Source organism: Varanus komodoensis, unplaced genomic scaffold (assembly GCF_004798865.1).
Source record: "Varanus komodoensis strain SLA01 unplaced genomic scaffold, ASM479886v1 scaffold42, whole genome shotgun sequence".
In the NCBI taxonomy this organism is placed as follows: Eukaryota; Metazoa; Chordata; class Lepidosauria; order Squamata; family Varanidae; genus Varanus; species Varanus komodoensis.
In genome coordinates this window covers 2,968,005-3,038,470 of record NW_025335972.1, presented here as the reverse complement: position 1 = coordinate 3,038,470, position 70,466 = coordinate 2,968,005, and the positions used below count along the sequence as shown (strand labels likewise).

Sequence of the window (70,466 nt, the reverse complement as noted above, 5' to 3'; positions counted from 1 at the left end):
TATATCAAAATACATGGAAAATGCCTGACTTGACAGAGGAGTTGAACAACATTTCCAACAGTCAGAGGTCATAAGGTTTAGTGTTTTTATATAGACCTTCCATATAATAAGCAGAAGTGGAACAAATTTGGTAATCTGCATGGAGGATGCCTTTGAAACAGATTTTTTTTTTCTAAGCAGATAACATTACACTACATCCCCCACACACAGATCCCAAAACTACTCTACATCATGGACCAAGGGATGTAAAAATAAAATGTTAGAAGGGAGCAGAAGAAATCCATTTTGGCAGCCAATATGCACAAGCTACTCAGCTTCTCCCCCTGCACACCCTCACATCCCCGAAATCGTATCAGAGGTAGGTTTCACACTTATCTTTATTACAATTTCAAAATTCCAGTTAACATCTAAGAACGCCCTTCCCAATCCAATAGCACCTCCTGTCCCTCCCACACCAGTGAGAAGCAAGATCTTTCTCTCCCCACCGCTTTCCCCAACACAGTACCCTGTACCCCTCTCTGTTCCAAGCCAGGAAAAAACCCTACCCCACAGTGCAGGGGAAATGTAAACTTCAAACACTACAGAATTGCTGTAGCTCTACAGAGTTCCACAGGAGGAGGCTGAGAAGCCTGAGGACTGGAGTGAGAAATCCAAGCATGCTTGCCCCCTCCTGCTTAACAGGAGCAGTGTGTGTATATGGGAGGAACGAATGGAAGCCCAGTCCCAGTCACTCCCCGTATGGACATGGAATGAACAAAATTCCAAACACCATAGAACAGGTGAGGACAGAATGCAGACCGTGCTCTATCGATTGGCTGCTGTCATGGACCACCCAGCACCTGCTGGTTGCCAGGTTTTTGGCAAAGAACACTAGACTAGTTGGATCTCGGGTGATGCCAGCAAGGCAGTGCGCTTATGTCTGTAAGCAAGAGTGAAGACGCAAGACCACTGAACACAGGTGAGTCAGGCCTTAACGAGTGCAGAACTCCTACTTGGCACTCTTGCTTTGCAAGTTTGACACACACACACACCCACAGACCACAGAGGATTCTAATTTAAGAAAATCGACCCTTCAGTACCAAAGCCAGGCTACCTAGAGGATGTGAAGCAGAGGTAAGCCTGCCACTGCCCCACAGTTCTCAGCGGATGTGTGCCATCTCTTCCAAAAACGGTGTCTTCATGCAGCCAGTGCAGAGCTGATCCATCCAGAGGGGAGCCTCATGCTGCAATGGAGTGCGCCTTGGGTAAAAAGTGTAATTGAGGTCGTAGTTCAGCAAGCAGCTGAGTGAGGCCATGTAGACATCTGAGAAGCGGCACAGGCGGCGGGAAAAATAGGTGGGGTTGTGACATGTGCGGAAGATGCTGCCAAACTGAGGATTGAAGAGGTTCTTGGTGAGTGCCCTGCATCAGGGTGGGGTAGGAGGGAGAGAAGAAAATCTGTGACCAGACAGCACTGACACAACTAAAAGTTAAGATTCCTGCATTTCATTTTCAATACTTTGTTACAACAGGGCAGTGTGATGCTGCAGAACACAGCACAGCCCAAAGTATGGAGATGCCTGAGAACCTTAGTTTTCATTTAAGGCAAAACATTTAAAAACAAGTATGTTTTACAAAGGTATGCCTGAAAGGGTGTAGCAAACAGCTGAAGTCTCCGAAGCCGTGGATGGTGCAGAGTAAGATTTCTGGGGGTCAGCGTGTGCGGTGCTTAAGAAAGAACACATTTCTTCTGCCCAACAAGCAAAACCTGAATCAATTCAAATTTGCATAGAACAGCTTCCATATAGCCTGAAGCGCCAGATTTTGCCTAATCTTGGAAGTTACGCAGGGTCAGACCTGGTTAGAATCTGGATGGGTGTATGAATCTAAGATTATTGTTGTAAACTGCTCAGAGAGCATCTGCTACAGGTGGTATAGAAATATTAATAAACAATGTATATAGGTCATGCTGCATTTGTATACTTCCATTATATAGGTCACAAAAATCAGTTTTTTCTGGTCACTGAGCTTTACTGTCACTGAACCTAGGTGAGAATTGTTTGTCTTGAGGTGTGTGAGTGCGCACGTGTGTGTGTGTGTGTGTGTGTGTGTGTAAGGACTTTCCTATGAGCAGACACTAGTTTCCATTCCCATAAGCATACGTATATTCTCAGAAAAGATGTGAAGATGCTTGCTGGATTCCCAGCCCTCAAGTGCTGGTACAACCTAGCGATTAGGGCAATATATAGCCTTTGTGCATATATAGTGCATAGCAGTTCATGCATGGAGAAGACAGATATAAGCAGGAGGCCACCCCGGCACTATCCAGTTGCTGAGTCCAGCTCATTCTTTTATACAGACACGAAATTCAATCTTACCAAACGAGATACAACCCACAGTGGCAAAGCCTCTTCTTGTTATTCCCCCATGGAATTCTCTCTCTCTGTGTGTGACGGGGTGTTTGCATAGAAGGAAGAGCTGCTCAGAGTATTCAACATCCAAATAATGGCTATCAGTACGCGGAGGGGGACATACTAGACCATTAACGCAACCACTAACTTCCAATAATTCTTCGTACCTGCCCACTGATTAAATGTTACAGCCCCGTTTATTAGCAAAATTTCTGTGTCAGTCCCTTTTAAAGCTAACTGAATCAAGCATATGTTACCAGTTTATGAAACTGTACATTATCCTGTCTTGGTAGAAGGGGGGAACATCCATAGTCTTTTATTGCCCTCATTGCAGGGATACTCTAGAGATAAAAACTCCAAAACCATTTTTTAAAAGGAGATTTGTAAAAGCTTGCCCCAGAGTTTACCTACACTGTTTGGAATGACTTTCTCACCGACTGAAACTGGCCACCATTGGCAAAGCAAGGTGCAGAAATTCAGGGAGCCATTTATTTGATTCATTCGTTTAAATGCCACCTGTTAGCATCATGCTTTCTGGGCATCTATTACAATACAATTTTAGCCATCTGGGGGTCCTCGTAAGGATACCTTCTCTTTCCTGGCTGCAGATATTTTGGTAGTTTTCTGCTTCTGTGCAGTGTTGTCCCCACTCTGACCTGTTGAGATGCCTCTTTTAAGGTTTAGCTGGTTGATAATTAAACTAAAATATGCTGGCATTCTTGGGGTTTGGGGACCACCCCTTTTGTCCTTGGCTCCACCCACCAGAGGAATGCAGTCCTCCCAAGATTTGACCCCTCAGACAGAAAGAACTTTTGTGCTCAGGTGCTGAGTCCTCTTAGGGTTTGGTAACTAGTTCAAAGAACATGAATTAACTATTCTTCCAGTGGACATGTGTAAGACCCGTGATTTTTAACTTGCTCATAAATGATTTAGAGGTGAGCAGTGAGATGGCCAAGTTTAGAGATAACACCAAATTACACAGAAATGAAAGGAAGCAGGATAGTGAAGAACTCTAAAAGCATATCTTCAAACTAGGGGGAAGGGCATTAGGATGGCAAATGTAGTTCAGCATAATTGCAAAGTGAAGCACAGAGAGATTAAGGGCACAAACCTATGTAAATCAGGTAGCCTAAAACTCCCAACTTCTCTCAGGCAACCTAGCTACGAGCTGTAGACTTTTTTTCAGTCTATTCTTGCATAGGATTGTGTCTTGAAAATCCTAACCATGTATACACTGAGGCATCTGAATGATTAACATCTTGGCACTGGGGTGAAGAACTCCATGAACACTTCAACCCATTGTGCAGCTGTTTTGAAAAAGGCAAATTCTGTGCTGGAATTTGTTTGGAAAGGAATTGAAAATAAAACTCCAAATATTGGGATGCCTTATAGAAACCCATGGTACAACCACACCTGGAATACTGTGCAAATCACTGCATTTCAAAAGTAATATTACAGAACTGGAAAAGGTACAGGAAAGGTATGTTTGTTTATAAATAATTAAAAATTTTGTTTTGATAGAATAGACAGCTTAATGATAGCTATTCTACCCCAAAAAAGGGAAAATTTTAATCTAGATCTTGTATTTTCTTAATTGGAAATGATTGTTATAAATGACCTAACTGCAGTTGGTTAGGTATATCCCAAAACATTTTACTGGATCTTTTGGCCTATGGGATTTATTTTAAGAAGAATCTGGAGCTGTTAGATTTTTAAAAAAGGTTTTAAAACTTGCACAGCTAGTTTCTGTATTTAATTTACAGTCAAGTTAATCTTCCAAACTGTGTAATAAGATATTTCCTTTTTTTTTACTCAATTCTTCTACTTTGTTTTAAGCTTATTGGACTGTTTTCAAGCCTGAACAAGTCCTTTTTCTGGGTTCTTGTAATTTTCTTATGGAATTTTGCTCTGTGTTTACACAACTGGCTATTTACCAAGTGGGAGAGGAGGGGAACAGCACAACAAACACAGCCTTCTGTTGCTACATTGGCAGCCAAACCTTCAATCTACTAGCCTCTTAAAAAGGATAAATTGGACCAATGAATGACCCATGATTCTCATGCTGGGCTTGTCAATCTACTGAACTTCACTCCCTCTACCATAGAACCAACATCTATGCACAGTCCACAATTAAAATATCTTCCTCATTCTCATTGAACAATTCTTGTCAAATCCCAGTCTGGAAGCATATAATGAAATCCTATTCAAGTTCAGCAAAAGGAAATTCCTGGAGGAAGCAGGGAGAGGAGGGATAAAAAAAGAAGCTGTTTCCTATAATCAGCCTTTTCCATCGTGTCCTCTGGATGTGTTGGGCTACAACTTTCAATTGGTGGAGAATATTGCAGTTGTAATCCAATGTAACTGGCAGGCATCAGGTTGGAGAAGGCTGCTCTAAACTGCCTGGGACCCCTACTTAAAAAAAATAATGCACCAGCTAATGGAAGGAAAGAACAAAAATAACAGTCAAAAACAGCAGAAATGAAAAATTTAGCTCCTAAAAGGCATTTGTCTTCTTGCAGAGATTAATGGGCCTGCTGTCCCGAGGCCATGGGCAGAGATCTCCATATTGTCCCTGCACATGAATGCACTCATCTTTTCATGAACGAATAATCAGTCCAAGTCACCGTCTCTCACTAAGATTGAGATTTTCTCACAATCAGGGAGGTAGAGGCCACTGGTAAATCCTGCTAAAATCACACATGTTGGCTCTATACTCACATAAACAGTACAACACCAGCCCACACCAAAGGCAGTCTTTGGAGGCTGTTTTGTGCATGGCACTACAGCCCACACACTGTAGGCAGAGTAGGCAAATTACACCACCAACAAGGAGGCACCCTTGGGCAGCTGCCATGGCCCTGCACTCTGGCAGGGCCCACCTTTTATGCCAGCACTGATCCACATGCTCTTTTCCTCCAGAGTGAGTGAGTGCTCTATAAGTGTCACCAGATAGCAAAGTCTAGCGGTCGCTCTGATTTTCCACAGAGCCCTGAAGTATTACTCTTCTGGTAAGACACACCCCTGCTCAAAAGAAAACCCCTCACTGTTTGACTTAAAAATAATACAAAAACCAAAAACCTCTCCTTTGTCCCTCAAGCAAACTTGTACACCTGGATTAGGCCCAGCAAAGCCCTGGAAGAGGCAGAAAATATGGGAAATGCTACCTGAGCTCCTGCCGCTCCTTCATCCAGTCCTGCAGCACCTGCTGGGATTCTGGGTCCTGGAATTTCTTTTAAGGAACAAAATCAGATGGTTAGACATGTTATCTGGTCATCCCACATTAACTGAACTTTCTACAGCTAGAAAAACTGCCCTTTCCTTTAGATTGATACCCACAGTCCAGCTGGTCACTGGAAATCCATCTCTTTCTCTAGCTTAACCAACCTTCAGAGTATCTTAGTACAATACTGCTTTGAGTGTTCCTTGCCCTGCAGTTTCTGGGGACCACACATCATGAAAAGTTCCACTGATGGCACTCCTTGTACCCTTCTCCCTTACCTGCATGCGCTCCAGCAACCCAGTCAAGGCCTGCAGCCAGGTGAGTGCTTGTGAGTACTGTTCTGTGTTCACCATTTTTGTCTCTGTTTCCAGTTCTGGAACAATGGCCCCTGTCCGCCAGCCATGCCGTAGCATCAAGTCCTTGGGAAAGAAGGAAGGCAGAAGCAGAGGTTGAGAGTGATTTTACACAGGCTCCACTCTGCACCAGTCAGTCTACTGGGGAAAGAATCTAAAAGCCCTGGTTCGGTTCCGTCCCCTTCCCCTTCCCCTCATGCCCCAGAGAAAAAGACCAAGACATTTCACCGCCAGGTCACTGTAAAGGTGATCTCCAAAGTAAAGCACTTTGGATCCACGCCAGCCTGTCAGCCGGAGGAAGTCAAAGAGGTTGCCCTAAGAAGCAAAGGAAAGCAAGAGAGGTTACTAGACAAGGGCTAAATAAGGGGGATTTTTGGTTAAAAGAGTTCTGTGGAAAGAGGAACAAAATGACTTCCTATCTTTTACAGCAATGCAGGAGGAGGTGACTCCCTTCACAAACACAAGGCATTTCTTGCTGGTAAATGGGGGCAGGGGGTGGTTGGGGTATCCCAATGCCACCTTCAGAAACTGGGCTACCCCATCTGGAATATCTCTGAGGATTCACCTGTATTTGTTGTTACTCACTAGCCTCCCTCTTCTGCAATGGGGATGCTTTGCTGAGTCTGGGACAAAACCTCACCATTAACCAATGGCCAGCCCAAATGTTAAATGCTGATGACTGCAGTTATCCCCACCAGAAACTGGGATGGAAGAAACTGGTTGCAAAGATTGAGTGTGTTGACTTGGCTCTTCCAAATGAGCAACACTACCATGCAAATGTTGTCCTCTATAGTCCATTTCCTTACCTGCTTATACACTTGCCCCTTTTCCAGCTTATTTATTTTGTCCCACTGCAGGTCCCCATTGCTGTCCAGTCGCCGGAAAGGTCTGTGGACAGAAGCAAGTATTGGGTAGAGAGGCAGTCAGTCAACAAACTTTTGTGAGGGCAAAAGGACAACACGGGTTCACACTCCAACGTCATAAAACCATTCACTCTCATTTAATCATCCTGCCCCATACATACACACCCTGTGGGAAGCATGTATATAAAATGGCTGCCTGTTACAATCTACCTATGTTTTGCCTACAAATCCCTGTGTGAATAAAATGATTCTCAGGGCCAAGAAAAGTCAACAGCCAGTACTTATTTTTTCATCTGTATTACACTTAAAGTAAGTGCAGCTCAGAGAATTTAAGAAACCCTTGTATTAAAGCTTGCTGTTTAAAATGTCAACATGATGTGAGGGAGGGAGGAAGTGAAAACAATATGCGGAGGTCATGTAGAAATGTAGAAAGCACCCCGTTCGGATTAAGGAGACCACCATTGTTACAAGTCAGGGCAAGTTTCCTGTTCCCCATGATTTTCATTTATGCCACAGAACATAAAGCAGGCAGGCAGCCAAATCTAAAAATAGATGAACAGCAAAAGAAAAAAGAAAAAGAAGGAAAGCAAAGCAAAGAGCAATAAAAAGTCAGCAATTTTAGCATGTAAACCACTTCAAGATATATAGCACATGTGTTATTACTAGATGAATAAAAGAAATGACTTTTTGGGCCTCTCTGAAGTGCTGCTCCAAAGGACTACATCAAAGGTCAGAAACAGCATTTTGAGCCCACATTACTATTAAGGTTAGTATCAAAGACACTACTATCAAAGTCATTACTATCAAGTCTTTACATTTTGCATTTGTGATTTTAAGCTGCCTCCAGCTCTCAACTATACCAATAAGTGCACCTTACTGCAAACATGCCTACAATTCAGTGTACCCTACCCAACAGCATACTGTCAATAGTGTGTGCAGTATCTACATAAATGGAGAAATGATGGTACAATCCATAATAGGGTGCACACGTGGCTGTACACTAACTCCACTCCACCCACTGCTGGGGAAAAAAGGGATGTGCAAAGTGCCCACATGGACATGCTTTAACTCACCCCACACCTCTTCAGAAAATGGGATCTAAAACCAAGCACTGGGGCCACACTCACTTGACACAATCATTGAAGAAATGAGGTTTGTCTGCTTGGACTATGACCACATCAAAGAAGTCTCGCCAGTCTTTACCCACCATGTAGCGCATCCCTTTATCACTGGGGGAAGAGAGAGAGCGAGCAGTCAAGGTGATGTTACTGACAGCAAGCAACAGGAGGCCCTGTGCCACAGAAAACCTGGCTTTCCTACGTTCTGTGGGTCCTCACAACAGAGGGAAGGGAAAACTGTAAACTTCAGAAGAGATGTCACCTAGCTGTTTATCTTCCCACCCACAAGGCTGTCTACTTGATAGCTGCCTGTATGAGCAGCCAACAGGTTTAAAGAGCAGTGATGGAATGCTTTGATGCAAACTGGAAGTCACAGTGGTTTGTGGACAGTGATTACTAAGATTGCAGACAGGTAAAAAAGTAAGAAAGCCACTTCTGTGAAAGCAGCAAAAAAATTATTTAGAGTCTGCTCTTATTGCTTCATAGGACACTTCCAGGGTTGCATGTCTGTTTTCTCCTCAATCCAAGCCAGGCATGGTTATGGTTAAGGTTAGGGTTTCTATATAGGGTTTAGATGTTTTGCAAATACAGTTGCTTCTAATACCAGGCCTGTTTTGCATCCTGTTATCTGCAAACATGGTATGGAGCAAGGTATGGACTCCTGGACAAAATTGGGAGTCCAGTAATGTTTAAGCTATTTTTGAATTCCAAGAAAGGCACCCATCTGTTATAAGAACATCCCTACACATAAAGAATTGGGTAGCACCTTCAAAATTAGCAGTTACTTCAGAATAAGATTCTAAGGATTGATGTTTTGAGTTAGCTTTCATTTCCAAAGCAACTTTCCAGCCCTCAAGGCCACATCAAGTTTGAACATGTGGTGAGCAGCAGACCAAGGCTCAGAGGCCTTACATGAGCCCTCCCCAATCTGGGGTCCTGAAGATGTGTAGGACACAATTCCCAGAATCAGGCTGGCTGGAGGGATTCTGCAAGCTGTAGGCCGACACATCAAGAGGACCCCAGATTGGGGGTGGTTTCCTTGTAGATTTCAAAGAGACAGCGGTTCCAATTCAGGCAGCTCTGCTTAATAAGGCAGGAGTGACATTTGAGCAGAGCCATTTTGTTCACTGAGTTCATCAGATATGTACAGTATGGGATCAGGGCAGGGTTTCGCTCAACCTATTCTAAGCTACAGCCCTGCCATGTCAAACTCACACAAAGCTGAAAGGGCTGTTGGTGATGAGGAAGAGCTTCTTGCCGTTCTTAACCAGGCGGTGCAGCACAGCATACGTCTCATCCCCACGCAGAATGTACTCCTCTGCAAAAAGGAACACAGGCAGACCGGCACCAAGGACTTATCATGCCATCACGTCAGAACTCAGTAATTACAAAAAATAACTTGAGCAAGAAAAAGATATTAGCATAAAATGAGAGACTTTTATAGATAATAGGGCTCATTCATTAGGAATATATTTTTCGGAAATTCTGTAGCTTGTAATATTTAATGCTAATAGTTACTATTATATGTAGCATGGTGAGAATGTTTTTGAGCATCAGATTAGGCTGCTATAGCAGCTGTGATGCTAGCTGGACAAGAGCCTGGTGCAGTATCCTGCTTGTATAACTACACTGTGTTGCACTGGGGGCTGCTCTGGCAGGGAGCCTGGAAACTTCCTGGGCTTCTAACTGGGACTAGCCATTAAGACCACGAGACACCAGTGCTCTGTCAACTGCACTAGCTTCAAGCCCATTTCCAAGCCCAACCCTTAAAGCCTAAATGACTTGAGACCAGAAGTGTCTAAAGCACGGGTCCTCAAACTATGGCCTGCGGGCCGAATCCAGCTCGTCATGCCCATTTATCCGGCCCGCCACAGAGGTTCTGAATGCACTGCATGCATGTATGCACATGTGGCAAGGCGGCGGCTTGCTCACGCAGAGATCATTTTGGACTCACTCGGAGAAAAGGCGGCTTGCTCGCACGGAGATCATTTTGGACTCACTCAGACAAAACGATCTCCAGGCGTGCCTGCCTCTGCCTCGCCTCGCACGCCCCCTATCTGCACCGCTTTGACGGCCCGCAACCATCGCCAGCACCTTTCAACTGGCCTCCTGTTGAAAAAGTTTGAGGACCCCTGGTCTAAAGGAACATCATCTCCTAAAACACTTCAGTGACGCAATGATTTTTTAAAATATTTTTAAACTGCTCACAGATTGGGCCAATTAAAAATACCATCAATGCACAATGTATATTACTGCATCATTGTGTCTCGTACAGATTTTTTTAAAACAAAAATGCAAATAGCATGTAAATAAAAATCCATGGTTTGGATTTTAAAGCTAATGCTTCTATTTTATCCACAAGGGTCAGGAAAGGGGCCCCTCTCATAGAAGCTGACACACCTACAGACAGGTTTGGGTGGGATGAAACATTGTTTGAATGGTTCTGATTCTGCTGGGGTTGCATATATGCCTGTTCCATGGGAGCAAATAAAAAGCCTGGCATATGGCATTATGTGCAGAATTTGACTTCCTGAGTATTTCAGCTTTACTCTATGGAATTCACTCCCCAAAGAGGTCCGCCTGGCACCGTCGTTCCTGGTTTTTCGGCGCCAGGTAAAGACCGTTTTATTTAAACATCATTTTAATTGTTAAAACATATGATCTGGCCAGGGCAACTTCTTCTTCCTTCTCTTTCTCCTCCTATATTTTTATTTACTTAATTTATACTGATAATTTTAATCTTATATTTGTAAATCAATGTATTTTTTGTATTTTGTATTTAATGGTAATTTATTATGTGCTATTGTATTTCATTGTATTTTATCGTGTTGTAAGCTGCCCCGAGGTTTCGGCAAGGGGCGGCATAGAAATGTTATAATAATAATAATAATAATAATAATAATAATAATAATAATACTCTCTCTCATTGATGTTTTCAGAGCCAGTTTGTAGCATCACGGTTCTGAAGTGTGAAAACATGTCAGGAATGCCAGCTGAAGCTTCAAAATTAGGGAATAGGTTTTTCAGTCACTGTGGTGGGCCTTCAATATCCTGGTTTATGCACATTTGCATAAATGTACAAACTGTGTACATTCTGAAGAATTAACCATTTGAGGCAAAAAATGTTTTGTCCAGGTTAAGGAGAGTATTTCTCCCTGGGTCTGATTTGAACTTTTCCTTTCCCCTATACTGCAGTTCTCTTGTTCAGGCTATCTATATGGTTCCACTAAATTGTTGTATCACAAAAGCAGTCCTGCTGCAAAACATTTCATGGCTGAATGGGACACATCTAATGAATGTGAGTTTAGCTCCATAGTGTGGCTGGTGTGTGGAGGCTCCTGTCTTGGAAAACGGGGGAGGATCAAAAGGGTCTTCTCTGTCTGATGCAAGGCCCCAATTCTAGGGTTCCCCCATCCTCAGTACCACAACAGTTGGGTACTCACCTAGATTCTGCATAATCCACTTGTACATGAAACCTTTGATATGGACATCTCGGATGGCATCCTGTTCAAGCATTAAAAAAGAAGCTGTTTCAGAGAATCCATGTCTTAACACTGAAGACTGACAAAGCTTCCCCTAGACCACATTTCCAATGCTTCAGTCCCACCAAAGTCAAGCCATTGGTTTGAAGAGGCAGCATATTGGCCAGGGAGACTTTGCACCTCTCTTTGTTTCGCATCCTTCCAAGGCCAGCGTCTAGGCTAGGAGAGGATGAGGGAAAGAGTTCTAATCACTCCACTTAGCCCTAGTAGGGGAGAGTGCCAGTGATATCTTTATAGCCTTTCTCCTCTCAAAAGCTGTATGCCTCTGCCTTCAATTTCTTTGCTATCATCCCAAGGGCAGCGGGGGGGGGGGGGGGGGGGGGGGGGAATCCAGCTGGAGCCGAGGGCAACCCTTCCCCACAGCCCAGCTTTCCCAGTGAAAATCACACGCACTGGAGCTGCTTTGTGCCTTTTCATCTATTTAAAATATCTCATTGTCACCCCAACAATAACTGGCTCTCGTGTACACTCACAAAAAAAAGGTAAATGCATGAAGTATAAAAATTATATTATTTAAAAGAGTTACGGAAACATAGAATAAATAAATAGAAGTGCAAGAGTACAAAAAGAACTTATGCAATAGTACAAAGTTTCAAAAACTCCTAAAACTGAAACACTTAGGAAATAAAAAAATCTTCACTTGTCCTTGGGGGGAAAAGCAAAAGTATTGGTATGTTTTCCTTTGCAGGGCAAAGAGCAACTTTGGATGGGGGAGGGTGATTTAGAAGGATAAAGGGGATTTTTTTTTAAACATTCAACTTCTATAACAGCCCTAATCTGATTTAAAAATCCCCTGAGCTCTTTTTATTTGTTTAAAAAGAATGCAAGATAGCTTGTCTGGTTTGGTCCTCACCACTTCTTAATTCTCTCTCTCTCTCTCTCTCTCTCTCTCTCTCTCTCTCTCTCTCTCTCTCTCTCTCTCTCACACACACACACACACACACACACACACACACACACACACACGGAGCTCTTGCTGTATAACAAATCTCTTTAGCTCCTTTCAGAGTGTTTCACACTCAGTTTGTGGCTGGCAAGAATGGGTCAGGGGAAAACAAGCTTCAGTGTGACCCCCAGTAGGAATGTTACATCTGGAATTCCTTTCAACTCAGTTATCTTTCTCCTATTCCTAAACTGCTAAGATTTGCATATAACTTGACCCACAGTTTCCAGCTCCTCAAACATACAAGCCCTGAGGTTAAAGGGTAACCTATTTATGCTACTTAGCCTTCAGTGGGCCCCATTTTCCTTGCTCTGGTCTTCTGGGCCGGTTGGTGGAGGGAGGGATGAGGGAGAGCGCACATGTGGGAAGGGAATGGAGCAATGCGACTTGCAAGAATGCCAGCTCTGACCTCTGGCCACAGACCAGGGAGCTGGCAGGCTGCAGGGACAGGCCTTGGCGGAGCAGATGCTTCTCACATTTCTATCCAAGTAATTAGCAAGGCAGCTCAAAACAGGCAGGGGCTCGAGGCATGAGGCTGGGGCTCGAGATAAGCCTTCCTGGAGGCCCCGCCCAAGTCCTCCAGCAGCTCAGGACAGCCGGTTCTGCTGCTGTCCCTCCCTCCCTCCCACAACAAGACAATCAAGAAGACCTCAGAGTTCCACTCCCACAGACGCTCCTGAGGCCCTCTCCTCAGTTCGCCTGCACAGAACACCATGTCCCCAAAATAAGCTCCAGGCAGGACCCAGCGGCCCCACCCACGGCCGCGCGCACGCACTCAGCCAAAATTGGAAGGGCTATTTTCAATGCCAAGAACCCGCTACGAGCACTTCCCCTCCTCCCTGCAGCTCCCGACACAGAAGCCTTGCAAAACCGCCCAGGGCAGGGCAAGCCAAGTGGAGCAAACACACACCGTCACGTCTTTGTAGAGATGGATGGGGTCATAATCTATGTCATGGGTGATGAAGAAGTCATTGGCTACAGCCAAGAGGGTCATTTCAGGCAGAGAGAAGATGTCCATGAACTGCTTGATGGCTGGGCCCTGAAAGGAGGGAGAGAGGGAGATGGAGACGCAGGGCTGGGACACCAGTCTCTCCGCTTTGAGAGTTCTCAACCAGCACTGCCTGCAGACGCTCAGCCAGACACCCCGTTACTGCTGGCGTGTGATCAACAAACTCTGCAGAAGTCTTGTGGAAGGAACACAAGACGTGCACCCAGGCTGGCCTCCCAGCATCACAGTCACACATGTGCTTGCACACAGTTAACCTTCAAAATCCAGCTTTAAGAAAGTCAACATTCCTGTTATCAGAGATAAGCTGAATCCGGACCTGGGGATGGGGAGAATTTGGATGGCAGGAAGCCTACAGATTAGATATGAGTACCAGAGGGTAGCTGTGCTAGTCCACAGCAAAAACAACCAATAATTTTGTTGCAGCTTAAAGATTAACAGGTAAGATGCAGGCAGTCAGAAAGAGCAGGGGGCTCCCCATGGAATGGGGCAAGTCTGGACTGAGTCTGGACTACCTGGAAGCCTGTTCCTTTCACTGGAACATAGTATTGTTGACAACTGGAGCCATGGCTTCTGGGGTTGCAGGCAGGATTCCCTCAGCCTTAATGGGAAAAGCTGGAGGTTGAACCTGGAACCCTGAGCATGCAGAGCAGGTGCCCCTCTACTGAGCCAACCCCTCTGACGACTGAAGAAACAATTGACCCGACTTGCATGTTCAAAGCAGCCCACCATGCCTTCGTGAAGCTAAAATGGACTGCAGCCTGTGCTGGGTGGGCTCTGAGTATTTTAGGCACAGCTCTGGGTTGTTGTGCCATCTGATCTTGAGGATTATGGGTTAGGTGAGCAATTGTTGTTGGGTTTTCTGAGTGTCATTTAAATCTTGCATACCCCATAGTCCCTGGTTTTAGGGGACACAACAAGCTACACCTGGGGTTTAAGTATTCAGCATGGCTGCAATTAAATAAAACATGGTGGGCTGTTCAGCCATGCAAACTGCTAAACACAGAGTTTGGTGCTGTACTTTTTATTTGTTAATGTTTTTGTTAACATGTAGAAATAGAAGCCAGAGGACTGGAACCATGGCACGATTAGAGGGAAACTTAACCCACTCTTCCCATGCCAAAATGTACACACATACAGGAAGACCGGATTCCTCACTGCAGAACTGAGGGGTGGATTTTTCCATCAGTGCAGCAGTAGGGGAAGGAACGGTTAAGCTCCCTGCCCCTGCATTCTTGGTTCTGACATCTCCAGCATGACTGTTATTTATTTAAAAAATACGTTCAAACACAATGGCCTGGTTCACACATAATAATGCATGATTATTTTTTGTCCTACCCAGAAGACTGAACAAAGAGTTTGTTCAAACCTTCTTTCTTCTGCTGCCTTCCTGTATACCAAAAGCCTTTTCAGTGCTGTAATACTGGCACGTAAAGAGGCCTGACTGTATGGACACATAGTCTGCCAACACATTCAAAACTTCTGTACTGATGCAGCCTTGCAAACAAAGCTGCCTCTTCCTGACTCCAGGCTCCAGCCTGTCCTGCATTCTGCTCTCCTCCCTGCCCATCAGCTAAGACAACAGAACTTCCTACCAATATGTGACAGAGAAACCCTATGAATCTGGAGACCCAGCTCCAAGAGAAGATGTTGCTACATGTCTGTGCAAACTCCCAGATTACTACTTTACACTTCATGAAAGGCAGTTCATGGGAACCCTGGGTAGCACAGAGGCAGACAAATGAATGGGGCCCATCCCAGCTGGTATCTGGCAACCTGTCTCACTCAAGAACAGGCTCCAGAGTTCACAAGGGAACCTACCTTTCCATAGAAGCCACTAGCCTGGTGCAGGGGGATGTGGTGGGTGCCATCATACATCTCCAGCACCTCATCGTCGGGAACAGGTTTCAAGCCCCTGCAGATGACAAAAAGCGGGTGGCATGTTTATGTGCTTGGCCACGATAGCAGTCAAGCATCTGTTAGAAGTTACACCATAGTGGCATGCACACTGATGTGGCACCAAAGTTGGTGAGACCAAGTTGGTGCAGATATAAAGCTAGCTCCCTGCAAATCAGTTTGCAAACTGGGATCCAGAATAAAGGATGGCTGTTCCCTCCTCACTTCCTGCAGAAGAAATTCCCTTCTTGAGCAGGGCTCACAGGGAAGCTACACCAGCACTTATTAGTGGGGATGCTGACGTCATTTGCCATCTCCATCAGACTTCCCAGTTCCTCTGAGCTCAGCGGCAATCCTCTTAACAGCTGGAAGGAAAAGAGTTTTCCCAGCTACAATAGATTATTCTCTGCTGCAATATGAAATATTCTTGGGGTGGTTTGGTCTTAAATGAGAAATTAAAGAGACGTGCTCCAGGTGGAGATAAAAACTGCCAGAAACATTTGCTTAATATGGATCAAAGTAGTTGCCAGAGATTTATGATCCTCTTTAGGGGTTCACCTACAGGTGCTGTCACAATGAGCCCCTGCACTTCAGAATTTATGACTACAACACTGCTCTTTACCCTTGCCTTGTTTGACCACCAACAGTTAGGGTTACATGTGCAGTATTGTCAACTGTGATCAATGCTTCCCAAGATTCCCTCTCAACCAGAGTCTGCAAATGAGAAAAAAGGAAGGAATGATTCCCCACTGCAAATTCCCAGTTTACAAAGAATGATTTGCTGGAAGCTGGAGCTATGTCTAGATGAGACGCAAGAACACATGCTCAGAAATGGCTCCCTCCAGATTTTAAAAAATATACATATGTATCTAGGAATAGCTAAGAATCTCAGCTTCCTTCTTTTCTTTCTCATTCCCAGCTAGCAAGCTGCACTCTATTCCATGCATCTGTGGGCCACCATGAAGGACACTTACCGATACACAGTGCCCAGCTGAATGTAATGAAAGGCATCGATCTTCATGAGAAAACCCTACAGAGCAGCAGGAGAAAGGTGCCATCAACACAAGAGAGCTCTCGATCCCCTACACCAAAATTGCACAAAGGTTCATAATTGTTCATAAGGCACCTGCCCACATAAAGCTCAGTTGTTCATTTGTCTCACATTGATGGCCACAGTGAAAAATAGAATGAGCTTTTTTCTAGCCTTATAAATACCCCTTCACCCCATTGCCTGGAGATGATCCTTGCATGCTGCAGGTGACCAGAAAAGTAGATATTTAATGAAGATTTAATGAAGATCGTATATAACAAAACCATTTAGAATGTTCAGCATGTTTCACATGCACTCCCTTAGTAATCTTGTCACAATACCAGTGTGGGGGTAAGGCTGAAAGAACGGCTGCTTACCTATGGCTATCTTGTGAATTTATAGCTAAGCAAAGATATGCCACCCCTGACATACATCTCTGATCCTCTAGAACATATCGGGGAACATGTGGCCCTTTCGATATTGCTGGACTGCAGCTTTCATCATCCCTTACTGTGGGTTATGCTAAGGCTGATGGGAATTGCAGCAACAACAGCTGGCGGACCACGCCTTCCCAGCTCCAGGCTGTGCTTTCCCTCCAAGGCCACAGTTGGAACACACAAGTCATCCTTGCCTCTCTCACCTTGGCAATGTCGTAGTGCAAGCCTCGGATGGCAAAGTTGGGCCAGTATTCATACTTCAAGATACCCTTTGGATACTGATGGGGCAAAAGAAGAGAGACAATTAGCATGGGGGCGGGGTCAATCCGTTAAAACATTAAGAGCTGGGGTACCGAAGGGCAGAATTGTGTGAATGAAAAGTTCCTGGAAGGCAAATCCCAGCAAGGGTAGAGGAAAGAAAGACAAAAGGAGCAGGAGCAAAATACCAAAACACCTCAGCATATCTTAGCTTGAAGCTCTTACAGTCTCTAAGTAAGCCTTAGAAGTAGCTTTTAGAATGGGAGGGGGGGATGCACACAAGCTGGGAAATTGGTGGCTGGGGAAAAAGGAGTCAGGGGCAGGGGCAGAGGCATGACCATTTGGAGAATGCAGGGGCTGGCCTGGAACCCCTGGAGTGCCAACTTCAGCCCCAGGACCAACAGTTCTGTATCCTTGGTTTAAAGTATCGCAGTACAAGAGACCTCTTCTTGAAAAAAACCTCTTCTTGGTTATAATTATTGATAATAATCCCTTGCATTGATTATGATCCCTTGAATAATCCCTTGATTGTTACAGGGAATTTGCTTGCATAAATTACAAGCATATTTATCAGCCAAACGCAGCTCCTGAGCAGCAAACCCACAAAGGGTGAAGGGGAAATGCCCATCCTACACATTAAGAACCAAGTAAAGGTGATGGCAGAAGCCATGCTTACTGTTCTTGTATCTGCCCTGTTCACATACAAAGTGGGTCTTCCTTCTAATACCAAAAGGAACACACGGAGGAAGAGAGCTAAGCATCCCGCTCACTACCTTGCTCCAACTGCTGTTCTCCTCAGCCCAGCCCGCTTTTAGTATGTGAATCCAGCTTGGAACCCAGTACTGCCAGTGCGGTAAACCAGGAGAAGGTTCAGATTGCCTCACCCTTGAAAGCGCCTTCTGAGGTACAAATTAGACTCCCACACCTACTCTTGTCACGTCGACTTGAGCCCTAAGGCTTTCACGTCTGCCTAGTCACTACTCTTCACTTGAACATTGCAAGGCCAAATTCCAGGCTCCAACTCTGCACAGTCCTGAAACACACAGGCCTGTTTCAGTCTGCAGGAGGAAAGGAAGTCGTATCAGTTGCCGGAGGGGGTACCTTATACTGCTCCACAAGGATGTCCCGAGCAGTATTGTAGATGCGAGAGTGGAGGGCCGGAGAGTACAGAGCCAGTGTGTAGTCGTAGTCAAAGCCGTAGACGCCAATAGTGCTGAGCGAAATCTCATTGTTAGCATAGATGGTTGAAGGGTTCAGAAGATTGCAGACTCCTGGGGGGAGTAAATCTGGAGGAAGAAAGAGAGCCATGAAGAGATGTGCAATTGCAGCACAAAGTCTACACCATTAAAAGTGCTGCCTGCTACACATTCTCAGAAGAAATGCTGAAGGGTGGACACAGCTAACAGAAATGATCAAGAAGAATACATGGAATTTTCATAAAGGTTTCTCCATAAAAGCAGGAGATTATGAACTAAGAATTCAGGGGTGAGGAGGCAAATTGGTTCACTCTGTGGAAGAGATCTGCTCAGGCTAATAAGGATACTCTTTTCCATGGATGAATAAGGAGCAACTGGAATCTAGTCCTCAATGAGGTGGAAAACCTGTGTCTGAGCTGTACCTCTTCAGATGGTGGTGGCAGCGGGGCTCGTGCCACTGGCTACTCCTCCTTTTTAAAAAAACATTTGCTTGCTCACAGAAAACCAAGATGCCAGAGAGAGGGGCTGAGCCCTGCTTTCTCTCTGACTCACCAGTTTTCTGTGTGGAGGGAGTACTTTTACATGGACAAAGAAGTATTTATCTGAGCCACTATCCGCATAAAAAGTGTTACAGTCCAGAGACTTCGGTTTGCCACCACAACAAAAACTCATCCCAAAGGGCCATAGTCCAATGTTTCCCAAGCTGGAGCTCTCCAGATGTGTTGCTTTATTATTACATTTCTATACCTCCCACAGCCAAAGTTCTCAACTGCAACTCCCATAATTCCCAGCCAGCACAGCTATGCCACTTGGGAATTATGGAAGTTGCAATCCAACACATCTGATGCGCACCAGGCAGAAAAGTGGCATATTCTAACTATATATGAGAGCCAGTGTGGTGCAGTGCTTAAGAGTGCAGGGCTGAAACTCAACTCAGGCAATCTGAGTTCTCGGTCCTGCTCAGCCATGGAGCCAATTGGGTGACTTTGAGCCAGTCACAGAGTCTCAGTGCAACTCTCCTCAGGGGGTGGTTGTTCTAGGGATAAGACTGAGAGCAGGAGGAAGGGAATGGTGTAAGTTCCTTTGAGTTCTTTAAAAGAAAAAAGCCAGGATTCCTTTAAAAATGTAAGCTGTCCAGAGACAACAGTAATGGGAAGCCTACACATTTCTAAATAAATAAATAAAATAACAATAGAAAAAAGGCACCATTCCCACTTCTCCTCCCCTGTCTAATCAACCCACCCAATCCATTGCATTGGAATTACAGTGCAGGTACAGGGCAGACAGAACTACTTATTCCATTGATCTCTGACAGTAAATCTGACAAGAGAGGAAGGAAGGCCCTGCTATACCCAGGTCTTTAGCTAAGTGACCTGAGGACATTATTTGTCTGCTGCGAAAAGAATTTTCCATCAGCCAAGACCTGAGCAGCAACTATTCTAAGGAAGTGGAAAACATTGTGGAGGCAGCAGGGTGTGGAATTCCACCTCATCTCCTGCTTGTTTCTTTAGAAATTTCTGAAACTGCACTAGCACATTTGTATCTCATCCTTAGATGTTTGCATCCCATCCCATCTAAGAAGCTCAGAGTAGAATACAGGTAAAGCACAGCCTTTTCTCTTCTCACAATTACAGCTAGTGATTTATGACCACCACCACCACCCACTAGCTGCAGCTCTCTGAACAGTTCACAACAAAGAATACAATACAATACCAATATAACATCATAAAAATGCTATACAAAGGTTAAAAAGTCACAATAGCTTACCCAAATTCAGTCAGAAGACCTGTTAAGCAGTTGACATATGCCCTAATATAATATAAAACTAATTAAATGCCCTGCCAGAGGACAGCTTTAACCAGATGCCAAAAAGATATCAAAGTTGGTGTCAGGTAGACCTCAATAGGGTGTTTGTTCCATGAGTGGAGGACTGCTACTGAATAGATCTTGTTGCCACCAGCTGAGTCTCTCTCAGAAGTGGCAATCAGAGGCAGGCCCCAGATCTTGATTGTAGTGGATGGGTAGTTTGTGGATGGGAGAGGCGTTCTGTCAGGGATTGTGGTTCCAAGCTACGCTGGACTTTATGGGTTAAAACCAGCACCCTGAATGGGGCAGGAAGCATATAAACAACCAATGCAAGTGGGCCAGAATTGGTGCTATGTATTCAGATCTTCTGGTTCCTGTTCTTAATCTGGCTGCCACATTTTGTACATTCTAAAGGACAGCCCTACCTAGAGTGCATTCCAGCAATCTAGCACACAGATTACTAAAGCCTGTCTATCCCTGGCTGACTTGGGTGATGTACAAAAGACCATCTGGTAAACTTCATGGTTGTGACCCAAACTACAGACTGCGGCATATGAAGCTGATACTGATGAGTACCTTCATTCTCTTTTCATTGTAGGCTAGGAGATGCTAGGAGCCACAGTCCCAACACATTTGTTGGTTCCCCAACCTGCAGCAGGCTGGTCCACTGCAACCCAGTACATAGCATAACAAGGTAGTCTCGCCTCTAACACTGCCACCACCAGCCATGCCCATCCTGCATCTTTGGCTGATACTGCCAGTATCACAGAATATCAATACTGAGAGAAATGGATACTGCCAATGCAAATACTAAAATGACACCGCACCTTGTATTGCCATAGCAAGAAGCAGGACCAGCGACAAACACTGCCAGGTTTCCCCAGCCCCTGGGAGGAATGCTTCAGCCCTGGATCCCAAGGTCAGCAGCCATGCTTTCCTCCAGATGCGCCATACCAGTGTTCTGTTGTGTGTGTCCCGCTACACCAACCTGAGGTTCCATGTCCACAACTACTGAGCATGTCAGTTCCCATTGGGTTGTTGCTTCCCTTGGTGTATTCTTTGTAGTTTAAGTGTTCTTTTGTTCCTTCTCACTGGCCCAACTTTAGCAACACAAACACAGGCAGTCATTGCATGAGTTCACCGTTAGACAGAGTGACTGTGAGGAAGAGTCGTGAAAAGATGAAGAACGCGAAGAGCTCCTTGACTCTTACTACTTTTAGTTCTGGTCTGGGAGATTTCACCTCCCTGGTCAGCACTTAAGTCCAGCAGGCTTAAGCGGTATCCTACCGCTAATTTATTACCAACCAGCTATCAACTTTCAGCCAGCATGGCTGATGAACAGGGTTTCTGCAATCTAAAAAATCTGTAGGGGTCTGGGTCACCTATGCCTGGAGTAGTCCATTATTCCCAAAAATTCAGGGTGGCATAACAATGTAAGAAGAGCCCTGCTGAATCAGACCAAAAATATATCTAGTCCAGCATTCAAACAGTGGCTAACCAGCTGCCCACGAGAAATGCACAGGCAAGATAGGAGGGCAACTGGCGCACACAGGCATACTGCCTCTGATACTGGATCTGGTACAGCCAGGAGCCTCCCCCTTTATTTGTGCCAAATCTTAGTAGCTGAAATTTCAGAAAATGGTCACATTCTATCAAATACATGAAGTTATAACAAGGAAACATGTCTTCCATAACACACAGCACATTTTTCCTCACTTGAGAGTGATCACAACCAGTTTCAACAGGAAGGGGATTAAAGAATAATGAATTCAGGGAAAACATGAGGATGGCTCCTAGTTAGGCCTATAAGCTCCACCTCCACAAAAGCTTCTTTTTAAACATTAAGAACTAGCTGCTCAGATCTCCCACTGCCCCAGGTATAAACTAGTAATATGAATTAATATGACATCATATAGAATGGTGCCAAAGAACTGCCCTTATGAGTCTTCCAACCAATATAAAGCAGCATACAGCCATGTCCCATTGCTTCAGACAGAAAAAAGGATTTCTGTGGGAACAGGCAACTCACTGCTGAGAATTATCAGGAAAGATACCGCAAATAAGGCATGTGCCATATACATAAATCTATGATGTGGCCACATCTGGAATGCTGAGGTCTCACTATTGCAAAAATTGTATTATTTGGCTGGGAAAGACACAGAAAATGGTATATGATTAAAGAGTTACTGTTTCAGCAGTAACAGTTAAGAGTTTGGGGCCTTCTAGTTTGGGGTGGGCTAGGAGAAAAGAATGTGCAACTCCTAGGAATAATTTCCATCACCTGAACCTACTTGGGGGCTGCACCCCTACCATGGCTGTCAGAAGGAAGCAGAGTGGAAAAACAAGTCTTCCTCTCCTATGGAAACTTTGGTCAGCTGGGGAAATTGAGGGGTTGTACATTCAAGACTGATCGAGGAAGTGCTTCTTCGCAGAACTCACATTTATTTTACGGAACTTACCACCGCAAGATGTGGCAATAGCTTAGAGCCGCCTTCCCTAACCTTGCGCCTTCCTGACATGTTTGAACTACAACACCCAGAATTCCCAGTCAATGGCCCTACTGGATGGGAACTCTGGGAGCTGCAGTCCAAATGCCCATGAAGGCCACTGGGTCAGGGAAGCCTGGCTAACTCCCGCTCTAACCCACCCCCACCCCGTTAGCTCAAACCTGAAGGATGGTTCCTCTGTTATATTATTTATATATGTTATAAAGAAATCAATGTACCAAAACAATGCACCACAGAATACCAGAGCAGGGGTGGCTCCAAGTTGGCATTTCCACCAAGTATATGTTGCTTCTTTGGCTTATAGTCACATTATAATAAAGTCTTACATGGCAAGGATTAAATCTCATAAAGCCCTTCAGAATTTCTTCACTCTTCCAGACTAGTTTTTCTTTGCCTTCACAGCCTGTTACCTGTGGAAGCTCCCACAGGTAACACAATGGCCACCATACGAAACAGAGTTGCCGAACAGATGGCTCTGGGCCTGAACCTGCAAAGCAACCCTTTTATTTTACAGGTAACACATTTGAACAAGTGGTTTGACTAGATGACACACAGATGGAAACCAGCCTGTTCTATGTATGGCACCCAAGTTTTTAAGACTGCCAAGTACTATGTCCATACAGCAGCCTCCCCCAACCTGCCCCCCCAGATGTGTGGGACAACAATTTCCAGCATCCCACAGCCTACAGATGAAAGGTGTAGGCCTACACATTTGGAGGGCATTAGGTTGCAGAAGGCTGCCACTGCTTCAAATGTATCGCATTTTAATTTATCGTTATTGTGTGTTACAAAATCCAAGCAAAACCCTAAACCATTGATTGAAGAGAAAAAGAACTAACATTGCGATAAAACAAACTAAAACATTACATGATTTTAAATAAGATGCATGCAGAATTATTTTTAGCAGTACTAGCAGGTTTTGCCATATACAAATATGTAGAAATATACAACATATGAAATTAGTGTTCTGATCTTTTAAAAACATATAGCATTTGTGTAACAGACAGCCTGAACTTGTCAACTCTCTCAAGTACAAGTGGACACACTAATGCAACATTTGCCTAAAGCCAGGTGATGAGTGAGGAAATCTTGGGAGCACGGAATTCACGTTCTTGTTTTCTACCCTGCCCCTGCCCACACACTTCAACTGGTTTAGCTGGATAGAAATCATGGTGCTCATTTTTTAAAAAAATCACTCTGTAATTGGGATGAGTAAGATCTTTGACAGTAACACTGGGCAAAACACAGAGGAAACCGCTGAGTCAAACAGTCTGGCAGAGTCAGCAAACAACTGCAGCAGCTGGCTGATGCCACAGCTCAAGAGGGAAGGAACTGGCAGCAGGCAGGAAGGGAGCAAACTGTAAAGTCCTTTTATGTGCTGTGGTGTATGGTGGAAAGGAATAGCAGAAGGAGGGGAAAGAAAAGGAGGGAAGGAGACGTGGCATCTTTTGTAGCATTTGGAAGATGGGAAAATAAGAAACCAAAGCCAGACATTTGGCCACTTTATGCTTTCAAATCTTTATACAAAAAAGCACACTTTTTTTTACTCTAAATTCATTTGAAACTGTACTAACCCTACTATATGGACACCCAAGCTTAGTCAGAATTTTAACTCAATGCAGAAGTATTAAAAAGGGGGTGAAAAGCCAAAGCAAAACACATACACCCTTTTCAGACTCTTGCAATTTCGAAACATAGGGAGGTACCTTCTACCAGGTGAGATGCCCCCTAGCTCAGTACTGTCTACTCTGGCAGGCAGCAACTCCCCCCCCCCCCCCCAAGATTGGAGATGTCCAAGACTGAATTGAAGACTTCTACATGCAAAGTAAGTGCTCTGACACTTGTGCTATGACTTGGTGTCCCAGGCTGCAAGGGCAGCATGCTCTCCCCCGTACATTAATGAGGTCAATAGTCCATGTTAAGTGATCTGCATGTATGTATTGCAAGCAAGAGCGGCAGACTCAATTGTGCTATTGTCTCTTGAACCAGCTATGTGTCCTCCAGCGGATCCATGAGACAATCCCAACCCCAGGCCTTTTCCAGGAGAACCCCAGACTTCAAAGGACATGAACTGAAGGAGAGTCTTCAAAAAGCTAGAAAGAATTTTCTTTCTGTACACCAATTTGGGACACCACAGTAGCAACAATCTTCCATCAATCCATTTCATAAGATGACCCCTGGGTTCTACTATTGTGAGACAAAGAGAATGCCTAGCAGATCCATCCGCATGGAAGAAGAATCCATGGCAGGTGAACTGTCACTATCTATATCCTGAAGGACATGAGTTGGCCAGGAAGAAGGAGGGGTGAGGCAAAACTTTTCCTATTTTCCCTCCCATTGGGATCACTGGAAAATAAGTACACAATCGCTTTCTCTTCATTCTGAGGATGTGCCTGGGAATGGCTCTGGATCCAGCAGACCCAAAGCCTCAACATGTCCTCGGAATGCCTGCTTTCCGCCCTCTTCACCAGCTGCCCACCTGTGACTATGCAGAGCCCCTTTTCTGCCCATGGAGAAGGAGATCTGCTATCTCTTCTGGCCTCTGGGAAGCCCTCCCATGGATCATACAACTGCAACTCTTACCTGGGACTAAGTTCCACTGAACTCAGTGAGACCTGCTTTTGAGCAGACATGCATAGGATTGTGCAATTAATGCAATAATCTATTAGATTTAAAATGGCTGGTCATTTTAAAAGGCGCTTCCCCTCATTAACCAGATATCAGATATTTTAAAAAGAGTAAGACTGTAACCCTGGGTAAGAGTAAGACTGGGAATAAATCCCAGGAACTCAATAGACATGTATCAGATTGTGCTGTCAACTATTTGATATGAAAACATGTAGGGCCATAAGAAGAGCCACGCTGGATCAAACTGAGGGTGCAAGTGTTGTGCACACACAGTGGCCAACCAGATTTGACCTGGTCCTGAATGGTGCAACACTCCCTCTTAGGGATAAGGTCCGCAGCTTAGGAGTACTCCTCGACCCGGAGCTTTCTTTGGAAGCTCAGGTGACAGCGGTAGCGAGGAACGCCTTCCTTCAGCTTCGGCTGATTAATCAGCTGCGCCCCTACCTGGAGTACGACTGCCTGGCGACGGTGACACACACGCTGGTGACTTCCCGCCTAGACTTCTGTAACGCGCTTTACGTGGGGCTTCCCCTGAAGACAGTCCGAACACTTCAATTGGTGCAAAATAGAGCTGCCAGGTTGCTGACGGGGACGGGGCGTTATGCTCACATGACTCCAGTCCTCCATCAGCTTCACTGGCTTCCCATTGAAGCCCGGGCCCAATTCAAGGTGTTGATTATGACCTACAAAGCCCTAAACGGCTTGGGTCCTGGCTACCTGAACGAGCGCTTACGTCCGTATATGCCCGACCGCCCTTTGAGATCTGCGGGAGAGTCCCTTCTCCGGGAACCCTCCATGAAAGAAATTAGGAGAGTAAGTACCCGGAGGAGGGCTTTCTCTGCGGTGGCGCCCAACCTATGGAATTCACTCCCCAAAGAGGTCCGCCTGGCACCGTCGTTACTGGTTTTTCGGCGCCAGGTAAAGACCTTTTTATTTAAACATCATTTCAATTGTTAAAACATATGATCTGGCCTGGGCAACTTCTTCTTCCTTCTCTTTCTCCTCCTATATTTTTATTTTATACTGATAATTTTAATTTTGTATTTGTAAATCAATGTATTTTTTGTATTTTTATATTTAATAGTAATTTATTATGTACTATTGTATTTCAATGTATTTTATCATGTTGTAAGCCGCCCCGAGGTTTCGGCAAGGGGCGGCATAGAAATGTAATAATAATAATAATAATAATAATAATAATAATAATACCACCCATGGGCACTCCCAAACAGCACATGAGTGCAACAGCACCCTCCTGCCCTCGTTCCCCAGCCACTGGGGTGCATCTCCTCTGATGCTGGAGGTAGTGTAGACCCATCTGGATCTATGAATGTGTCCAGTCCCCTTTTAAGGCTGCCTAAATTGGTGACTGATGCTGCATTTCATGGAAGTGAGTCCCATAGCTTAAGTGCCACGTGAAGAAGTACTTCCTTGGATTTGTCCTGGATCTCTCAACAATCCGTTTCATGGGAAGACCCTGGTTTCTACTATTGAGAGACAATGTCTCCATTTTCTCCATACCATACATAATGTTGTCGACCTCTATCAAGTCTTTTAACTTGCCTTGTTTTTTTAAGCTAAACGATCCTAGATGTTATAATCTCACAGGGGAGTTGCTCCCACCCCTTGATCATTTTAGTTGCCCTTTTCTGCATTTTTCCAACTCTAACCGCATCCTTTCTAGCTGCAGTGACCAAATGTAAGTGCAGATGAACAACAGATTTGCAGAAGGGCAATATGATATTGGCAATTTTGTTTTTGAAAACTTAGAAACAACATGGGAAAGTACTACCTTTTCCAGGATGGTCACTGCCAGATATTCAGGGTGCAGAATCTAAGACATCCTTTTCCAGCTTGGTGCCCTCCATATGTACTGGATTGCAGCCCCCCAGGATCCCGAGCTACCATGTTTATGCTGTCTGTGGATGATACAGAGTTTCAAGCTGAAAGATGGCTTCCCCCACTCAACCCCACGAATGGCTGCAGTTTTGACTCAATTAAAAGTCATCTGTTTAATCAACTGCCATTTTAAAGAGGACACCAGTCCTTGTGGAAGCAGAGAAGCGAGAACAATTTCTGTAGCACCTTCCCGTTGAAGAGCTTCATGCTCAAATACTGAAAAAAGATATTTGTGGCATAAATACCAAGGATACAATCTTATGTATGACAGACTGTATGATATGTATGATAGAAAAAATACAACTCCCAGCATTCCCCACTTAGGATGCCCCCTAAAAGATATATTATGTCCTTAAGTTTTCACGGATTGAAGCCACAAGATCAGATGCATGAATCATTGTTTTAAGTTGTCAGACGGACATGCACAAACACACAGCTGTGGGAAAATCCCACAGTATCTTACTCCCTAAGATGCAGTAGAATTCTCTATTGTTCCCCCTCCGTTGTTGATGTTGTTCACGTCTTTTCACACTAGAGCTCTCCCAAGCCCTGCTTTAAAAACCAGACAAAGCACCATGCAGATTCCTTCTACCCCCCCACCCCACCCCACCCCAGCTTTCAGCCCTTCCATGAAAAACAAGGGGGAGGGGAGCCTCCACACCCCAACTCAGATGCCAGGGAAGGGAACTGGGAAGCCGTTATATTCTAATAATAAGCAAAGAAAGCATGGAAAGGTTCTCAAATTCATCACATTATCAGAGATGAACTTGGGAGGCAAAAATGTGCTACAGAGAACCAGATGATAGGAGGTGCTGGGGGTGTGGAGAAGGTACCGAGAAAGAGAACCCCGTTCTGTTGGATTAAGAGGCAATAGAGATGAAGAGGAGGACGGCACGAAGGGGAAATCTCGACGTGCAAGACAGCGCGTGCGTACGTACCCAGGAGTCTGCACCGGGAACATGCTCCTAGAAGCGCAGCTTGGGGTCCCCCGTGGATATTTGGGGAAAAGATCGCGCTTAGAAGAGCTAAGGACGATGGAGGGGGGCGGTTCGGACAGTATCTCTGGAGTCTCCCAGAAAATGAGTGCTCTTTTCAGGTGGAGGGGAGAAGGCTGATAACTAAAAGAGTGCGGGTGAATGTAGGAAAGTGGAGCTGTGCTGCGATGGTGGCGAGAAAAAAAAGCAGGCAAGTCTTTTGAGTCACGGGGGGGACCTCCCCAGTTTCTCGAGCAGCCTTCAGACTTGGGATCCCCCAAGATGTACTTCAGGCACCGATTCCTCTCTACCCACCCGAGAGAGGGCTGTGATAAGCGAGAGAAGAAAGCGCCTCACCGTGCACCAACCGCTTCATCTCCCCATACCGAGCCCAAAGAAAACTCTTATTGTCAGGCCCGGGAGCCGGAGCGCTGCTGGAAAAGGCTCGGGCGGCCGGGTCTTCGTCCGCGGGAGTCGCTCCTGCCGGTCGTCGGGCATGCGGCTTCCTGCTGCCATAAGGCGGCCTGGGCTGCGGGGCTTGAGCGGCGGCCGCAGCTGCAGCAGCGCCGGGTGCCTCGGCCCCGAAGTGGGTGCAGTAGGGGGCTGAGGGGGCCGCCTGGCGCAGCAGCCACCCGGCCCGCACGACGGCGGCCCCTGCCATGGCGCGAGAGGCGTCTGCCGGCAGAGGCGCGCTGCAGGAGAAGAAAATGCCAGCCAAGGGGACGGGCAGGGGGAGGTAGCTCCGCCCCGGCAGGGGGAGGGCCTGGCCGGCCGCCCCCTGCCCGCTCACACGCCTGGGCTAGCAGAAGAGGGAGCCCCCTGCGCGCTTCCTGCGTCGCTTCCTTGTCATCCGGCGCCTCTCTTAGTTTCCTGGGGGGAAAGCCTTCCTCTACCTTTCAGCGGAATTTACTATTTCTCCAAATAAGCGCATCCTTAAAAACACAGCCCTGTCACGTTAAAGAACTAGGAAGTGGGCTCCCTAAAGTTCAATGGGGACTTCTTCCCCAAAGACGGTCCACAGAATTGCAGCCTCGCAGTTTGGATTCCACGTGTGTTTACTTGTAAGTAATTCCTACTGACTCCCAAGAAAGAGCATGCAGTCTGCGCCCACAATCCGAAGTGTAAGCTTAGTGGGACCCGCTGCTATGTAAACACGCTTAAATGTGCAGTGCTATGCATGAGTGGACAAAACAGAAGTCCTACGTCTAAGTGTTCTGTCTAAACTTGTATTGAATTCCACCCTAAGAGTGAGCGGGGACATTCCTGTTCTTTAAGCTGCACACATGTGGCATTTCATATTATTCCTCCCCTGGACTTGGCTACTCTCCCCGACTGAATGCACCAACCGATTTCTCCTGTTTGGGATTTATTGCACAGTCACAAAACCTTCCTCAGTCCTCGGTTTAGACTCTTTCTTCCAGAAATGACTCTACCCTACCTGACATGACCTTTGCAGTCTAATCCTGATCATGCTTACTCAAAATGTAAGGTTGTTTTCAGTTGGGTGTAGGATTTCAGGAATTGTTTATACTTTTTAAGACACCAGTTTAAAAAAAATATTGACTGAGAGATTTGCTGGCCTCTGAAACTAGTGGCTGGCAAAATTAGATCTGTTAGGAAGAAACCAGCTGGGACATACCAAACACATTTAGAATCAGTGGGTGTAACACAGTAATCCTCAAAGCAGCTCACAATCCAGACCAAAGTAGAGAAATTGTCCATTTTACCTGTATAGAACATGCCTTAGACCTGAGGTTTCCAGCACTACTAGTCCTCTTGACCTGAACACCCATGTTAAGCTCTCTGTCTCCGCATTCTAGACCCCTGTATAGCAGCACTTCCAAAAGTAGGTCCACAGCTGTTGGCTCAGAGCAGGGATTTTTTATTTATGCACATATTTTGGAGGGATAGGGCTAAAGCTGTATGCTAGAGGGCTGGCCCTTCTATTAAGCAAGGTGATGCTGCTACTCCCTGCCTATTCAGAGCAGCTGAGAGACTGCAACTACAGGGTCCTACTCTGAACTGTTCCTGCTCCAGCTGCTCGTTATAAAAACTTTGTAATTAGGAGCTAATGACCAAATTTGCTTTCATCCCATCCTCCCAAAGTCATTTCTTTTTGTATTGTGTCTTGTTAGCGTAGGGGTAGCGGTTGTGCTATTATTAGCCTTTCTAAGGCAGTCTGGGAGCATCTTTTGGCAAAAGAACAGAATAAAAATGCTTTATGTCAATGCATTTGAGGAACCACATATGGCGAGCAAAGCGTAAAATTTACTTTGTTTTTATTCCCAGCAAAAGACACTCCTGAAATGTTCTGTCCCAGATGCAAAACTAACTTGACCAGCCTGGTGCTATGCTGCTTTGTTTTAGGCATCAAGAAGTCTTGGACCAGCCCTGTTCATTTTTTACACAATGCGTATGTTCACTGTGTCAAACCTTTGGTCTTCTGGGATGGAAAGCCCTTTTTTTTTTTTTGCTTTCATGTTGCATTATAGCAATGTGGAACATGCTATGGAAATTATCACAGTTCACTGGGTGAGTTCATGCTGCTCAGGTTATATAAGCAATTCACTACATCCACCATTAATTCAAACACAAGGGAACAGTGAGAGCCAGTGTCATGTAGTGCTAAGGGGCAAGACTGGGACCCAGGAGATCCAGATTCTATTCAGCCATGGAATTCACTTGTGACTTTAGCTGTCACAAACTCTCACCCCAACCTACCTCACAGGGTTATTGTTGTGAGATGCCTGAGAGGAAGAGAATTATGTAAGCTGCCTTGAGTTCCTTGAAAGGAAAATGTGGGGGGGGGGATCTAAATATAAACATTTGTACTTGATCCAGGCACAGATCTGGAGTGTTTGGGTTGTAACTTCTGCTGGTTCTGCTTAGGAAATTAGTAGTATGCAGGTTACTTATGTCTAACAATTCCCATTAGTTTCAATGAGTGTAACTCTAAGGACTAACCTTCAATGCAACCTTTATGTCACAAGTGGGGACATAAAGAACCTCCAGATGTTGGACTTCGGTTCCCATCAGCCCTAGCCAGTACAACTAACAGTAATGGATATGCAGCTCACCAAATATTGCCAGACTCATATTTTCCACCTCAGCTTTATTTGACCCACTTTTGGAGCATGAATTTCATTTATTAAATATGACACGCTGATTTGTAGATCCCATGAAAAAATGGCTTATAAAAGAATGGAGAGAACTGGGACAAAATTACGTGTTGACAGATTAGCTGAGAACCCTTTCTTGGTCATCATGCACCACCATATGTGCCTCCTGCTCCCTCCCTTTTCCCTACTCCAATCTTTGGCATGGGGCAGGGCACATGCAGCTCCTACCACCACTTCTGCAGCTGCAAGTGACCAAGCTATATTCCGTAGGTATCTTCTGGGATCAAATCCTCAGTCCAGCATTATCTTTGACATCAATGAACCAGATTCCTCTTGAGAACTTGTTTCCTCTATTGCTGCCCCCCTGAACATGCTCATTCCTCCGTGGGGAGCTTCTGCCACTTAGGGGTCATTTCCTAAAGATTCATGCACATGCTTTGGCAAACCTTGGGATACCCCAAAGTCTTCTGTAGATGGGTGGTGAAATTGGCTACAAAGCAAGAGCACTCATACCTGAAAAGCAGAAAAAGAGTAGCTCTCTCCCCCATCTTTTACCTTTTCTAGAGTAGAAGCACCACCATTTTGCCTTTTCCATATGGAAGGGTAGATGCTTTCAAGTCTTTCACAGTTTGAAGAGCCTTATACTGTGAGCTGTATTTGAGTAAGACAAAAGGTCTACAAGAAGCTATTTTAATTCCAGGTTGTTCCAGTTCAAGCAAGCAAGCAAGAGACTAAATCAGCCTACCCAAGCTTGCTGCCTTCCAGATGTCAGGGAGTACATTTCCCATCATCTCCAACCCTTAGATGTGATGGGATTTATAGTGAAAAACATACAGAAGGCACCCATTTGAGGAAAGCTGAGCTAGGTACACTTCTCATATGCTTGCTTTATCAGGACCCAACTAAGGCATGACCCTCCTCTTCACATCCCTCTCCCAAGTCCTTACTTTTGGCCTAGAAGGTGCCATCTGCTGTCATAGCATTTTTAGGGACAAACATTTGCAAGGAGGGAGGAACTGTGCATTTGTATCATAGATGCACCTGGCTGGGAACAATTTCTAATAAGCAAGGATAGATAGTTCATCATATGGCCAACATATCATATACTCCCACTACGTGAAATGACTAATTTCCCCTGCAGGCTAACTTGCACCCCCAGCTTGCATCTCATAGGTAGTTTTGCACTTCCTGCAGTTCTTACTCAGTAACAGCATCTTATTGGGCAATAGGTAACACAGTATAGGCGTGTTCTCTTTCTCCCTGTATTACGTATTCTTCTGCCTGTTGACAATGTACGTGCTGTGAGCTATCTCTCCCCAGCAGCTGGCACTATCCACAGAACTTGCAGCAGCATTTTGTACTCCAGTCATGATCATCTACCCCAGGCCTGAAATACTGCTTAAGTCTTGCAAAATAATAAATAGACCTGGAACGTAATCAACAGATCTCTTCCACATGGCAACTTTAGCATCTAGGTCAGAACAGAAGCTAGCTCTACACCGTATCAGGCCTTCTCTCCTATGAGTGCATTTTCAGGGATGAGGGAACACTCTTCTGTAGGAACTCCTTTCTTCACTGGCACTATACTCTGCACATACACCTTAGCCCTAACTGCCAAGGCAGGATACAATTTCATGAGAACATGTCTTCTCAGCTCCTCCCCATATTTTGCAGAACTACCACAGCTACAGTCCAGCCAAAAGGACCAAGAGTCGTTTCAAACACTGCAGCAAGTTTGCCAGCAAGCATGCTATCAGAAGGCTCCAGCCCATGACCATCTTTAGCCAGCAGGGTTAATGCTGCATCAACTTCAAATTTTTGCCAGAAGGGGGCATCAGCCACCCAGACACAGACCTCTCCAGTCGCAAATCTTCTATCACAGTTTCTTTGAGGGTGGCTTGTTTTTAAACAGAAGGCCAGCCATCCTCCTCCCTCCCACCGGTGCCTGGCATGGGCCGCTTGAAGCACAGAAGGTCCTTTCAGAAAACCTTTGGCATCCAGGCCAGATGGCCACTAGCCTTGGTAAGGGCAAGGATGCAGTCTTTCCCTAGCAGAGAAAAAGCTATGTAGAAACAAGAGGGAGATCCAGTGCTTATCAAGATATTTCCCAGTGATGCAATTTGATTATGCATACATTGTGTCCATAGCACTGGACATGCACAAAAGCAATTTCATATGTTCTGGCAATAAAAACTGCTTGGTTAAACAAGCTTGAGGAAATAGATACCCTTGCAAAGCGGTTGTCCTTTCATATATGTCAGTTTAAAAAAAAACACACACACTTTATTTTGAAACCACCACAGCTAAAATGTTATTTGCTAAACAGAGAAAGTGTAGAGGCCGTAGAAGGACAAGCAGGTAACACAAATAGGCTTAGTTTCCTGACCCAGTAAGTGAATGAAGGTAGAAACTATTAAAATAAGCAGCGTGGCATGGTGGTAAGAGTGCTGGACTAGGAAATCCGGGTCCTAGTCCCCATGTGGCCATGAAGGTCACTGGGTGATTTTCGACCAGTCACTTACTCTCACCCTAACCTACCTCATGGGGTTCTGGTTATAAGGATAAGAATGGAATGGAGGAGAACCAAATATTGGGTCACTCATGAGAGGACTAAAGGTGGGATACAAATGCAATATAATACTTGTCAGTGGTATATAACTCAATAACGTAAAATTTCATAAGTTATAGAACATCCTTGTACTAGCAAGCTCATCCAGCTGGTTGAGGGATTCTGGGAATTGTAGTCAAGACATCTGGAGGAATGGTTGGGGAAGGCAGTGCACTTAACTGTAAATAAGGAAAAAAAAAAGACTGGAGATCCAAGAAAACCAATTATTTATTTGAAGCAAACAACCACGGGCTTACTTAGCCCAGACTTCAAGCGACATTGCTTTGTTACTGTTACCATGATAGTGACTGGACGTACCCATCCCACAAGACATCCCAATACTGCATGGAGCTAGTTTTTCAATTTTCCTTCAACCTGTGCATTCAAGCAGTTAGACATTAACTACGTGCAAAATCTGGGGCGGGGGTGGGTGTATCGGCACAGGAGACAGGCAAAACAGATGGACCCAGGGAGTACAACATGTGAAGAAATTTTGGGGAAGGAACAGAGTATAACACGTGAAGAAATTTTGGGGAAGGAACAGCCTGCCCCTCTTCAGCCAACTGTCACAAAGCAGGCAAGCTCTGATCATTAAGGCCAACATTGGTGTCATTAACATTAGAGCTAGCAAAAAAGGCACAGTATTAGAGGCGCTTAGGGAACAAAGCACCTGATCTAGACATGGTGCTTCAAGATGTCTTAAGGCACAGAGGGGCAGATAGACATCTCTAGCCAGAGGCCTCCTCCTGGAATCGCGTTCTTTAAGTGGCTACAACTTGCAGGTACCAAGTCTTTCCTGTTACGCAAAAAAAAAGAACAAGGGTTCTGTGACCACACAGCACGTTTGAAGCTGCACCAGAAATGCCTGCAAATCCTGCACTGGTTATTGGACGTCTCATCTCTGAAAGAAGGGGGTGGGGTAAAGAAGAGAGAAGGCAGATTAGAAAAAAACATACTGCTCCACTGGTTGTGCTATAGCTCATGTGCTGGTCATTGTGCAGATTCACTTGCACTAGTAAAACATCCTGCTTAAAGTGTACCATATAAACTAGCCAGTATTTTCCCCACAATACAGCCAAGTGGGAGCAGAGTCTTACTTAAGGCAGTTTAGCAAACTCAAAGACATGACATATCCACACTGCAGTCTTCATCATAACACCAATTTCATAAACAAACTCATCACGCAAGTGTGGCATGGTGGTGTGGGTGCTGAACTGGGGACCTGGCAGATCCAGGCTCTAGTCCCCATTCAGCCATGAAACTCACTGGCTGATTTTGGGTCAGTCATTCACGCTCAGCCAAACCCATATCATAGGGTTGTTATAGTAGAGATTAAAAGGAGGTGTTTTTGAATTCCCACAAGAATAAAAAGGCAGGATATAAATGCAAAGTCATAATAATGATTTCAATTATGCAACAGTACAGACAGAAGGTGGCTATTATCCCAAAACAAGAAACTTTTTAGCTTGAATTCCAGAGCCTCTCATCCTGTAAGCACAAAGCCACATATATACTGTCATGGATTCTAATTTCTCCAGAGACAACCACTACTTAGAGAAGTGAGAGCCTGGTAACAATGGAGTGAATACCTTTTGAGGCCTAGACCAGATGCCCTTCAGGCCATCCTCCCCACCACACATTCCTTGGAGCTCTGCCTGTTTCCCCACCTTCAGTACCATCCAATCTCATGCTCATTCTCTCTTCACCCCTCTTCCTTTTAACAGAGGGCAGCATCTCTTCTCTCAGAAGAACCTGCTGCACTGCAAAGTGGAGCTCCACTAGTTGTGCCTGGCACCTTGATTCCCTGCCCCTGCCCCCAGGTGGGCCCTGGGTCACCATGGGGCTGCCTAGAGGCCGTTTGGGAAAATAAAGACATAAAGCATGACTGCAGCTTTGCTTTGCAACCTGGCCAGTCTCTCCTGAACCCACTTCCTCCTCTTTCTAAACACACAGCAGCTACACAGTTTGGCTCAAACAGTGCTCCTGTGCGTCAACTGGAGGTACAACGAGGCTCACAGCTGCTGGATAGCTCACTTTCATGTACAACTGAGACAATGACTTCCTTTCTGGAGGGAACTGCACTTTTAGGCCTAAAGACAATGCAGTGTTTTGAAAATGATTCAGTATTAAGGAAATACAGCTTTACCTTGCCTAGATAATTGTTCCTCCTATAGTGTCTCCACAGTCATGGTTGGTGACTGCACCTCTATGAGTAATAGTTGTCTACTTGCCCAAAGACTCCTATCTCTGCAATCACATGCCCACCCAGCCAACATCTGCATAAGAGTGGCTGATTGCTACAGAAGTAGCAAAGGAACTACTGTTGTACTAGAAGAGTTTGGCTACAGCCATTCCTGCAAGTCAGAAGTTTGCAAAATGTGGCTTGTTTCCCAATGCTGATGCAGGCTCGAACTTAAATGCTAACATCGGTCATGGTTAGAGCCAAAATCAACAGGAGGAATGACCATATAAGCCATGACTACTTTGGTTTCATTCAGTTTTAGATGTATGGTTTATACCTTTTTATTATGTCGTAATGTTTTATATTCTGCCTTGTAAACTGCCCAGAAGGCTTTGACTAATAGGGAATATGGAGAGAAATTAAATATTGAGACAACCAGACCATTTTAGATCTGCACCAGGCCTACAATTTGGATGGTTCCTCCCATGACTTCCCCCCAACACCATGATGTCCTTACCGCACTGCCTTTGGCTGGTCTGAGGGCCCTCCTGCTGCCTCGGGACCCCTCAAGTGGGCTCTCGAGGGACTCCAAGCGCTGCGTAAGTGCCAGCTTCTGCTGGATGGCCATGCGCAACAGGGAGCTCAGGGTCTTCTTCTCATCCTCGGCAGCTGCGAGCTGCTGCTGCATCTCATCTAGCTGGCTCACATACTGATCGCACCTGGAGGTGAAGACAGAAGCAGTGGGTGCCAGGCACCTGAAAAAATGGGCCAACCCACAGATCTCTTGACAAGTTGCAGTCACTGCAGTTCCTTTTGAGTATTTACCCTTCAAGTAAATAAAACGGGGTGCTACTGGGCAATATCTGCTGAAATCATAGGAGCTAAACGTAATACTGAAAAATATGTTCAGTATTATAAAAGGTCAGCTACATCTTCTAACAAGTTTTGCATAATATTCTATGCAAGTTTGTTTCACTTGCATACTAATAAGCAGTATATTTTAGCTTCTGATGTCACAAAATAAGACTTGCTCTGCACACAAGTCTGATAGCACTAAACCAGCAATGCACAGGAACAAGAGTAGACTGAGTGTGCTTCACTCCTGAAGAAGTTTAACTCCTCCTTCCCCACTCCTCCTTCTCTACTGCAAACACAGCTCTGAGGAAGCCAAGCTGGCCCTGCTCCGAACCTGCTAGCAAACATGGCACGCAGAGAACAGAAGGTAGCAGCATCCTCCTTCAGGGCTTTCAGCTCATTACGCAGCCTGGCCATGGTCTCTGACACCAGCATCTTCTCCCCTTCGTACTGGCCTTTGAGATTTGAGAGGGCTGCTTCCGCTGTCTGCAAAGGAAGGTTTTTGAGGCTCAGGTGATGCACAGAAATCCTCTACCCCTTCATATCTGTTTAGCTCTGTCTGTCTGTCTCACTCATTCACAAGGAAGCCTAGGCAGCTTAGACAATCCTTCTAATCTTCCCCATTGCATCATCACACCCTTCTTGAGGTGGGTTAGGCTGAAAATCAGTGACTGGCCCCAAGTAATCCAGTGAGCATCATGGCTAAGCAGGGACTAGAACGGGGTCTCCCAAGTTCTAGTCCAACATTCTAACCACACTGGCTCCAACGTAATATAAAGAGGATAATATAAAGAACACTCGCATACACCAGCTGGAAATACCCTCAGAACTGTTTCAAAAGCAGTCTTGGAGATGGGATACCAGCCAGTCAGTAATGGGATACCCTAAAAAGACCATCTAAGTCAGAAACAGAGGCCACAGCTACATGGAAGCTCTCTTTCTCCCAAGATCAGGTGGGTTCATGTCCCTCTAGAATTGCATTCATTGCAGCCCCAATTCTTGCTTCAGCTATTGGCCTTAATGTAAGGCAGAAGATGGGCCAACAGCCAGGCTCCAGAATAGCATTTTGAAAGCATGACTGCATTCCAGGAACTGGCTATTGAGCACTCCAGTTTGCAGATTTACTTCACCCAAGGCTAAAATAGAGAAAGCCAGGCCATGGCTTTGCTGGGATTAGGATTTTTCTGCCTTCCTCCCTCAGGCTGGAAAGAAAACCAAAGGTCTGGCAAATACCTGTCTCAGGGTCTGTGCCCCAGCGGCTGCATACAAAAATAGTACGAACTTTGGAAAGAAATGCGAAAAGAGGGTGGAGGTAGGGTGAAAGTACATAAGGTGGTGTTGCAACAAATGCAGGGGCACAGCCAAAGGAAACCAGGTTTGAAACCAGGCTGCAGCTGAGGAAATGAGAGGGAGGTCTGCAATCAGGCCAGCTTTCCAGAAGCCACACACAAGGGCATTTGGATGGGCTCTGTGGGTGCACCAGCAGGATGCAGCATAGACTGCTGTGGTGTCTGTGTCTGAAGCTGCCTGCATAACTAATTGTGGGAACTTTTCTCTGTATCACCCATAATTTAGAATGTGGTTGTGGGACAGGGCCTCCTGGGTGGCTGCACCCTGCCCAGAGCTTCCTCCCCAAGGAGATCTGCTTAGGCCCTCTCTCGTTTTCTGGAGGCCAGAAAACAAGTATGCTTTCAATTTGTATCTTCCATCCCCACTCTGTTAGGATGACCCTTTTTTGGGAGTGTTTTGCACTGTGGTGGTAGTTCTTTCATTTTGAAAAATTATTTTCTATTATGCCATTTTGTGGCTAATAAAAGAATCCAATACAGTTGAAGACTAAATGGTAAGGACCTGAGCTCTCATGTGACTCATCATGCCCAGGACTATGGTTCTGCACCAGTATTCACTGTAAGCCCAGACCACAGCATCCAGCATCCACCCAGTACCCTCCAAATGTTCTGAACTACAACTTCAAGAATTCCTGACTGCTGGTTGTACTGGCTAGGCCTACTGGGAGCTGAAATCTGAAGTGTATCAGGTTAGGCAATGGTAACTTATACAATTCAGTTCTTAAGAACTTCAGCTGTAGAATAGGCATTTGGCCTTTACTGTTGCAGGTTTCCCTAAAAGGATTTATGCTGGAATACAGTGGAGAAGCTGACTCAACACACTTTAAAGTGCAAGGCCCTGAAACCTCAAAAGCCGAGTAGCTGGCGAAGAGAAGGATCTTGACCACTTGGGGACAGGCACTAATGTAACTCCTTCTTGAATAACTCTTTTCCCATTCCAATGATATGCATAAGAAAGTAAAATAATAAAGACAGAGGAATTATGTATCTCATGCAAAGTCACAGAATTCTGCTTTGCTTGGTCCACAATTTCCATTACCTAGGCTCAGGTGATTTCTTTTAAAGCACCAGTAACATAGACCAGTTTTGTAGCTTTCCACTACCCATTCAGTTTAACACTAAACAGAAGTCAAACCAGAAGTACAAGAGTTTTCCAAAACGAAAATCTCATGTAATAAAGGTTTGAGATCAGGGTTCTAGCAGAAATTCCCCTGACTACCTATCATGTCATTGTTTCCTGGCTTTTGCGCAATTCCCCACTGCCACTCCAAGGACTGAAGTTCTTGTCCTAAGGCATAGTGACAGGTAATAAGTAAGCAGTAGTAAAATATACCTGCATTTTGCCCCTACCCATTTTTATATTTGGCTCTGCCCATTACTGGAATGCACCCCCTTGGCTTTCCCAAAATTGAATTGGCCCCCAGACTGAAAGAGATTCCTCATCCATGGCCTGAAGGGCACAATGCACAATTTCCCATCCTATCAACCTGGAAATGGTCTGCCCGGCAGCAAGGCCTTCCTCCACCTACCTGCTTGTTGGCCTTGAGCACAGTGCGGAGTGTGGCGATCTGCTCACGTTTGGTGCTCAGTAGGGATTTGAGCTTTAGCACCTCCTCCACCAGGGCCTCCTTGTCATGCTCCAGTTCAGCACTGTGTCCCATGGGGCTCTGCCAATGCACCAGGGTGAGTGCCATCTGAAGGTGCCCCAGCTGCTCACACAAGACTGCTGTCAAATTGGCCACATTGAGGGGCTCCAGGCCACAGGGGGAACCAGGGCTACTGGTCGGAGACTGGTCCCCGCTGCTGCTTGTCTCCATTTCTGTGAGCAGAAGCTTTCTAGAGGATTGCCTTCTGCACATACTTCGGGCTCCACGGCCCTGCCGGTAATAGTCCAACACCACACGCTGAGGGGTTATGTTGTGACAGGCACAGACATGATGGTACAGAGCTGCCATCTCCTCAGAAAAGGCCAAAAGCTCCTCCTGGGCCTGGGCCAGCCGTGACTGACACTCTTGGGTTATCCTCCTTGCAGCTCGCAATTCTGCTTCCATTTGGGCAGCTGCCTCCCTCTCCTGCTGGACTGCAAGCTGAGCCTTTTCTAATTCCTCACGGTATTGCTCCCTCTCACTGAGCAATGGACTAGCCACACCGCTACGGCTAGCTGGCAGGGGCTGGAGTTGGTCAACCTGGTGGCTGTGGCACGTCTGCTGCTGCGCCAGGGTCTCCTTGGTGCTGGTCAGCTGCGTCTTGAGGTCCTGTAGCTCTGAGGCTAGTGAGGCCTTCTCATTTTCCACCTGGGTACCAATACAAACATTGGAAAGGGAGGACCCCAGTGCTTAGTCTTCTAAAGCATTCCCAGAATCCCAGGAGGCTAGGAAAACACTAAGCAGCCTGTAGATGTCCAGAGAAGCTTTTGTCTATAATGTTGCAATGTACATTCTAGGGCTAGTTCCTGGCACTTAAAACAGGAGATGAAACTAAGCTCTGGAATGACATGCAAGAGCCATCTTAAGAGGGAAGAGCTCCAAACTGGCAGTTATAGCCCTGGCTTTGCAGGCCCCACCACAGAGATGGCAACTGTTTGGTTCTATTGTTAAGCTTCATCCTCTTTGGAGAGGCCAATATGGAAAGGACAATTCATCCGGCTTCACAGTGCCTGCCGCAGCCAGGTCTTGAGTTTCCATCTGGGCATTAAAGAGCCGGATGCAAGCACATACTAAAGAGGAGCCAAGCTTCAGGCTTTGATTTTTGGCCAAGGTTGGCCAAACTGTGGCAAGTCAGAGGTGACCTAAAACCAGTTACAGAGGGCACCCTGGGGATGATACGGCAAGCACCATGAACAAGGCATCCTCAGTAAACTCGACATACTGTTAACCTGGAAAAAGTGCTGGTGGCAGTGGTAGTTCTTGGTGGGGGAATAAAAGAAAAGAAGGAAACACTTTCTGCACAGATGAGGCCCGATGCATTTCCTACAGCAGCTTACGTTCTCCCTCCACAGGAGCCAGCTCAGCAGAAGGCCAATCTAATCCACTCCACAAACAAGCAGCCCGATGGGGGTGGGGCAAGTGCAGCAGGGTCAGGCTAGAGCATGACATTGCTGAGCAGGATGTGTGGCTGCTCAGAATAACTTCGCAGGCTTCCTGCTTGTTAGCCTTAGAAGCAGCTGAGATGCTTTCAGCTCAGCACAAGAGGGATGGGGGGTGGGAAGAGAGTCTGAGATCACACAAAGGGCGAAATACCTCTGGCATCCCAGCAGATCACAGCCAGAATAGCTCCTTGATTTCAGTGTGTGGACAAACCCCACCAAGCCACATCTTTAAATTCCTGCTTAGAAGATTCTTCTCTATCTGGTCTTTTCTTAGCTCTCATCATTTTCAGCTCCTTCCCAACAAGAGTAACATGTCTTGTTAAGCCTATATGCATTAGAATTCACCTTCAGACATCACAGGCCTTGCTATTCCAACCCTCGCTCCCCATTTCCATAGATGACTTATTTGTACATTAACATCTACACCCTCCACCCCTGGGACACGAAATATACAGCCAGCATTTCTAGGGGACACTATCTGATTTGGAACAGATTCCTCAAAATTACAGACTGTGAACCAAGATTCGACAGACCTCAGTGGCAGGGGCCCACATCTCTTTTTATTTAAGCAGTATTTTAAATGTTAATATTATTGAATTTTATTTGGCCAGGGCGGCTTGTTTTATAGTGTATATTTGTATTTTATTGTATATATTTTAAAATGTTATTTTAAATTTTTTGTTGTATGCCGCCCCATTCGCCGAAGCCTCGGGGCGGCATAAAAATGTTTTAATAAAATAAATAAAAAATAAATAAATCTCTGGCATAGAACAAGTACAAAGAACTCCCATCCCCATATCCTTGAAGGATGAGAAAGAGAAGGTTCTGTGGGGAACAAGCGACCCACTTCCCAAGTCCTCTCCCAGGGTGAGGGAAGAGAATGAATGCACACGTATTTTTATAGACCTTGGGCTGGATCCAAGATCTGCCTTCCATGAGGGGAAGGTCTCAGCCCACAGAAAGTTCCCCTGCCTGATTGAGACCTCTCATCCTCACCCCCTTCAGTAGCATCTTCCGACTCCCTCATGTGGTATTTTCAGGGGGGATGGCAAAGGGAAGGAGTGGGTCGGGAAGTTTGCTACTATCAGCACAGTTGCTCACACTTGAATTTGGATTCAGGCCATAGCCAAGTACTAGGTAAGACAGAAATCATGCAATAAACAAATTGGTCCCTGCCCAAGTTACCTGCATGTAGCCATCAGCAGGGATGAATGGGCACTGTGAAACTATTTCATCTATCTTTTGCAGATTATCATGCAGCTTTTGTTCATCTGCTTATTGCCAGAATCTGATTTTGTGCAAATCTGCTCATAAGCACATTTGTAAATCCCCCTTCCAAATAGGCAAAGCCTTGAAAAATGGGTATTTTCACACTTAAGCCTGTGGAGGAAATGCAGAGGTTTGGCTGGAGCTTTGTATTTTCCTAGGATGAAATCTGCAGAAAATTAGGAACATTAAAAATGTTCAGCAAATCTTGGAATCCATGCAACTCAGGAAAAGCTGACCCACTGTGGAATCTACAGGCTGGATTCTTACAAACTGAAAGTTATTTGAGTTCACTGCAGATTCCCCCAACCGCCCCGAGGCTTCAGCGAATAGGGCGGCATAGAAATTTTTAAACAAACAAATAAATAAATAAATAAATACTTCCCTCACCATGAAACTCCAGGCATGAAGGGGAGGAATTGCATAGGATCTCGCCTCACCACATGGTGCTTTGTAAAAGGAGCAGCAGCATTTCTACCTCAAGTCCAACCCGACGGGAGAAAGCAACTACCCAGCAGCGATGATATAAACACAGCAGCTGGTTGCTAAAATAATGCAAGATGTGTGGACTCCATCTGGTTTGAAGCCTTCTTTGTGTAAGTCCCTGCTCATTCAAGCTAAACATGTCAGAAAGAACCCTTCATTAGAGCTTTCTCTCCAGTATAGTAGCTTTGGGTTTCTACCACAGAGCAGTCAAAGATTCACTTCCTTCATCTGAAGCAGCTGAGGCAGGCAACAGATGCATCACATGGGACTACTGGTCTTAAAGTGATCTGAACCCCTCTGGGGCAAAGGCATTTGGGGTAGTGGTATGTACAAGGTCTCTGAAACAAGCTCTCTGACTGGGAAGCCTAGCTTAGTGAATAATAACAAAAAAAATAATCCAATTACTTGGCATTAGACCAAAGCGCAGAACAGTTTGTTCCTGTCTAACCAGAATGCAGTTAGCCTTGCTACTGACATGGCTTTGAAACATAACCTCTCCCTGCTGAACTGGGAGTCTCCATCCATCCTCACCTGTAGCAGCTGCTGCTGCAGTTTGTGAAACTCTGCCAAGCTGAGCTCACTGAAGAGGTCTGCCACAAGGCCTGGGGCAGGCCGGACACCATGGGGTGTGGAAGCCACGCTGCCGCCATTGGCAAAGCCGCTATCCTGCTCCTCGCATTCAGCATGGCTGTGGCTGAGTCCCTCCAGGTTGGCCTGCAAGCTGCTGAGTGAGTCACGGCGCCCTCCAGTGTAGAGAGCCAGCTCCCGCCGTAGCTCCTGCTTCTGCTCACGCTCTGCCTGCAGAGCCTCCAGTGCCTCGTGGAGCTGGTGCTCTGCCAGTTCGCGGAGACGGCCCAGTTCCAGCAGTTGGGTCCCAGCCAGCGCCAATTCTTCCTCCTGGCAGCTCAGTGCACGCTTGACACTCTCAAACTCCACCTGGAGACAAGACAGAGGTTCACTGCAGGGAGGTGAACCCTTCCTCACAGGTCCTGCCTCCCCACAGGAGTTAAACTGAAGCTGTAGGGCTTGCATCTTTTGCAGGTTCAAAAGGCCACTTCTAAACCATGAACGTTTTTGGGCCACCTTCCACTTTCCTATGTTTGAAAATGGTATCAGTTCCCCTGCTCTTTTTCCCTTCTTACCAATAACTGGCTAGAACCCAGTGTGGTGCAGTGATTAGGGGGTTGGACTGAGACTCAGGAGACCTGGGTTCTAGTTCCTATTCAGCCATGAAGATCACCAGCTGACTTTGGGCCAGTCCTTGACCCCCAGACTAACCTCTCTCATGGGGCAGTTGCAAGGATAAAATGGAGAAAAGCAAAAGGATTACATAAACCATATTGGGGAAAGAAGGCAGCGTATCAGTTTAACAAGTAAACAGATAAACAATTCCTGCCATTCTTAAAAAATTACTGATAGTCTTATACCACATCCCCTTATTGGAAAGATGTCAAACAGACATCTGTGGTAGCATCAGCTGTATGAGGTTTCATTTCCTCAAGTGATCCACAGTCAGATGAACTCTTAGTAACAAGATAAAAGATTGTGGAATAAAAATATCTTAACAGCTGAGACCCTATCTGGATTTGAGGATGGGGGAAGTGCAACTTGTACTTAAGATGTAATAAAATATCACTATCATATCCATTTTATTTGGGCTTGTTTTTGCCTTGTGAGCAGTTATTCTTTCCTATAGTCAAGTAAAACCATATGTGCATCTTATTTAGTAATAGCAGCTTCTGATGTACTTGAACTTAGCAGCCAAATGGGGCCACTGGCAGACCAAGGGAGGGAATTCTACATACTTGGAAAGCTCTTCAAGTATGCCGAAAGATTAGCTTACATTACCAAAAAACAAGCAAGAAGGCAACAAGAAGGGTGGGTGCTTGCTGTTCTTCTCCAGCCACAGAACTCTTTAACATTCCCTCAGGGCAGGGGGAAAGAGAAGGAAGGAGTGGCTGGGAGTGGGGGAGGCCACACACATTTCCCACCACTCTAGAAACTGGGGGATGGGATTCTTTTGTTCGGATTAAAGTGTTTATAAGGCCTCCCCTCCTTAGCTGCTACAGACACTATTTTTATTTTTAAAATGTGGAGCCAGTGAGGCAGTGGGAGCAGTGGAGACTTCCCAGTTACCCATTTAGGCTCTAGCAGCGGAAAGTATCTCCAAACAGAGGGTGGAAATACAAGTGCAACCATTTAATAATAATATGCAGCACAGCAAAGAGGTGGCCAAATCACCCCCTGCTCAGGTACAGGGTTAGACCAACAGGTTCTTGGACACCTAGACTAGAGCTCACAAGTCTGTGCTCTAAGGGCTATTGAACCATAGTGTTATTCCTCTGAGGTTCAGACGTGAGCGAGCATGAAATGGTTAATCTAAGACCTGGAGCTCAACAGACTCATGCTGCTGCAAAAGGAAAAGGCCATCCTTGTTCATCTCCCAATTCCTCCATGCTTCTTTGTGGGCCCCTTCCACAGTTTACATAAAAACAATAAAATCATTCCTGTGCACAGACATTTGTTTTGAGCATTCTCTTTCTACCCACAGAGACGAGACTAAAGATGAAATTATGGCATTGGCACGCAGAACCCAGCAAATAGCTGCAGAACAGCCTCCCCAGGCAAGGTGCTACCAACTGCTTTGGATTTCAACTTGCATCAGTGGCAGCCATCATGGCCTGTAGCCAGCAATGCTGGGACCTGCAGGCCAGAGTTCTGGAGAACCCCAGGCTGAGGAACGTCAGTTTGGAGCAATGTGACTCCCTGCACATTCCACATCAGGTCCACCAGAGCGGCGCCAAACCCCCAAGATGAGTACATGGAAGATCACACAAGAACAATACCTGACTGCCCCTAAGCATGGAGACCTGCTTCTGCAGGGAGATGTTCTCCTCTTCAAGTTCAGCACAGTCCTGCAGCTGGCGCAACTCTCGCGTCCTGGCCTGTTTCATCTCCTCACGCAGCCGGACCTTTTCGGACTCCAAGGTCTGGCATTCCTGAAAAAGAGGCAGAAAAGAAATGGGAACACAAGCCACCAGCTGCACTGCATTTCAGCGAGAACGAGCTGGACAAGAATGTGCTTGCCATACACTGTGTAATACAGGGACAGAATTCTGTTATCTTGTCCACACTGTTTTAACAGTGTGATTCAAAAACCTTGTCTATTTTACATTAAATTTGAGGATGCAGTGCCTCAACATGCAGTTGAGCACACAGGTGCCACAGCTGCAGGCTTCATGAAGATAGTGTCAACTTGATTATAAAGCCTGGTTACTCGTGGGGGGGGGGGGGGGGCTCGCCTTATTCAACAACATGAACAAATATCACACATACTTCTGGACAGGACTGTGAAAATACAGGTTAGTCATCCCTGCCCTGGAGAAGGGGTACAGAGTAGGCACCAGAGAGAACCAGCTGCAAGAAGCAATCACCAGAATCTTCACGTACTGCTACCTGCTCAAGGGAGAGCTCCCTACCTTGGCATACAGCTAAGAGACAGTCCACCCCTCAAAAGACAGATCTCTTTTAGAGTACCTCTGAGCTTACCCACCCCACAGTCAGTATAACCATTCTTGCTCTGTTTATCCTTCTGGATTACCCAATGAAGGCCCATGCATTTTGGCTGGCTGATTACCAAAGCTAATTTTATAGTGGTCTCCCAGCTAGGGAAGTTAGGGAAATCTACAATAGACTTAAATGAGTTCGGATTTCTAATAATCACCCTGCAAACCATTTATTTTATTGTCGACATCTGTTTAATATGTAAACCACATGTAGTTGCTGCAGCTTGTAGAGAACTCGATACACCATAGCACTTTTACACCTTGTATGTTGGAGTCTTCCCTATAGAACCAATCTGGCAGGGTTATGGAATGGCCTAGGGCCCCAACTTTGTCACTGGAACATGTTACCTTCCTCAAGTCCTGCAGGGCCCCTCCCAGGCGCTCATTTTCCACCATTGTGTTGTCCAGCTGTGCTCTCAGGTGCTTCACATCACCCTGCAGCTCCTCTATGGTCTGAGTTAGGTAGGCCTCTTTGGAAGCTGTTTCTCTGAGCAGACATTCTTCTCGGCTCTCTCCATCAGCTGCTGCCCGTTTGTGACTACTGTGGGAGTCTGCCAAAGCCTGGGCATGACAGAAGACACAGGAGATTATGGCAAAGCTGAGCATGCACTAAAGGAATCTGTGTCCAAGGCAAGATCCTCCACTCACCTCCTTCATGTGGACCAGCTCTAGGCGCAGCACCTCTAACTGGCCCTCCAGTTCTCCACAGCGCTGCTTGAGCTCACCATTCTTCTCCAGTACAGCCAATCCATATTGGGCTGCTTGGACCTTCTCTTGGGTTGCCTCCTGCAACTCAGCCACCAGCCTTTCCACCTCTGCTTGCAGCTTCACTGGATCCTGGGCCATGGAGACTGCTGGTATTCTGCCCCTGGTCAATGACAGAGGAAGATCAATAGACAGGGAACTGTGGGTGAAAGCAAGGGGAAAGCCCCTCTGACAAAAGGAGGAATTTCCATGACCAGAGCTGGCAGTCAGTCCTCTGAAATCCCATGAGCAGGATCCCTATGCAGCTTACTCCAAACCCACATGTTCTACTAGTGCTTCAGATGCATTGACCTTTGGTGCATCCTCCAGTCACCACTCAAGATGCAGCAGCAACCATTATTAGTCATTCATTTTATTTCTGTACCACCCCATACTGAAACTACAACCATGTTCTCTAGGCAAGCCTGATCAAACTATCTGATACAGAAAGGCAAAATTTTGTTTGTGGGCTCACAGCATGAATAGGCCATGTGTTGACCTCCTCATGTTTTGGACTCTGGCCCCCTACAGCCCCAGCCAGCTTGGCAAATGCTCAACATTATGGGAGTTGTAATATGCTGTAGAAGTTACAGCAATGAAACAGTGGGCTTTTCCCTGCCACTCTGGTCAACGCCACCATGACATACATCAAGCCTTTCTCTAACTTTAGGAGTGAACAAAGAATTACCGCTTTGAGAGACTTCTCGCAGGAAAGTGTAGGCATGAAATACTTACAAAGTGGAAATATTTATCCATTGCCTCAGCAGGCAACCCCACTTAGAAGGCCATTATTAGAAAGAATTTATAATCAAAAATAACAACTAGACCCTATTCTCCCAAACATTTGAACACAAAAAAATCACAGCCTTTAATGTATTATTGTCCAGTATGCTTGTAGCCCACACTTTCTTCCAGGACTACGGTGTAACAAAGGATGGCTAAAAGCAAGTCAAATCAACAGATAGAATCACACAAAGAGGCAACTTTAGACTACTTTTAAATTACATGTAGTAACAGTTCCTTTACTCATATGGGCCACAAAATATGTGGCTAAATACAATTATCTTTCAGTGTTTTTGGACAAGACTCAGGTCTTGATAGACTCCTCAAAAGGAACTCAGAGCTGTGCAGCAGCCACTGAGAAAACATCCAAGCACACCTCTGCTTGTTAGTACATGGCAGAAACTGTTACTTAAAGACTTCACCTACTTCCCTGTTTACTGTTGCAGTCAGTAATGTTGGGACTGAGGTTGCTTGAGGGCTTCATGGATTAAGAAACACTAGTACCTTCTCTTGGACCAGTAGCTTATTAGTGCCGAGAGCCAAACTGCAGCAAAACCAAGGCATCTTTCTGGCAACTTAAAGAGAAATACATTATGACCTAAGTTTTGGAAGACATTGTGCATCAAATGCTTGAAGGGGTAGCCTCAAGCTGGCAGACTAGGGTTAATCCTTCAAGCATCTGATGAAATAGATATTCTTGAGGGTGGCAAGATTGTAAATAGTGAGGTCACAGGAAACAGAAATAAAGTAGCAATTACCAAGCTTTATACATAATATGATGCCAATTCTGTCCCCTATCTGCTCTGGTAACATTACAACACCCAGTGTTGCCATCCACAGCATTAGTGGGCCACATAACTGATCACTTGCCAGCATGATTTTATATATCAATGCCTTACTGTAATCTAAACAGTGCAGCCTCTGTGCAAACGCGTAAGTGTATACAAGTCTGACAACAGACAGAACATGTCAATACTGAAGAATATTCATCCTGTCAGAAATTTCTAGTCAGTGCCCTTAAGATGGCCATTCTTGAACAAACAGCACGGACCAGGACTCAGGGGATCTAGGTTTCAGACTCTACTCAGCATGGAGCTAACTGGGTGACTTTGGGCCAGTCACAGACTCTCAGCCCAACCTACCTCACAAGCTTGTTGTTGTGAGGATAGGAAAAGAATTCTGAAGGTTGCCTTGAGTTCCTTGAAAGAAAAAAGGTGGAATATAAATATATACAGACAGACATCAACATGGAGTTACTAAAAGTACAATCAAAAGATTAATCTCTATTTCTTGTAGTTTTTTTTAAATGTTTTTTCAAATTACATGTGTCAGTCTACTCATCACTCAACCTCTTGTTGATGCTAAAGTCAGGATCACTGTCTGTACACATTACAGTTCCTGTAGACCTCATTGTTTTGAGTCCCTGATACACACAAGCACACACATACAAAGGGACGAAATCTGTTAATCTGTAAACTCAAGACTGGGGCTTCTTTTATGGAATCAATCTGTCTTATAGCTGCCTTCGACCTTTCCTAGATATATCTCCTCAGTTAAAATGTTTAAAATCTGGGAAGTAACAATAAATAGCCTGAGAAGCACAATCCGTCAGGCAACACCTGGATGAAAAGCTGGTTCTTTAACTGATAACTCAACCTTGCTACAGTTGGCTCCTCCTGCATACAAGGGGGAGGCATTTCACAAAGTTGATAATGCCATAAAAAGTCATGTTTCTGTGTTGCCACCAGATTGCAGGCTGCAAGGTTTCAGTACAACTAGCAAGGCCTCCTCTGATCACCTAAGTGCTTGAAAAGGACTATTATCAGGGAAGGTGATCCACCAGGCAACTTGGTCCCACCTTGTTCAGAACTTTCTATCCCAGAAGCAATGGTTTGAACAAGACTTGGCAGCTAATTATGGTGTCATTTGTAACCACAGATGTGAAAGCCCAGCTTTCCCCTACCCCCTACAACAGTTAGAAGCAAATGTAGCAGCAAAGTGGAGCTTCTCCAATGTCAACTTGCTAGGATTGCAGGTATTTTCAAAGAAGAATAAAAACAATCACTGGGCAAAGCCCATGGTGTGGTGCAGTATCAGACAAGAAGCAGGGAGAGCCAGGTTCAAATCCCTCCTCAACCATGAGGTTAGCTAGATGATGCTGGGCCAGGCATATACTACCAAACCTCCTCACAGAGCTGTTGAAAAAAGAGAGAACTACATATATCATATTGTAACCCTAAGCTTGTTGACAGAACAGCATAATAAATTCATTCATTAGTTACATTGCTCTGGATGGTTTATAAAAATTAAAACCCTAAAATATGGCATGGTAAAATATAAAACTTTAAATCTACAAAATTTTAAAAACTGTCTGAAATAGCTGGAAACAATAGAATACAAAGACCCCCAAAACACAACTAAATGTCATTGCATAACTGTTCTTCAACTAACTTTTTTAATTTGCAGAAGTGTCTTTACCATTTTCATAAAGTGTCAATGTTTCATGACACAACCATTCTCAGTTTTTTGACCAGACAAATGCATAAACTTAAACTGTTCTAAGCTAGAAGCTTTACCCTCAATGTCCATGCTTTTTTATTTTATAACCTTGCTATGCAATCCTTTAACAGAGTTTCAAAGTAGCTCACAAAGAAATTACATCAAATGGGCTAGTAAATAGCCACTCACTTAGAAAATAAGTATTGCTTACTTAATATCTGGCTCTTTCTTCACACTACCAATAGGTCCCAAATTACTAATAAATAGACTGAAGACAAGCAGGTCAGCATCCTGCATAGCCTTACATGATTGGCTTAACAGTACTTCAAGCCCGTCATGATTGGTTTCAGCCTTACATGATAGGTTTAACAGTACTTCAAGCCCATCATTCTGTATATATGGTATTGTGGCGGTGGCAGTCCCCCACCCCAGGCTAATTATTGGCATTTCCAAATTATATACAAGTGGCCCAGCACACACAGAGAAGCATACTTGGTGTGACAATACAGGTGAAATATTGCCAAGAGTGAGAAGTTCAAGTGGCCCATTTGAGAAAAGGATGTGAAGTAGTGCCACTGAAAAAGTTGGGGAGGTGACCTAATCCTCTGTTCACAATCCAGGAAGAACATTTAAACTGCAGTCCCATGAGTGATGAGACAGAGAAGAGTCCTACAACTCCCAGGACCTTTCTGCCTTAACATGCATAGGAGTATGACCTTACTAATTTTACATGTTCTGCCTAGCTACGCTCTCCAGAAGCCCCAAATTTCAGCTCAGGGTTAAGCCACTCAAATCTGGATGAACAACAGGGAGTAGAGGTCTATCTAGGTCTACAACTAGGTTGGGTGTGGGGGTCTGAGGCAGCTTCAGCGCTCCTTCTGCTGGCCAAGGGCCGGCGGAGCTGCTCTGGTAGTTGCAGGATTCTGGCCTCAGCCCACGGCAGCTGCCAGGGCTCTCATGAGTCCCACCTGGAGAGCCCTGGGGAAGAGCTATATAAGAACCAGCTCTTCCCCGCAGATGCTGCTGCAGCAAGGAAGGTATCCTGTTGTTGGGGAAGCGCTTCCTGGTCTGGTAGACCTGGAACTCTGCTCTAGCGTCCTGCCTGAGCCCCTAACTTTTGGATTTAATTTAGGTCGATTAGAAAATAGGTACTGGAGCTTTCGCTCTTGCAGGTGGAGCTCAAATTCGACAACGGCAGCGATTTCCACTCTGTAATCTTTACACCCAAACCCGACCGCGCCAAAATCTTAGCCTCACCTTGTCTTTCAAAAAGGGGCGTGGTAAGCCTACTCCAATAATTGCAGCCCATAGAGCGGGAACTGAATATCCTAGAAACTTATTCTGTCAGAACAGAAAGTGTTTTCCACTCGGGCGGTGTCTGAGCGGTTTTTTCCCCACCCATAAAGTTCACAGAGGCAGACCTTTCTTCGCGCCGCTGGCGTCAAGCAGGAAGCTCCAGGGACTGACCGTGCCAGGCACCGCCACCAACCTATGATTCATCCTTCTCATTCTCCCTCCCCCCCACCCTCGCTTTTATGAGCGCCGCTCTTTCCCCCTCCCCGGACGTTTGAACTTCCTCGCGCGCCTAAAAAAAGATGCCGTCATATCTATTATGGCTGAGAAAAAGAAAAGGAAATATTTGATTGGCCTTTTCAGGTACCCGATCTTACGCACTACAATTCTAGTTGGCCAGCTTTTGCACAGAACGTTCATTCCCTTCTCTGATAGGCTAAAGAAGTTCGCAGGACACGCCTTCGCAGTCGTCTTCTCAAACCACGCCCCTCCGTCTTCTGTTTGGCGGGATTCTTGCAGGCCGCGCCTCCCAGCTAACGGAATGCTCTTGCCCCGCCTATCAACGCCTACTCCTACCCTCTGGCTTCTTCCTCTTTAACGGTCGACAGAGAGGGTAGGGATATAGATTGACTGACATACATCTCGGCCAATAACCATGCAATGTTAATTATTAATTTCCGAAATTTGTCTTAGAACTCAACCTGCTGCCTGCCCTCCAAAATCTGTGAAAGGTGAGGCAGGCGGGATTTGAGAAAATGTGATAGTGACGTTAAGATAAACATAATCTTTCCCCAGATAAAGCAGTGGTTCTATTAATGTGAATGGGGATCCTCTTGATATTTTGCACACACTCAGTGGCCGATGGCAAGATCAAAGGAAAAAGTCAACAAAATATCCCTCCCTTGAGACATATATGTGGAGCGAGTTACTTTAGGACTGCTGTGATGGTTAATAGTAATATCTATATTGTTAGTCTTAAGTTCCTTTGGGTGCAAGTCTGTGCTAGCTGAGACAGGGAAAAAGACTCACCATTCAGTGTGCCCCACCTGGCTAGGTCTTGCTGGAAGTTATGAGCCTTATTTCCTGTTTGAACTTATATAGAATTGTTCCTTTAATGTGCATTTTCCACATGGGCTACTTTGTTATAGCAAACAGCTTTGTGAATTAACAAATGTATAGCACCCTAGGCTTCTGTGGACTGTTAGCTGAGATTACCTGAAGCGGCATAATACTCAACTGCAAATGAAACAGGCCTGTGACTGCCTCTGCTACAGTAAGTTTGTTCATCTTTAAGAAGATGCTAGACTAATTTGCAAGCATTGTGCATTCTGATTTGTCAAGTTCCTTTCCTGTGAAGCTTACAATCTAACTATTAGCAGGGGAGAGGGAACCCAAAGAGGGAAAAGGACATGATTCAACTGAATCTTTACGTTCTGTGCACTTAAGCTTAGTTTCCAAAAGGGTTGAGAACAAAAGCTAGAGTTGGGTTGCTTACTGAGTTGTAGAAAAAAGTCCTACAACTCCTAGTATCCCTCTAGGCAGCTATACTGAGTGGGGAGAGGTAGGCTTTTTTCCTGTTTAAACAAGAATAGGATTATGCCCTAACAATTCCACCCCGCACACAGACGACCAGTATATAAACTCTACATGTGTGGTATCTGGCAGATCAATAAAAAAGAAAGTTACAGTAGGCAGGGATCTTGAAAGTCCATCTGTTTTATTATGGGAACAGGTTGCCCACATCTAGATGACTAGCAACATTTTTTAAAGGACTTCAGGGCTACCTTCTCAAGCTGCCATAGTTATTGTAATTTTGAACTGCCAGGGAACCTCACTGAGACAAAAATTTACACAGAATTGATGGCTAGGAAAAGAGGAAATTTGCACACTTGTGGGAGAACCATAGTTAGTGCTACAAAAAGGAGTTGTGAAAAGGCTGTGCATGTGGGGGGGGGATTATCTTCCCTTTCTAGTGTTGGAGGGCATTGGAATCTCCAACTCTGGGAAGTGTTGAGAAGCTGAAAGACAGAATTATACTGCTAATTGATAATACTCTCCCCGCCGCTCCTTTTGGTGAACCTAGTTTTGCTGCTTTTTTTCTCTTACCACTGTTTGTCAATTGGCAGCTAGGCAATTGGCCCCTGGCAACATTGCACCAATTAGCCTATATACAGTTTCAACTTGTAGATTTGTTACTCCACTTTCCTGTTCCTTTTGGCAGCTGAAACAAATTCAGAAATTGACTAGGCAAGTCCACCATAGGAGCACATTTGGAAAAGATCAAGAACAAAAATTACAGACACAACAGTGCGATTTTCAAGGGCCAATTGCTGTTCAAGGAGCAAACCCCTGATGCCTGCTCTAAAGTGCCGCTTGGACATCAATGGAAGGGCTATAACCAGCAGCAGCAAGCATGAGGTTTTCAAGAGCTGAATGGGGGTTTTGCTGCTCTTGCCACTAACTAATCCAGAAATAGCTGTTTGAGGTTCAGATGGCACAGCAACCCACTGTGGGTCAAAGAATCCTTAGAAAAAGCTACAGGTTGTCAAGGTGGCTTGTTGCTGAAACATCAACCAAAACTGGGAAGTATTTTGAGTTTGGGGAACACAGCAACCCGCCATGGGGGGGTTGTTGTGTTTTGCCAGCAGCTTTCTTTCTAGGTTTCTTAAGCAATTACGATTGTTAAGCTTTGCAAAAGATAGCCTACTACTGCAAAACAATGTTTCTTGCAAAATAGATACATAACATCTATTTGTAAAATTATAACTAGCTTAGAGAAAGCTAGTCACACTTGTCCTACATCAAAAGCAATGGACTAAGCTATATATGACTAATCTCTATCTTGATTGACTTTGATGAAATTTGTAGCAGTAACTTTTGGAGGGAATCCTTTACATTGAGAGTGAGGCTAAGAGAGACCAATCATTGCAGCTATGAGGTATTTTCTCTGAATGCAAACACCAGTTTAAAAGTACAGCATAGAGTCCTGTGGCAATGAAAGGTTTAACCAATTAATTCCTATTAGGTTATTGTACCAAGGTCATTCTCTCTTAGCCAGATTCCATGCATGTTTACTCCAAAGTAAATTCCACTGAGTTTAACAAGATTTACTAATTAATAGGATGTACTCATTTGTTGCTGCAACAAACATGGTTAACCTTCTGGTAACTGCCTAAAAGGAGTAAAAGATTGAACTCCTATTCTGCTGTGATCCTGATAATTGTATCAGCCAGACTACTACTTGCATAGATACGTTTAACATCAGCAGCTAGTTTGGTCCTAATATTTAGTGTTAGTGGAGGTCTTGAAAACCTATTTGTTTGTACTGAGCTTCCTCAAAAGTGACTTAGATAAAAAGATAGGGATCTAACAGGACAGACACCTTGTCCCTGAGCACATAAAACATCCACCAAGGATCCTACTACAGTTCTTATAACAGTGCTTGAGAAGACCCATGGAAGCTTCAATTAAATGCTTAGACAGTTTGGAGTGCATTCATAGGGAAGTAATAATTTCCAGAGCACTAGTAAAGGTTTCTCCATGACATTAAAGTCCAGTCATGTCTGACTCTTGGGGATGGTGCTCATCTCTGTTTCCTAGCCAAGGGAGCCAGCGTTTGTCCGCAGTTTCTGTGGTTACGTGGCTGGCATGATTAAACACTGAGGTACATGGAACACTGTTACCTTCCCACCGAAGTGGTACCTATTTATCTACTTGCATTTGTATGCTTTCAAACTGCAAGGGTGGCAGGACCCGGGACAAAGCACGGGAGTTCACCCTGTGTGCAAATTCGAACTGTCAACCTTTCGATCATCCAGCCAAGCAGCTCAGCAGTTTAAACCACAGCACCACCCGCAGCCCCAGAGCACTAGTAGGTTGCCATTAATCCCACCAAGCATGTATTTATAGGCAAACTTGGAGCCAAAGGAGTCATGATGCAGATATGATTAAATCTGACTCCCCCACCCCACTTTACAGAGACCACAAGGAAATGTAAAAATCAGTGGTAATTATTTAACCCTTTCCTCCCTCTGCTCCATTGTTTCCTGGATCTGGCCTCTCCTTCTCCCCATCAAAAGTTTTTAGGCTAGCAGCAGAAAAATACTCGTATATGGTACTTGTATCACATTTATTTTTTCCTTAGCAAAATTAATGGCAACTTTGCTGGATGAAAGCTTTGGATGGGTCTGAGAGAATTTTGTTTTGTGCTGTCATTTCCAACATATGGTGACCCTCTGACTGAAAACAGCTCTGCTCAGCTCTTGTAAACTCAAGGTTGTGGTTTCCTTTATAGTGTCATATCTTTATTTAAATAAAGGAAATTACATGTGGATCCAGGGTTAAACATGATCTACTGCAATCAAAACTGAAACACCCAATCAGTTTTACAGATGAAAAACTGTTGATTTACTTACAGATCTCCTACATCACTTCAATTTGACCTAAGTCAGTGACTACAGTAATATTTACTTTTAAGTAAATATGCATAGAATCAGGTTATACGATAATGAATTCTGATTTAAAAAGTAAGCCTTCAAATGTGCTTTCTATTGTGCAGAGGTCAATGTTCCATTTAATCTAAAATTCACTATTGTATAGAAAATTCAAAGGTTCTGACAATAAAAACCAACTATCTGTAAAAGATTAAGCAACTATTAGAGCCTTCAAACTTTAAGAGGACATTTTGTGTTTTGTGTTTTGATCAATTTGCTAGCTGCCCAGGCCAAAGCTACAGTATGCCTGATACTCCCCCCCCCTTTCTGCAATCTTAATCCCCACCCCACCCCACCAATATGACAGAATTTACAAAAAGCAAATTTAGCAATTCTACCCCAAATAAAATTTCAAGAAGAAAATGTCTACATTTCATATCATTGGAATACCTTATTGAACCAACTCAAAGGTTACAAAATGAAACAATGATTGGTACTCCCATTTTTGAAAATGTAGAATTCTGTTATTCAAAATTCTATTCTTCCTTTTTCTGTGGCCTGCCCCATGCCACATTTAGCCATTCAACAACAGGATTGCACACTGGAGGAAGGTGATCTTACACAGGGGTGTACAGCCTGCAGGCTCCAAGAGTGCTCTGACCCACCCTGTTGTCACTTAATCTTAACAGACTGGAAAGCAGCATTTTCGATCAGGATCATAGAGCAAAGAGGTGAACAAAAGCAAGCATCATACACATTTTTCTTTCCTACTGTGAGGTGTGATCTGTATCAGGATCACTGGTGTGTGTGTCCACTTGCATAACTGTGCTGCCCTTGACCCCTGAACCAGTCTCTCATAGTTTCCTCATGGCTAAGAACATTGTACATCTCTTACACTATTGGTAGTCAGAACTTCATTCTCTGAGGTTGCATCATCTTCAACTGCTGGATCAAGTGACTTCCACTTTTTAAAAAAAAACTTGGCATGCTGTCTAAATTTTTTTTTTTTTTACAATAACAACTATCTAGTTTGTGTTTCACCCAAGGACAGAGACAGTTTTAAGCAGTAGCCAGATTTTTTAAACAAGTATCTACAGCCACCTTCCACTGTCTGTCTTAAATGTAGACTCCACTGAACATCAGCCACTTCTTTTCCTCCTGGCAACTCCCTACTTTTTTTGGTTTGGTTACTTCTTCCTCACTTGCTGAAGAGTTCTAGGATAGGTAAAGACAACTAGTAGTAGCAGTTGCTTTCTGTAACAGATGAGAATTCAGGCATAACTAGATGTTACCAAAACACATGGGGCAACCCCATGACATGATCATTATTTTCTGTTTAAAATGTTTCTTTGTCCAGGTAGTACCATGTTTGTCTTTCCCTGCCAACAACAATAATAAGATGAGCATGATGCTGTCTGAACATGGCTGATTTTATTACACATTACAGAGTGAAGAAAACCTCAAAATGGGCAGTAGTTTTCTATGTAGCATCTTGTTCTGTGTATGATATGGATGTCTGTGCACATATATGTATCCAGTATATCATACATACTCCGTAACTAGTTTCACTTCTGCCCATTTTGCTGCCTCTTCGTAGCTACAAAGATACATGTCATCTGAAGAGCTAACAGTTGAAGAAAACTTCTTGTTTATTGATTTGCTGAATGAACTGTTAACAGCAGTTACACTACACATCATTCAGGAAAAGTTACATTGAATATGACCAATTTCAACTATGTCAGTGATGTAAATATTACAAGAATGTTAGGCCACAGCCATTTGTGAGAGCCAGCTGCACTTCTGCAGGCAAAAACTAATTATGTATCAATACATTCTGTAGGAAACAACCAGGAAAAATCTACTCAACATGGCCCTGGAATGTCAGGCCTGAGAGAGGAAAGGCGAGTAGGGCAGAACAGGCACAGGAATAGGTGTCAGCAGATTCAGGTAAGACAAACACTATTTGGTCCATGTACAGTTTCCAGGTTTTCAGTAATCTGCAAGTAGTTTATGAATAAGCAGAATGGCTTAATGATGAATGGGGAATGGACAAATTGTAACTTGGTCCATTTTTAATGCTTCACTTGTACTCAGAATGCAAATGAGGAAATGTTAGTGGCATTTGTCAAAATTGAAAGCAGTGTTTGGGAATCATAAGGAGTATTTTATGAGTTTCACTACCAGAAAACCAAGCAGTTGCCATCTCTGCTCTTCAGAAATTCATTTTTATAGCTCGGTGTTCCCTCCCATCATCTGCAAACCAGACACTATCAATTGGCAAAGGTGCTCTTCACAGCTGCTATGATGCTCTTTGCACTGATCCCAAACATATCTAGGAGGCAAGCTGGTTTTCCACTCCGGGGCACCCCTGACACAGCCAGGCTCTGGACTAAAATGCCAGGTTCTCCTGAGACAGCTGCTGCCACAGCTTCACCTATACCTCCTAGAGGGAGAAAAACAGCAGACAGTTTCAACTAGAATACTGTTCCAGAGTGTGCTTAATTCATTTAACATTTTCCAGAGTGTGGTTCATTCAACATTTTCATACAACGTTGCTGAGCAGCAAAGACAAAATAGGTAGGCTTCCAATTTACTCATCTGTCAGCTAATATGTTTGTGCCTTCCAGAAGCATTTATACTTCCAATTTCCATCTTTGTACAAGTTATGTAAAATTGTTTGTCCTCCTGCTCACCTCCCAAAATTCACAAGGAATTCAAAGAGCTTGCCTCTTCTGACTGAACAATGTGGCCTCCTTAGCCACATACTCCCTTGGAGTTGACTAAAGATGCAAGCATGCAACTAGTTTGCTCAGCAGGCCAGCCTTGAGAAAAGGAGGCTTCAGTCCTAGACAGGAAGGGCCAGAATTTATTGGGATAGGTTGCCTTCACAAACATCATCCTGTGCTACAGTTACCAAGCCACAGGTAGTTTTCCCCAGACATGTCTGAAACAACCAGATTAAGTTAGCTGCTCACCTTCTTTGTAGTGATCCTCAACAGTGATGATACGGCCCCCAGTAGCTCTAGCACTGGAGATGATGGTGTCAGCATCCAAGGGTTTGATTGTGAAGGGGTCAATTACTCGGATATGGATGCCTAACAGAAAGCAAACAGTTCATGGGGAAAAACAAAGCACAGAACTGCAGGGCAAATGGGGCTGAAGAGGATCAACATCCTGCCCTCCACAGCCTCCAAGGTTTCAGTATTCTATTACCTTGTTTGGCCAGCTCATCTGCAGCTGCAAGAGCCTCATGAAGAGTGACACCTGCTCCAATAACTGTAACCTTGTCAGAATCACTCTTACGTACAATCTGTGAAAGACAGAAGAGACACTGCATTTATACAAGATAACAAGCCTAGTAACCAGCTAAATGAACATCCCATAGAGATACAAACAGCCCATTCAGGGTGCAGCTGTTCCCTAATGCAAAGGATCCCTGGGTTCCTATCCCATATGAAAAGAGGTATGCCTGCTTAACAGTTACAAGGCCAGCTATTAAATAGGCAACCATCTGTAGTGCAGTCTTTATTCTATAGTTCCCACCCAATACAAGGGCCTTCATATAAAATGCACAGATTGCACAACACACAAGCTAGGCTGGTAAAATCAAGATCCTTTCCAGTTTTACTTGCTACAGCCACAAAATGACACCAAACCCTAATATGTTTCCTTCCTAGGTCAATTTTGTGTTGAAGGCTGTAGTGGGTTTTCAAAAAAGCAAGAGATTTACTGAGGTTGTGTTGGCTCAGAGGTTGAGAAACTCTTTGTTTCACCCCAAGCCACCTAATTTAAACCACAGCCTACTTCAGTGTCAGTCTGAACACACCCATTCTAACATTCTTCTGTGTGATACGGAACATATGACCCTAATACTTTTTAATCCCTCTGGCTTGTCTTAGTAATTTCAAAGTTATATGACATGCTATTTTTGCCACCTAGTGGTTGATGCATAAATTGATGCATATCAATAACACATACACTCCTGCATACTCTTTTTGACCTGACAGATTTTTGGGCTTTGGCCAACAGTCGTGGTTCTAAAATATAGGATCATCATTACTAGCTATGAGGGCCTACTAGTCTGGCCACCAAGATATCTGCTACTTCACAGCATCTACTAAACAAGGCCAAGTGTTCTTTATCATCCAAGTCATTTAAGGACATGTTCAGAATTATGTACATCAATTTGCTTGGAAGCAGAAGTGCACTAATGTCACACTTCTTTTCAAGTGCATTCCAGACCACACAGACTGTTGTTCCAAAATAAGAAAGCTTTTCCTACCATGCTCCAGAGTCAGAATACCTTGCATCAGGATTCTGTGCCTTGTATTACATGATGGTACCTCTAATTCTAAGGCCAGAGCATAGTCAGATATCCTATTATTGGCATGTCAGTGCTCAACTCTTTCTCTTGCAGAAGAGATTCACCCTTTACCTTGGCATGGCCAATCTCAAACTTTTCTTCTTGCGAGTACAGGATAGGTGTCTCTGGCCGGCTGGTACGAATGAAGCATATACCCTGATGATCAACAAGCACATTTCAGAAAAAGAGGAAAATAGCAGAGTTCTTATCAAGATCCCTTGGTAACACACATTCTGAAGGGAACAGGCCACATATTAAGGTTCAAAGGCTGTGTAAACATCAGAATTCTAACTCACAAGCTGGAGGTCATGCAGAAAAGACACTTAATTGCAGAGCACTATTTCAAGCAGTGTTTTAAATTACATTATTTTAGGGCTATATCCTCACAGAGGAGCATACAACAAAGAGGAAGAACAACAAACAAAAGATAGAAATTGCCGCACTAGCAATCATACAGAAAACGTTGCAAGGCTGCTCTCAGTAGGGTAGGCTTCTTCCAATCTCAGATTAAAATCGGCGTTGAAAAGGATGGTCTTCTAAGCTTCGCCTGAATGCGTGTAGAGAGCTGAAGTGCACGTCAACAGGGAGGGGCTTCCACAATTTTCAAACCACCACCAAGAAAGTCCTTTGTCTCCTATGTGCCAACCTTACCAGGTAGGACTCAACAAGAACGCCTGAAGCAGATATTAACATAGGGGATAAGACTGCATATTTTCCAAATATTGGATGCAGTCCTTCAGATGTTGGTCTCAAGCTGACGAGTCAGAGTCCAAAGGTTTTCCCTTTCTGGTCCCCTCCCTACATCTAGGTAACTGCATTTTGTATGACCCGGAGCCTCCTACATAAAGCATAGTCTAGCCTGGGGGCAAAGAGTGTATCGGTATTTGAGGCCAGGTCTGACAGCTGGAGAGAGGGTTACTGCTGGCCCACAAACCAGAACTTATATAAAAGAAGCTCCTGGTCACAGCTGCTACTTGTGACTCACCAGACAGCAACAAGTCCAGCAGCATCCCCAAGCTGCATAAACTGTCCTTATGCAATCTAGTCTAAGACCAGCCAATTTCCTAACCCATAGTCTTTCCCAAATTTAGTTTCTTTTGTTCCATCCCTGTGCAGCTTCCAGGTAATTTTTCAAAGTTTCCCTTGGATTCTTAGGTAGAAACAAGAGGAAGAGCCATGTGACATCTGGATACTGGCAACCCAGAAGCCCAAACTCTGGCCAAGAAATATAGATCTGAATTCCATATCACATAACCTCCACCTTAGCAGCAGTTACAACCTTAGTCTGCATGACCTTATTGAGGCTTTGCAACAGGCAACACAAATGTACTTACAGGAGGATGCCAATCACAAGAATTGTGATCCCAGAGTTTCTGCTTCCAGGTCCAGGACAGCAGACGCAACTCCCCTCCACAAAATGACAGTGTCTTACTAAACAAGCATGGATGAAACTAAGGCCCAAATCTGGAGTATCTACAAACCTTGGCATTTGCTGCCAGACAAACAGCATGTTCCGTGGCAACTGCATCACTTGGATAGAACACAGTACAGCCTGGAATGGTTCGGAACATGGCAATATCTTCCAAGGCCATCTGTGAGGGTCCATCCTCACCTGGGGAGAAGAGTGACAATGCAGAAGAGCATAACCCATCTGTCATGGAAGAGAACTAAGAGTGAGTCAGAAGGGGGCCTCCCAGACTATCTAGTCTGAACCTTGGCTCCAATTGGCTCCGCTCATGACAAGCCCTACCTATCGGTATTTGATATGAATGTCATGCATCCAGGAATAAGAATAGCACACTTAATACCTCCTAACATTAGGGAAGCAGTTCTATTGTATAAATTGTGTAATCCAGGATTAACTCCACAGGTTCTATACAGCAAACCAGCAAATCCAAGGTTCAGCTCTCTGCTTGGATCCCACCCAGCTTTACTACATGGTTGTTCAATTAGGTAGTTCAGACAATTCTGGAAAAATTGGGTGATTTATATAAAGAATTTTTCTTCAGAGTTGGTTGCCTTGGTACTTCCAAGAAACACAGAAATGACCATTTCAGACTCTGAAGAAAGAAGCTAGGGAGGGGAATAAAACATAAACCCCAACACGAACACACACAGGGCCTGCTCGCCTGTACCAACTGCAGTCTGCTGTCATTACATGTAAACTTGGTGATATTATGCCTGAGGCTCAAAAGCAAAGGATAAAATCAAACAGAAAAATGCTGTAAGAAACGAAGTACACAGCCTTCATCACTTCTCTTGATTCCATTGTTTTCCTCACAACTTTATAGGCTGGAAAATGTAGACAAGTTGTTAGATAAAAGCCGAGATTCTCTGAAAGGTGAATTCTTCCTACACTAAGGGTTTCTTTCTTCCTGCAAAACTGCAGCACTATCACCCCCTACCTAAAATGTTTAATGATATATCATTTCACTTATCAAGTACATTCCACTAGTCTACTGAAACATTATTTAAACCTGAAGTGCTTCTGCACAAGTGTTTTCTGGATTAATCGTATTTAAATAGTTGATGAAGGTTGTGTGAATCTTCAGATCTAGTGTACAGCCAACTGGAACAATGAATTAAATCTACTTTTTGTACCACTGGCATGTTGTATTTGGAGCACTTACATTACAGCCCTTTAGTTTGTATGGTTTTTGCAATCTTTGACCCAATTTGCCCAACATGATAAGCCACATTCCATTGTTACAGTAAGCTATCCTGAAACAACTCCAGTAACATCCAGACTTGATTTTTCCCTCCACTGGGAGCTGTTTCCATGAACAAACTATCCTGAGAATCCATTGTTTGTGCTGGGCTGTTCACGGTGGCTTGTTGTAATGTCCACATGTGACAGGGGCAGTTTCACCAAGGGTTGTTGGGAATGGCTAGAAAGCCGCCTAGCAAGAGCAGCAAAAACCCTTGTCAGTATTATCCTCTTCTATCTCTTCTCAATGCCTTCTACCCATGCTCCTAAAAATCAAAGACAGCAGAGAGAGACAGACACCTCCCCCCATCATTTTCTGCAAGTCTGTGCATACAAGAATCCACTGCTGTAAATTTTGCATATTTTCCCCTCTGCTTTACTGCTCTATGAAGTTTGCATATATTTACTAATCCCACTCACTGCTTTGCTCTGAGATTTGTGCATCTTTACTGATGTTTGTCATTCCCTGCTCTGCCTTGCAGTTGACATAACTTCACCACCATTCTCTAATCCAACTCCATCTCTGATGGCTAGCAAAACACAGCTGTAGAGGGAAGTAGCATGAAAAGGCTTGGGGAGGCACCTATGGAAGAAGCACTTTGGATGGATGTAATTATTTCAGTAGCATGTAAAGCAGTTTTTTTTTTTTTTTTTTTTAAAGGAGGGCTATTTTCTAGCAAGGCAAGCTCCAAAGTGGAGGATGATGTTGAGATGGACATTGACAAGAGGTGGCTATCAGTATGCTGAGCTAAGTTGAGGACAGGTAGTCTTGCACTCTTGTGCATGATCTTGAATAAAAGGAAAAATAAACATTTGCCAATGTGTTACTGCATTCATAAGGGCTCCAAAAATTATATGCATTTGGCAATCTGAGGCAGCAGAGGGGGGAGATTCTCCTCATAAGCTGGCAACCCCTTTAATTGTTTAAAGGGTGCTGATGGTAGGGAATGCAGTAGTAAGGATTTCTACCATAAAGGCATCTGGGGTATGTGCCAGAAGAGGGCAGGAAGGCTGAGGGGAAAATAAGCCAGAGTGAGCTGCAGCATGTCTGATAATTTATCAGGAATAATGAGCAACCAGCCCACTGTAGTTTGTTCTCAAGGTGTCTTAGCATGATACATTAATTTGCACTCTCTCTTTTAATAGTAGATAGCTGACTTTCAAACATGCTTACTCAAAGTCCCAGAGCAGACCAGAAAGAGTCACTGGAGAACAATCAGCATTCTTAGGACAAGAGTACACTTGCTTCTTTCCAAAACCCACATACTGCATCTCTTCAGCCGAGCTCCTACTGGCTAAATGGAATGTGTAGTTCTCAAAAACTCACAACAATGGTAAACTATATAGCTTAGTAGAAAAGGCCCAGTGTCAGACTAGGACTGAGGAGAGCCAGATTCAAATCCCCACTTAGCCATGAATCTCACTGTGGACTAGTTCAGTCTCTCTAGCCTAACTTACCTCACAGGTCTCTGGCAAGCTTAAAATCCGGAAGGGAGGGGAAACTATGTATGCCACCTTAAACTATTTGGAGAAAAGACAGGGTATTCAGGTTATAAACAATAAAAAGGCTTCATGTATCATGCAGTACATACCAATAGATACTCCACAATGGGAGCCACAAAGATTAATGTTTGTTTGTGAGATGGCACCCATCCGGATATGGTCAAATGCTCTGGTAAAGAAGGCTCCAAAGGTGCTGGCAAATGCAATAGCACGGTTCCTAGCGGCACACCCCAGAGCCACACTGACCTGCAGAATAAGACAAGAGTATCATCACAAGTTGCAGCCCACTAGGCAGCAATGCTTTTCAAAACAGGGAACTCACCATGTTCTGCTCAGCAATATAGCACTCTATAAAGCGTTCAGGATGGGCTTGTTTGAAAATCTCAGCAAAAGTAGAGTTCTTCGTGTCGCCATCCAAGACTACCACATGGCTGTTAACATTTCCCAGCTTTGTCAAGGCTGAGCCATAGGCTTTGCGGGTAGCCACCTGAAAGACAAGTCACATTAGAGTCTACTACAAGACACCTGTAAATTGTCACTAAGGCAAAGGGCACACCTACTCTGGTAGGAACAAATTTCATTTCCCCTCTCTCCTTCTACAGTATCAAAAGCCTAACCGTTTTCTATTTTCTTAATTAGAAAAGGCATGCAATCTCCCCACCAGCTGTTGCATATGCACATGCCAGAATACAGGAACTTTCTGATAACTTGCTATAAAGATGGCAGCAGGGTTGGGTGGAGGGTGAAGATTGAAGATTGAGAGGAAAAAGGATCTAAAAGGTATTATTCAAATTGAATATTTATTTATTTTTGGATTTATATTCTGCCTTTTTCCTACAAAGGGCTCAATGCAGCTTACATCATTCTCCTCCTCCATCTTATCCCCACAACAACCCTGTGAGGTAGGTTGGGGTGAGTCTGTGACTAGCCCAAAGTCACCCAGTTGGCTCCAGATCGTCTGAGTTCCAGTCCCATGCTCTTAACCACTACACCACACTGACTCTCTGATATACTGATAACTTTTGAATTATTTGAACATTCGTGCACAAAATTTGGTCTTCAGGTTACAAATGAGTTCTGTTCCTGAAAAAATGAAAATGTGTCTTTAAGTCAAATTTGTATCCAAGTTGGATAACAAATAGTTGCCCTTTACATTCACGGGGTTTAGGGGTGCAGATCCTCCATGAAAGTGGAAAAATCATCAATCAATCAATCTCTCCCTCACTCACACTCACCCCACCCCCCAGTGCCACCTCTTTGGAGCAAGGAAATGCCAAAGAGATTTCTCTCTCCAGATGGGCAGGGCAGGAAGGCATGCTTTGGAGGCCTCCCTCTCTCCTTTCTCACTTCTCTCTCTATGGTGATGATTTTCCAGAGTAATTTTTTTAAAAAATGTCAGTTCATTTGTAAGTACAGGTTGTTTGTAACTCAGGGACTGCCTGTACTTCCCCTCCTCACCAGCGCCTGGGTTGTGCATATGAGTCGATGTGGTGGGTATTATCATTAGATTGGGGGATATGGATGTAGGTCAAGCATGGGCAATTTGCGGCCCTCCAGATGTTGTCAGACTCTAACCTGCTTGAGTTCCAGCCTTTATAGCCAATGCTAAGAAATGCAATTACAGACCAGCATCTTGAGGGCCATGACTTGTCCACCCCAGTACAGGAAGACAGAATAAGGTCTGCAAGGGAAAATAGAGAGGTGGCTAAAATATAAAAATGGCCTTTCCAAACAACCTGAAACCCCAGATCTCCTGAAGACTTTATCAAAATTTTATCATGATTATGGAAAGATAAGTAGTAATCTTTTAAAATGAATATGAAGCCTAGGATTTTGTGGATTCTGGATTACGTTCTAGCAGTCACAAAGAACCACAGACAAAGTTACAAGTGATAAAGACACCTCTGTTTTTAAGGCAGAAGTAGAGAAGTTGGATTAACTGGAAACTGAAAGACAATTTTTTTCAGGCAGTCTATCTATGCAGTACCTTCTCCCCAATTCTGTAGGCAGGTGGTGAAGGCATCTTGATATACCCAGTGCTGATCTGTGGCACATCCTGAGCAGGTGGTTGGATAGACAAGACTTTATTAGTCTGAATTTGACTCTGAATAGTGTTGATGATGAAGTCCAGTTTGTCCTTAGGCATAGGTTTTCCATGCCAATTGTCAGCATTCTCCACATCTGAGGCAAAGAACAATTACTAGGTAAAATGTGGAAAAATAGTTGCAACCCATCCCCTTACTACCTCCAAGACAAGGGCACTGTATTCACCTGGGATTCCTCGCCCTTTGAAAGTCTTAGCCACAATTGCTGTGGGCTTTCCCTTATGCTGACTTGCTTGCCACAAGGCCCGGCACAGTTCCTCCACATGATGTCCATCCACAACATATGTATTCCACCTAGTAGAACAAGAAAAAGTTGGTGCAAGAAGCAGGCTCCTTGCCAGTACAAGAGCAAAATCAGCCAGCAGTGCTTACCCAAAAGCTTCAAAACGTTTGCGATAGGCATCAGTGTTGTGGCACAGGGGTGCTGCTTCACTTTGCCCCAGCCTGTTGACATCAAATATAGCTACCAGGTTGTCCAATTCATAGTGGGCTCCAAACTGCAGGGCTTCCCACACAGAGCCCTCTGAGGACTCTCCATCTCCCAGCAGGCAGTACACTCGGTAACTAGGAGAGAGGAACGCACATCAGGATCCAATAAGAGAAGCAGAGGAGCAGAGATGGGTCTTTCCCAAATCCACCATTTGTCTTTCCCTCCCATTGATGAATTCATCACCAGGCCCAAGACAAGAGGTATTAAGGAACTTCCTATGCATGAAGCAACAGGCTTCATTATGTAGATATTTCCATATTCACCCATAGTTTCTCACCTGGCTTTATCAAAGTATTTGCCTGTATAGGCCATTCCGCAGGCAGCTCCCAGGCCCTGTCCCAGTGAGCCAGTGGCTACATCCACAAAAGGCAGTCTCTGTCAAGCCAAGAGAGGTTCATGAGGGAGGAGTGCTAGAAACATGGAATGAACACCATAATATACTTGTTCTCCATTACAAATCACTCCCATGATACCTGTCCTTTGTCCTGTATCTTTTCTGAATTTGGACACTACATCCACATATGCAGAGAATTTAACTTCCCCTCCTCACCAGTGCCATGTTTCAAACACTGGCTATATTCCTGCATAAATGATCCTAAGTTAACATGGAAGAGAAACATAAAAGCTCTGCCACAGCTTGCATCCTCTAGTTTTTGCAACTGCAGTTCAAGCTTCATGAACAAACAGTAGTAGTATTATAGTTTTTTACACACTGCTCTCCTACCATTCAGTGGCCCTCAAAATAGCTGATGCCCAATAATATACAAACACAGCCTTTTAAAATTAGAAGTCAGCAAAAATTACTTTACCTGCATTGAAACATTGAAACCAACATTTGTAAAAGCAAATGAGATATCTTTAAACACTGTATTTAAGAAGTCACTTTAGGTACATTTCAGCCAGAAAAAAATCTTTATCAGTAGTGAACATATCTAATCCCTGTAGATGACAAGGGGAATGGAGCTGATAATTTGGCACAAACCACAAAGATATTCAGAACTGCTCTAAGAAAAGCACTTACTGGGGTTGGATGGCCTTCCAGGTCACAGTCTATTTTCCTCAATTTCAGCAGCTCTGGCTCCTTGATGTAACCAGTCTCAGCCCATGCGGCATAGAGCACAGGGGCAGCATGGCCCTGTCAGAGGGAAACAAACCATATCAATACCAAAAAGATGACCACCCTTGGCTGAGGGTGTCCTATGCAAAACCGTATGGAGAACTGATCCCAGCTCTTGGATACAAAACGGAAGTAAGATCTTAAAGTAATTTAAATGTTTGAAACAGGCCTCAGCCCAGCTCCGTTATCTACACAAAGACTTGCATCACAGAACTCTCACCTTGGAAAGCACAAAGCGATCATTGCTGGGATGGCCAGGATCAGCTGGTTTGTAGCGCATGGTATGAAAGAAGAGCACAGACATGATCTCTGCAGCACTGCAGCATGATGTGGGGTGGCTGTAGAGACAAAAGGAAAATGGTGGCACAAAGCTAGCAGCCACAGTTCAGAGAAGAATAAAGGCTAGAGACACCCATCGGAGCAACCCATCCACCTCAGCCCACAGCATCAAGCAAGCAGGGCCCTCTCTGAATCCTGAGTTAATTGGAAGGGAAGTAATGAGCCCCTTCACCAAAAAGCCCACATTGAGAATGTCTAAATCAGGCCAGCAATTCAAATGAATGGGTTTGTGCAAGGCACCTACAGAACCCAGGAACAGCCCCTGCGCTCATCCCCCCACCCCCCATATGCGCCCCTCCCCCACGAGGCGGAATCGGGCTACAAAAATCGCTGTGAACATCAGTCCTTCAAAATTAAAGAGGGAGCTTCAAATTAGCGAAAGACATGACGAGTCTAACTCCCGCAAGGTTCCCATTCTCACGTTGATTTCTTCAGAAGAAGAAAAGACAAGGGCTAAGTCTTTTATATATATGAAGGCGTGTGTGTGTGTGTGAAGGCATAGTATGAAGGCATGCTATTGCTGATATCCCCATCCTCCCGTACATGCTGCACCCAGTACTAGAAAAACGAAGGTGATCTCTGGAAACTCCCTCTTGGCGGAGAAAAGGGCAGTGTATATCGCCTCAGTCAGTTACCCGGAGTTTGAGGCGCAGGTAGCACGGATAGAGTGAATCCGAAGACGGTTAGCAACATCTTGCAGAGCCTGGAGAGTCTTCTCCTCTGGCTTAGGGTAGCTGCTGGCCATGATGAACACCAAGAGCCCTTTAGCGCGTTTTCCTCTTCTATCCGGGTTCCCGGCGCCCCGCCCGCAGAGGAAGTGAGATCAGAGGGGGAGTTGGCCCAAAAAAAAAAAAGTGGGGTGTGCACATGTGGGCTCTGATCATAACCCCCATCCCACAGCCTGTGAATGGCCACAGCAGGATGCAAACGGGTTGCGCTAGGCCTACGCTATTTGCAGGCGCGCTAATTCATTGGCTACGGCTGAACAGTTTCCCCTCACATGATAGTCGCCCTCCTTCGCCCTTTGCTTTCCGTAGCCAACTACGTGCTCCTTAACCAGCCACCCCCACGCTTGGGCTCCCGCATTAACGCTTTGGAAAGCCGTGGCGTGGATGACTGACTCTCCCCGCGAGGGCAGGGGAAATTGGAATCCTGTACCGCACTTATGTCAGAACAGGCCTCTTTCTCCTAGTGCAAGGGAGGGATCAGAATCTGGTCCTGAGTTCATTCCGATATTGCAATGTGATAGAGAAGACACCGGTAAAATATTGAGGAAGCCCTAGTGGATCTCCGGAAACATTTCCAATTATCTAATATTATCTAAGATCCAGATTCTAGGGGCCGTTCATACAAATAAAGCTTCCCTCGAACGTCCCAATGCACGCTGCAAGTAGAAATTCACTTGTTAATGCGTGTGCACAAAATACCAAAACGCACCTTTGCATTGTAAAAACCTAGCGTGTCAGAAACCATGTCTGTTTACCCTTGTCTTTTGACACGCAAAG

The 70,466-nt window shown here is 44.7% G+C and overlaps 4 protein-coding genes across 12 annotated transcripts in view; all 4 read right to left on the bottom strand.

Annotated features, from left to right (window-relative positions):
- LOC123029935 (actin-associated protein FAM107A-like) overlaps positions 1-218 on the bottom strand; it is a 19,213-nt gene extending 18,995 nt beyond the window's left edge. Inside the window, exon 1 of the mRNA XM_044443375.1 lies at positions 1-218. This exon is cut by the window's left edge and continues 3,322 nt beyond it. The gene's annotated coding sequence lies outside the window, so the exon portion shown is untranslated.
- Positions 219-359: 141 nt separating this feature from the next.
- LOC123029933 (5'-nucleotidase domain-containing protein 2-like) lies at positions 360-28,742 on the bottom strand. 2 transcript variants are annotated; one of them, XM_044443370.1, is made up of 14 exons: positions 28,424-28,742; positions 18,158-18,342; positions 17,002-17,076; positions 16,306-16,361; positions 15,257-15,350; positions 13,340-13,468; positions 11,388-11,448; positions 9,160-9,262; positions 7,954-8,055; positions 6,770-6,851; positions 6,192-6,278; positions 5,889-6,029; positions 5,555-5,619; positions 360-1,401 (listed from the first exon to the last, which is right to left on the bottom strand). In XM_044443370.1, the coding sequence occupies exons 1-14, from the start codon at positions 28,725-28,727 to the stop codon at positions 1,140-1,142; spliced, it is 1,746 nt and encodes a 581-aa protein (XP_044299305.1). In that variant the 5' UTR covers positions 28,728-28,742; the 3' UTR covers positions 360-1,139. The 2 variants fall into 2 exon arrangements, with proteins under 2 accessions (XP_044299305.1, XP_044299306.1); XM_044443371.1 differs by lacking the exon at positions 28,424-28,742 and adding an exon at positions 28,031-28,141.
- A 5,261-nt stretch (positions 28,743-34,003) lies between these two features.
- LOC123030087 (protein bicaudal D homolog 2-like) lies at positions 34,004-52,116 on the bottom strand. 8 transcript variants are annotated; one of them, XM_044443693.1, is made up of 10 exons: positions 51,869-52,106; positions 49,971-50,307; positions 47,234-47,453; positions 46,934-47,146; positions 45,866-46,018; positions 43,551-43,955; positions 39,709-40,473; positions 37,165-37,316; positions 36,493-36,694; positions 34,004-34,589 (listed from the first exon to the last, which is right to left on the bottom strand). In XM_044443693.1, exons 3-10 carry the CDS (start codon positions 47,429-47,431, stop codon positions 34,563-34,565), a joined length of 2,115 nt encoding a protein of 704 aa, XP_044299628.1. In that variant the 5' UTR covers positions 47,432-47,453; positions 49,971-50,307; positions 51,869-52,106; the 3' UTR covers positions 34,004-34,562. The 8 variants fall into 8 exon arrangements, with proteins under 8 accessions (XP_044299628.1, XP_044299631.1, XP_044299627.1 ...); XM_044443696.1 differs by lacking the exons at positions 49,971-50,307; positions 51,869-52,106 and adding exons at positions 48,617-48,687; positions 49,255-49,270; XM_044443692.1 differs by lacking the exon at positions 49,971-50,307 and having other exon boundaries at positions 51,869-52,116.
- Positions 52,117-57,962: 5,846 nt separating this feature from the next.
- On the bottom strand, positions 57,963-69,827 carry TKTL1 (transketolase like 1). Its single transcript, XM_044443722.1, has 14 exons — positions 69,597-69,827; positions 68,843-68,960; positions 68,527-68,640; positions 67,783-67,880; positions 67,388-67,579; positions 67,182-67,309; positions 66,898-67,091; positions 65,233-65,397; positions 65,000-65,156; positions 62,182-62,312; positions 60,773-60,856; positions 59,551-59,647; positions 59,313-59,432; positions 57,963-58,780 (listed from the first exon to the last, which is right to left on the bottom strand). Exons 1-14 carry the CDS (start codon positions 69,704-69,706, stop codon positions 58,608-58,610), a joined length of 1,881 nt encoding a protein of 626 aa, XP_044299657.1. The 5' UTR covers positions 69,707-69,827; the 3' UTR covers positions 57,963-58,607.
- Positions 69,828-70,466: the final 639 nt, after the last annotated feature.

Bases quoted from the DNA above. Each gene is read 5' to 3' on its own strand.
- LOC123029933 (XM_044443370.1), bottom strand. From the start codon at position 28,727: ATGGCAGGGGCCGCCGTCGTGCGGGCCGGGTGGCTGCTGCGCCAGGCG. The intron at 16,362-17,001 runs GTGAGAGAGGCA...GCTGCTCTGTAG, and splicing joins TGCACTACGACATTGCCAAG to GGTTTTCTCATGAAGATCGA. The intron at 6,030-6,191 runs GTGAAATGTCTT...TTCTTTCCCAAG, and splicing joins ACCTTTACAGTGACCTGGCG to GACTTGATGCTACGGCATGG.
- LOC123030087 (XM_044443689.1), bottom strand. From the start codon at position 48,735: ATGCACAATGTCTTCCAAAACTTAGGTCATAATGTATTTCTCTTTAAG. The intron at 46,019-46,933 runs GTAACATGTTCC...CCTCTTTTTCAG, and splicing joins CCCTGCAGGACTTGAGGAAG to GAATGCCAGACCTTGGAGTC. The intron at 36,695-37,164 runs GTTCGGAGCAGG...CTTCACCTCCAG, and splicing joins CGTGCCATGTTTGCTAGCAG to GTGCGATCAGTATGTGAGCC.
- TKTL1 (XM_044443722.1), bottom strand. From the start codon at position 69,706: ATGGCCAGCAGCTACCCTAAGCCAGAGGAGAAGACTCTCCAGGCTCTG. The intron at 67,092-67,181 runs GTGAATACAGTG...TCTTTGCCTCAG, and splicing joins CAAAGGGCGAGGAATCCCAG to ATGTGGAGAATGCTGACAAT. The intron at 62,313-64,999 runs GTATGTACTGCA...TCTTCTCCCCAG, and splicing joins CCATTGTGGAGTATCTATTG to GTGAGGATGGACCCTCACAG.